Source organism: Helianthus annuus, chromosome 9 (assembly GCF_002127325.2).
Source record: "Helianthus annuus cultivar XRQ/B chromosome 9, HanXRQr2.0-SUNRISE, whole genome shotgun sequence".
Taxonomy (NCBI): domain Eukaryota; kingdom Viridiplantae; phylum Streptophyta; class Magnoliopsida; order Asterales; family Asteraceae; genus Helianthus; species Helianthus annuus.
In genome coordinates this window covers 92282109-92354197 of record NC_035441.2, presented here as the reverse complement: position 1 = coordinate 92354197, position 72089 = coordinate 92282109, and the positions used below count along the sequence as shown (strand labels likewise).

Here is a 72089-nt window from a genome sequence, read left to right as displayed (position 1 = left end):
GCTCACTGAACACGCCCCCGTGCTCAACGAGACCAATAACTTTAATTAAAATGCCCAAATACAGACCCTGTACACGGGGCCGTGTCCACTAAACACGGGGCCGTGTCCAGCTTCTGTTTCCATCTTTATTTTTGTTTTCTGGTCCCGAGACTCAGTTGTGGTCTGTTGAGTGATTCTTATGGATCAATACTCAGGAGGCTACAACTACACCTATGAAGAGGATGATTACATGAGAGACTATTGCACTAATTGTGGTAACCCGCACTCGGTACAATATTGTAACTTGTTTCAACCATCCACTTCATACAACCATTATGAGGAGCCCAGGTACGAGCCATCAACTTCATACACATCCTATGAAGACCAAAGGTATGAACCTCCTCCCTCATACTCATATTTTGATGAACCAAGGAATGAGCCTTCATACTCATACTTTGAAGATTCAAGATATGAGCCTCCACCTTCATACGCTTATTATGAGGAACCATGGCGTGAACAACCCACCTCATATGAGTACTATAAAGAACAAAATTTCGACCCTTATCCATCATATGCTTATCATGAAGAACAATGGTATGAACCATCTACTTCATATGGGTACTATGAGGAACCAAGGATCGAACAACCGGATTCAAGCCATGAGGATCCTGATCCTTACTCTATCACCGACATAGCCGATAGGATAATAGAAAAACTCAAATTTAAAAACAGATGCATAAAAGAATCTCGCGCAAGGGAAGAGGAGTCTCGCGCAAGAGAAGAATTAAAAAAGGAAGAAACGATAAGTGAGGAATTAAAAATGGAAGAACAAATAAGTGAAAAACCGATCCATGAGCTAAACAACGAAAAAGGTGAGGCCGATAACGTTAAAATTCAAGAAGAGTCTAATTTTGAAGAAATTAATCTCTTGTCACCTTCTTTTGAAAATCATTGTTTAGTAACCACTCATGCTAAGTTTTTAAAAGAGTTAAACACTAATACTAAAATCGAGGAAATGGTAAGTGTTAAGTTAACTGATGATCAAACTTCACTAATAAAAGAAGATCCTTTTGAAATTAACATTACACCGGTTCCATGTTTTTTTCAAAATTCATTTATTAGTAATGTCACCATTGATAAAGATCTTTGTGTTAACATAATGCCTAATTACATTTTTGAAAAATTAAGTATTAGTGATTTTGCTCCACTTCAAATACTCATTTTTCTATCCAATCGGAAAGTAATAAAATCAATCGGTGTAGTTGAGGATGTCTTGGTTCAAACAAATCAAATGGTTATTCCAACCGACTTTGTCATCCTCGATGACGCTCCTCTCATCTTGGGAAAACCTTTTGTAAAAACTCATGAAGCTTTGAAAAACCGGAAATTTAACAATCTACCCCTTCAGTTAGGGGCATTCAAAAGGAGCATAGATCTTGAGCGTTCAATAAAATATCCTTTTGGCAATAATGACCCCCTAATTGAAGATGAAGATGAGCCACCCGATACAACTGAAGAAGTTGACCACTTTGTTGAAGAAGAGATCGCCGTAGAACAAACTTTTAAAGTTCTTGATCTTGATGAGCCACAAAATAAGGTGTCTCCTAAAGACCCACCCCTTGAGCTCAAAGAACTTCCGAAAGGGTTGGAATATGCTTTTCTAGACAAAGATGGTAATTTACCTGTAATTATTTCGTCTAAATTAAGTAGCGTCGAAAAAGAAAAATTAGTTAATCTTCTAAAAAAACACAAAAATGCGATTGCTTGGAAGCTTGTAGATATTAAAGGAATAAATCCTTCCATGTGTACGCACAAAATTTTAATGAATGATGACTACAAAACAGTAATACAACCACAACGTAGAGTAAATCCCAATGTGCAAAAAGTGGTTAAAAATGAGGTCATCAAACTGCTTGACGCCAGACTAATCTATCCTATCTCCGATAGTCCATGGGTAAGTCCTGTCCAAGTAGTCCCGAAGAAAGGAGGTATGACGGTAATAACTAATGAAAAAAATGAATTAATACCAACAAGAACCGTCACAGGATGGAGAGTTTGTATAGACTATAGACGATTAAATGAAGCAACGAGGAAAGATCACTTTCCTTTGCCCTTCATCGATCAAATGTTAGAACGACTATCCGGTCATAAATTTTACTGTTTCTTGGATGGTTTTTCAGGTTATTTTCAAATTCCGATAGCACCTGAAGACCAAGAAAAGACAACTTTCACATGCCCCTACGGAACTTTTGCCTATCGACGCATGCCGTTTCGTCTATGTAATGCACCTGCAACATTCCAACGTTGTATGGTAGCCATTTTCCATGACATGATAGAAAAGACAATGGAAAGTCTTCATGGATGACTTTTGAAGATTCATATGACCAATGCCTCGATAACCTTGAAAGAATGCTATCCCGATGTGAGGAAACTAACCTCGCCCTTAACTGGGAAAAATGCCATTTCATGCCATTTCTCGATTACCTCCACCCTCCTCCGTTAGAGCATTCGGAAGTTTCCTAGGGCATGCCGGATTTTATAGAAGGTTTATCAAGGACCTTTCAAAAATTTCAAGACCACTAACAAAATTACTTGAAAAAGATGCACCTTTCATCTTTGACAAGGAGTGCAATCAAGCATTTCTAACCCTCAAGGAAATGCTAGTCAATGCACCTATCATGATAGCACCTAATTGGAAATTTCCTTTCGAAATCATGTGTGATGCAAGTGACTTTGCTGTTGGAGCAGTCTTGGGACAAAGAAAAGAAAAGCATTTCCACCCAATTTATTATGCTAGTAAAACACTTAACGACGCACAAGAAAATTACACAACTACTGAAAAAGAGTTACTAGCTGTGGTATTTGCTTTTGATAAATTCCGTTCTTACCTTGTTCTTTCTAAAACTGTGGTCTATACAGATCATGCAGCTATCTGATACCTTTTCAAGAAACAAGACGCCAAACCCCGTTTGATCAGATGGATTCTACTCCTCCAAGAATTTGATATTGAGATCAAAGATAAAATAGGAGCAGAAAACACTGCTGCAGATCATCTTTCACGCCTAGAAGACCCAGCGTTGGAGGCAACCAGGGACGAACAGATCAACGAAAAATTTCCCACAGAATCCTTGGAAATGGTGGAAAGCAGACAATAACCATGGTATGCCGACTACGCTAATTACTTAGCTAGCGGTATAGTCACCAAAGGATGGCCACATCATCAAAGAAAGAAATTCTTTGCCGATGTAAAGCATTACTTTTGGGAAGGCCCTTATCTTTTCAAAATGTGTGCTGACCAACTCATCCGAAGGTGTGTCCATGGTGGCGAAGCACGAAGAATTCTCCGCCATTGTCATGAAGGTCCATATGGAGGACATCATGGTGCCGCTAGTACCGCACGAAAGGTATTTGATTCAGGATTTTATTGGCCAACCATTTACAAAGATGCACAAGATCTTGTAAAGACATGTGATGCTTGCCAAAGATCAGGTAATATTTCTTCCAAAAACGAAATGCCTCAAAATGGCATTCTCGTTTGTGAAATTTTTGATGTGTGGGGACTCGATTTCATGGGACCCTTCCCACCATCAAAAGGAAACAAATATATACTTGTGGCGGTTGATTACTTGTCTAAATGGGCCGAGGCCGAAGCTCTTCCAACAAACGATGGAAGAGTAGTGGTAAAATTTCTGAAAAAATTATTCTCTCGTTTTGGAACACCAAAAGCTTTGATAAGTGATAGGGGTACCCATTTTTGCAATCATCAACTCGAAAAAAATCTTAACAAGGTATGGGGTTTATCACCGGGTCTCAACAGCATATCACCCTCAAACAAATGGACAAGCCGAATCGACTAACAAAGGTTTAAAATGAATACTTGAAAAAACCGTAGGATTAAATAAAAAGGAATGTGCTGATAAATTAGATGATGCTTTATGGGCTTTTCGAACTGCTTATAAAACCACTATAGGCACAACCCCGTATAAGCTCTTCTATGGAAAAAGTTGTCATTTGCCAGTAGAAATAGCTCACAGAGCCTACTGGGCAATAAAAAGTGTAAACCTAGACTTAGAAACTGGAGGTAAAAATCGATTCTGTCAAATAAATGAATTAGACGAACTAAGGAATTTTGCATACTCTAACTCTGAAATTTATAAGGAAAGAATGAAAAATTTACACGACAAATATATTAAACATAATGAATTTCAAGTAGGAGACCAAGTTCTGTTGTTTAATTCTCGACTTCGATTATTTCCAGGTAAACTAAAATCTAGGTGGTCAGGACCTTTTTCCATCACCCATATTTTTCCTCATGGTGCAGTAGAAATTAAAGCTCGAAATGGGATTCCATTCATAGTCAATGGCCGACGGCTGAAACTTTATCAAGGATCCATTGAGGATGAGGAAGAAGAGATCTCGGTTCAAACGGTCAATGAGTAAAAAGCATCCACATCATACCGGGTATGTTACGAACAAGTGAGTATACATCGAAACCGGTAAGTCTCCTAACAATGTTTTCGGGAAAAACGGGCACTCACACGAGCACAAAAAAAATTTCAAAAACTTTGCTCGGCACGAGGCCGTGTCACGCAACTGTCGGGATAAAACCCTCTTTTCATAACAGTTACATCATTCCACACGCCCCGTTTCCCCGAAAAAGCTCTGGTCCGAGGCGATTTTCTGCAGATTTCGACGTTACCTCTAGATCTAACAACATCAAGGTATGATTCTATCATCATTAGTAGTTAGATTAGTTACTTGCATGTAGTTAAACATCAAAAATTTGGGGAAAAATCTAGGGTTCTTAAAGTTCATCTGGATCGAACCTCAAATTTTTGATATAATCTGTTAGTATTAGTTTAGATTAGAGTAATGGGAAGTAAATACACTTTTATTGTTAATAGATTCGCCCGATTTCTCACAAAAACCTCAAACCCTTGTTTTTGAACCGAAAAAGATAAAATTGAAGGGGTAAACGGGTTGTTTTGGGAAAACGGCACTTGGGGTTTCATTTTCAGGGGAAACCGCACCTACTTGGCCAAAAATTTTCAGATTTTCGGGACCGGGTCGAAAAATGAAGTTTTTGAGTAACAGACGCATGGATACGGGGTCGTGCCCGCTGCACACGGGGCCGTGTCCAGCTCACTGTTTGCAGTTTCTTTCGAAAATCTCACTGTTTCGTGCTAACTTTTGGTGTATTCTTTCAGATGTCGAAGTTCACAAGATTTAATGCGAATGAGCTCGATGCTAGGGCAAGATACGAGATACTTCAGACTAGACCCGAAGAATACCCAAGGCAAGCGTGCACGGACCTATTAACCTTGGTGAACCAGCTCGACCGTTTCAACAACCTGGTTACCGGACCACTAAGGATTGCCTTGACCACCCGGCTTCGGTCGGTACATCAATGCACTATGGAGTTCTATAGTACTTTTACCTTCACTTCAAGGTGTAACCCGTTTGACAATGAGGGGGTTGCATTTCGATGTGGTGGGAAAATGTACTCGATCTCTATGGCGCAATTCGGGGCAATAGTGGGACTGTATTCGGAAGAAGATTCGGGAAATGAGGAAAACATCGGGGGATTACGAGATTTGGATGAAAATGAGCGCCAAGCCGCATGGGCCCAAATCGGTGAAGGGCACTACAACCCCAGCAGCACAAAGAGTACCAAGCTGAGGGATCCGCTTTATCGCTACATTCATAGGCTCCTCACTTACTCTCTCAGCCAAAGACATGACAGTAGCGGGGTTGTTGGGTTGAAAGATTTGGTAGTCCTTCACTGCATCCACAATCGAAGGGCCCTCGATGTTCCATATCTCCTGCTTCGAAACATGCATCTGAACCGTCTTGCTCGTGCACCAACCCCTATCTTCTTTGGGGGATGGGTGTACCGCCTCTTCAAGCACTTCACGCGCATTCCTAGGTCCTTTGAAAGGAGCCCATGGTCGGGACGAGTTGATTATCACATTTGCCGCGCCATGAACCTAATTTATGAGGCGGAAGACGGATCAGTGAGCTTTCAAAGGATGCAAGGCCATGCATGGAACCCACAGGAGGCCCTAGTCCTTCACGCTCCACCTCCTCACTACCAATATCAGCCCCATGGTGATCCGGGTCAATCCTCCTCCCAAGGAGGCGGTTTTCCTAACCTTCAAAGTTTACATGATCTTTTGCAGGAAAACCTCATGTGCACCAGGAACACCTACAACCTTGCCAACAATACATACCACCGGGTCGGAGCTATCGAACGAAACATCAACGATATCTAAGACGACATCGGAAGCATCCGGGAGTATATGGCGGGTCATGGGGATGGAGGTGATGACAGCGATGAGGATATGGACTAGGAGGTTGAAGGAGCAGGAGCGGGTTCATGGCGAGCCCACAGGTTAAGGTCCCTTTTATCTATCAAAACAATTTCCGGCCTGCGTACCGAGTGTTAGACAATTTACTTTCCTTAACTCCTTTTTACTTTCTGCTTTATTTTTCTTTTACTTTATGGTTTGGATGTATACTATGGTAAATTAGGATGTTTGGTATTGTTTGGTGTGGTATTTAGTGATAAAACATGTACAATTAAGGCTTAGAGTGCTAATTATTAGCACTAACAAAGCCAGGATAGGAGAACCGGAAGAAGACACCTGTTTTTCAGCCTTGCAGACAGTCCACACGGGGACGTGTCCAGCCGACACGCCCCCGTGCCCACCTCCCAGATCTGCTGTTTGTTTATTTTCTGCAGATTTTTGCCAGACACGGGGTCGTTCCTAGCCAACACGCCCCCGTGTCACTCTTCTGTAAGTTTTCATTACTGGCAGTTGAACACGGGGTCGTGTCCGACGGACACGGGGCCGTGCCCAGACTGCCAGTAACATAAATTTTTGCTTTTAACACAATGTTACACATTCAATCAACCTAAAAATCTATTTTTGGGACACATTGAGGACAATGTGTAATTTAAGTGTGGGGGGGATGCTAAAACCTTGAATTTTGCAAGTCCTAATAACAAGCCTTACACAAAACTCTATTGGAACCGCTAATCACCCCAAATTTTTTTTCAAAAAAAAATTTCATTTTTTTTACTTGTCTAAAGTTTAAGTTGGGAATTCTAAGACTAACAAGGTTATATTTTTACAAGTTTACAACCGATAGCGTCGTGATAAAAAGAACCAACATAAGAAAATTATGAAACGGCATGACAAGCTTAGTTAAAATTCGATTATATATACTTGTTCACATAAAAATCCATTCCCACAAAAGTGAGTTTTGAGCCTTTATTGAGCATACAAATATACATCTTTACGCTAAATGCTCATTTTTCGTTTCTTGTGTGAATAGCCGCTTGGTTCTTACGACTCTAGAACTTGCCACGACAATTCATTCCCGGTCCTTACCAACTTAAACCCAAGTAAGTAAATGATGGAGGCATTAGGACTAACCCTTTTTCTTTCAACACCATTATTTTTATTTTTCTTTTCACCTACCCAAAAAATCCCCCTAGTTAGCCCCTTTGAGCCTAAACCTTTTCATTTCTTAACCCAAAACCCTTTTTACCCACCAAAAACCCTTTTTATTTTTACCCTTTATTTTAGTAACAAGCTTGGTTTTCGTGTGACTAAAAAAAATATTTACAATGAAGTTAGAAATAAACAAACAAAGCTCCTCAAACAAAAGCTTGTTTGAAGAAATACTTCATTAAAAAAAAGTCACAAAAACAAAATGTTTTACGAAAACCGACGTTTTTTACGACTTTCACCCTTTTCTACTAACCACTAACCCAACTACCCACCTTTAGCCCAAGCCTAACCCTTCACCCAAAAAGTCCTCTTGATATTTACAAAGGTATAAAGTTAAAAAGGAGAAGGATTGATTGCTTGGCAAGCTTATGGTAGGAATAAGTTCCATGCCGCTCTCGAGTGATTCACTAAAAATACACCTTCGGCCGAGTGTGAGTGATTTCTCCCCTGAGGTATGTGAACTTGTATATAAATAAAATTTTAGAAAGGTATGTTATGCCTTAATAAATAATTTACCTTATGAACACTTTTTAATAAATCATGACGAATAGGATTATAAATAAATAAAAATAAAACCCAATAAAGATCTTGGATTCCCGACACTCTATGACAAGCCAAAACCATCTCTTCTACCCATTCCATTTGGGAGTGTAAGCCACATATTAAAGAGTTTTGCTTGAGGACAAGCAAAAGTTCAAGTGTGGGGATATTTGATGTGTGTAAAATGCAACATATAAATTACATCAAATGAGGCATAAAACTAACCCTTTTTAAGTACTAATGTTGGAAAAAGTGTGTTTTTGTCTTCCTTTTGTATTTTCAGGATTAAATGAGCTCAAATTAACAAAAGAAGCAAAAAAGACAGCTAAATCTAGCATAAATACAAGAAAAGGAACAAAAGTGGATTGCCCAAACCCTCAACAGCATCCTCCCAAGCAAAACAGAGAAGGCAGAAGACTGAACACGCCCCGTGCTCAGCGAGCACGGGGCTGTGCCCAAGAAGCAGCAGAAAAGACAAACCTGTAGAAGCTTCTATTGCTCACCACGGGGGCGTGCCCAAAGTACTGCAGGCGCATTAATTGTAATTGCAAATTACAATCAATGAGGAGAGATAGTGTCAGACAGGCACGGGGCCGTGCTCAGCGGACACGGGGCCCTGCCCAGGCCTCTGTTCAGCCTATAAATAGGAGTGTTTGGCTTCATTGCAACTCATCCCTTGGCACACCACCTCTCTCACACTTCATCCACCACCCACCACCATCACAACACCATCATCCACCACCATCATCCATTGTCCATCATAGAGTGTGTGAGTTGTCTCGGGATCCAAGATTGATCGTAAGAGTTCTTGACAATCAAGGCCATGTTTGCCTAAGTCTCTTACATCACTTGGTGAAGATAAGTGTTTAGTATAACACTTTTTATTTTTAATCTTTTGCACTTTTTATTAGGTTTTGTATTAATGACTTTAATAACTAGTTGCTTATGTTGAAGGTGACTTTTCCTTATCGTTTGTCCGTGGTGTCTTGGCATTATTTTACTGTCTATATAAAATAAAAGATTTTCACCATTCATATCTCCACGGTCTATATGGAGGTATGTTGGCTACCTGGTCGGGGGTTAAGGGAACGGTTTGGTAAGGGTCTTGCCCTTGTTCAGCGTTTAGAGGTCCTGCAAGGGACCTGGGTCAAATTTAGTAGGACCTCCTTCAATACCCAAAGGTATTGGATGGCGGGGGTCCAAACTCTTTACCCCCTCATAAGTTAACTACTATTAATACTATAACCCGTCTATTTAGGACTGTATCCCTGCTGACTCAGACTACTTAGTCGAGGGTAACGTCACCTCCAAAAGAGGGGCCTACCATAATTTGCATTAATAACTTAATTCATTATCTTTTAATAATCCGACCCTTTAGGATTGTATCCTTGCTGACTCAAACTACTGGGTTGAGGGTAACGTCGCCTTCAAAAGAGGGGCTTACTACAATAACTAAGATAATCTCTTAAACAAGTGCAAAAGTGCGAAAATAATCAAAGGTTATACTAATACACGAGTCGGATCCAAGTGATTCATCTTGTCTATCTGTTTTATTTTTATTTTATTTTTCAGCATTTAGTTAGTTTTATTTTCTTAGTTTAAAAATCTTTTCTAACATTTTGATTTGATTAGACGTTGAGGATAAACCGGTACTAAAAGCTCTTGTGTCCTTGGATGACCTCGGTATCTTACCAACACTATACTACGTCTACGATGGGTGCACTTGCCCATATGTGTGTTTAGTGTTAGTAAATATCGTGTTTTATAAATTTAAAACTTGGCTAAAAAGTGTAAAAAGGGCTTAAAATATATACCAAAAATATATTACACTACACGCACATCACTATAAATACATGTCATGTGATTTTCATTTTCAACTTGGAGCGAAATCTTGTCATGTGCTAGGTGACGAAACTCTGTCAAAATTGATTCAGAAAGCATCAATAAAGAAGGAATTAAAGAGGAAAAGATGTTGTTACTTTGCATACATTGATTCCGCCTTTGTACACGAAGATGAACTGCGTTAACTGACTTTTCGGGTCATAGAACGGTCCAACAAGTGGTATCAGAGCTCAGGACGAGGAGTTCATACTACTACAGCTTGATTCTACCAGATTCTCTTACTTCTACTCACTTCTTCTCTTACTTTTCTGATTTGAACTGGTTCCTACGGTTAAAATGGCCTGAATTTCGAGTATAACGTGTAAAACATACAATTAACAAACCCTAGAAAGAATCAGGTTAAAATACGGTTTAAAAATGGTAAAAATCACCTGAAAACCTAATTTCGCTCGTACGAACATCGAAGGATTTAGCTTGTAATCACCTAATTTCGCTCATACAGACATTAAAATCAGATTTCGCTCTTAGATCATTCCTATTTTCGCTCTTAGGGACTTAATTGTTTGATTTCGCTTTTGTGACAAGTTGCTAATTTCGCTTATTGTGACATACTGCTATTTCGCTTATCAGTCACAATAATTGATTTCGCTTATCAGGCATACACTGCTCATTTCGCTTATCAGTCACATATTAAATTCACTCATAGGTGATTTCGTTCGAAATCACAGATTTTTTCAAAATTTCAAAAATTTTTCTAAGTGTTTGCTGATTTTGTCAGGTACAGTCAAGATGGATGACATATTCTTGAACCCGTTTAGCGACATGTATGCATTTTCTGGAAATTCGGGAGACGATACATCTTCAAGCAACAACAATGAGAACCCGCCAAATGCCAAGAAGAAATTATCGGATGCTTTGGAGGTTGAAAGTGCTTTCGGAACTTACAATAAACCGCCGAAGTTGATGGCTATCGAGGAGTATAGTCGATGGGCAAAGAAATTCGAAGATTGGTTGATGGCTTTTGCGTTTCCAAGTTGGAAGAGTCTCAAAAATGGATACGATAATGGAGGCAAATAGGGTGAAACTTTATCAACATCTGATGAGATAGAGTCATTTGTTGCGGAGCAGAAATGCGTGGCACTGTTGTTTCAATCTTTTCGTGAAGATATTATGTCTCTGATCGAATATTCTTGTCACACCCCAACTGATGGCGGAATCATCGGGGCGCGGCACTAGGCGAATCAGATTGCTCAAGAGAATCCAGAACAACTATATTGCGATAATATCCATTACATTTGTCATCCCATACTAACAAACAATACAATCACATAAGTTATCACAGATTTCTTGTCCTCTCGAACAATTCAAATCCGTCAACTTAGCATTTAGGTGTGTTTCTAGACTTCCTAGCTTGATTTGATGTAGACTTCGACTAATCCTGCAACATACGTTAAAATAATGTCAATACAAAAGTATTGGCGAATATACAGGTTTGATATGTAATAGAATAATAGATTAAAAGTGCTGCGAATTTCCATATGCACAAACGTAATACACGACATATATACTCACATCATTATACTACCAGCTAAGTCCTCGATGCTCGACTCTTCGATGGCATAACTAGACCCCGTCGGGCGCAATAGTACTATACTAGTCTGGGTGGGACGTCACGAGTATAAGTCCTAGCATACATGCAACTAGCATCACGTATATCTATGCAAACAGTTATTCGCAAGTGATAGATTGACAATTTGAATCATTCGTTTGATAAGTTTGATTTATAAGGAACGTATGTTACACCCAAAATTCGATAAAAGGGGTCAAGTATACTCATAGTGCGTATTCGGTTGGATTGACGGGATGGTGCCTGAGAATGTCCTGATTTCAGACTAATCACATAAGTATTAGGTTACGCGTTAAACGGTGTCGAATTACGTGAATTTGGACGAAAAATTGAATTGGGCTGGCCCATTCGGATGGACTGCTCGATCGAGTGGGCCACTCGATCGAGTGGGCCGTTCGATCGGCTGGTCCAGCCTATCGGATGGGCCGCTCGATCGACTGGGCCGCTCGATCGGCTGGGCCGCTCGATTGGCCAGCCTGTCCAGCTGTTTTCGATGGTTTTCGAGTGTTTTTCGGTGTTTTTGGTCGAGACGTTGTTGTGACGCGTTGAACAACTGAAATTCCATCAATTCCGACCTGTTCTATCGGCCGGGAATCACCCCGTTCCATCAGAACTGGCCGTTCTTGGCGGTTTTCCCGTGTTTAACCCGAAATTGGTCGTCTCTTCGGTAGGAATCAGATCCCTGACCAACACGACACTAAGAATGAGTAGAAGGTCAGTCTAAGCTCTGTTTCTACCATTTTTGTGTATAGATCAGATATGAAAACCTTGATTATTCTTGGAAATCCCTGGGTTCTGAGTTGTTCTTGGTGGAATGAGGCCAAACTTGAAGTTCATAAGAACCTTGTGATGACATCACTCTGAACATCTCAATCCATGGCTTTTTGAATAGAAAACAAAGATTTGGACGAGATTCATGAAGAATCGCATGGAAACCATTCGGATCTGAGTTGTTCTTCATGGGATGACATCATCCTTGAAGAACTCCATGGTGACATCACCCTAGAACACCCCAAATCCGTTGATTTCACGGTTAAAAGTCGAATTTTGAAAGACAGAAAGATGAAGGATTGCATTTATATCAAGGAAGTACAAGATTTGAGTTGAAAACTTACAAGAATCGCGAGAAATCGGAAGATTAAGGGGCTGGAACGTCTTAGTCGAGTAACAACAGCAACAACAAGTGTTTGAGGGTGATAGAGGGGTATTTATAGGCAAGGGAGGAGAGAAAAGGAGGAAAAGTGGGCCGGATCGGCTGGCCCGTTCGGTCGGCCGGCCCAGCCGATCGGCTGGCCTGTCCGATCGGACGGCCCAGCCGATCGGCCGGTCCGTTCGATCAGATGGGCCCAGCCGATTGGCTGTCTGTCCGATCGGCCGGCCCAGCCGATCGGCTGGCCCGTTCGATCGGGCGGCCCAGCCGATCGGCTGGCCCGTCCGATCGACTGGCCCAGCCGTTTGGCTGGCCCGTCCGTACGGAAGCCCTGGGTCCTCGTTTTTGGCGCGATTTTGACTGTTTGAGCCGTATTTTCGTATATTTATATAATTATTTAATTATTTATTATAATTAATCACAAAAAGGGCCGTATATACGTATCTATATATCCAATATTCGGTGGGATGATTGAGTTACGCGTGCCTTCGAGTGCGTTCTTCGATTTGATGTGCCACAATGATTATCGGGGCACTACTTGCTCGTGTTGCCGTCATCGTCATGATGGCTGGAGACATGGTACTCACCCGATAGTCTTTGTTAGCATTGCTTGTTCACGTTTTGACACCTCACGGTTATCGAGGAGGGTAGATTAAGTCCTCATTCAACATCATTGTGAGTGTTATAATTTATTGAAAATAGGTTTGTAATAGTGATAGAATATGCGTAATCATTCGACTATACTTCGATTTAGCGATAGATCTGATATAGTTACATTATGATCCGAATCTCTGGTGCTAGGCGTAAAGAGTGTATCGAGTAGTAACAACGCACGAAAGTGCGGGTTGTTACAGTCTCCCCTGCTTTAGGAAATTTCGTCCCGAAATTAATCCATTAGTAGGGTCGTAGGAGTTGAGAGTAACGGTTAAAGCGTCTAGATAAGCGAGCGATCGATTAAAGATTCGACGAGTGAGAGCGGTGTGAAGATACGATTCGAATAACCAAAAGTGATGGCACACACAAAAGCGAATCCATAACATTTTAAACTTACCGATAATCGATTAATCTTCGAAGATATTTAGAGAAATCTCCCCATGGCGCGGCGCTAACTGCGTGGATGTCCACACCAACGCTATGGAGGGGGTCTTTGTTATTTTGATAACGGGTTTTGAGTTATACATTTTATAAGAATTCGGCGGCAAAATAAGTTTTAAGAAAATTTCCCTACAACGTGAGTTCGAGCTGAAACTCGATTGTCGAGCCATCATTTTCGGAAAGGTTTCTCTTTTTTTTTTTGTCATTGCAAACGTTTTAAGGAAAAACTGAACTTATGAAACTTCCTTTAGACACGGAGCCAAACTGATTCGATGTTCTCTCCATGTTGTAAGGATATTTCACTTGTCCAACGGTTTTAACAAAATTTTATAAAAATCGGTTTTCTTTAACAGTACGGAAAAATAATTTACATCGAGCCCCACATGGCACTTTCCCACGAAAGTTTGTTAATATGATTAAAACACTTATATATAGGAAGTACCAGCGGCGTATCCACCATGTTTTACCCATATTACCTCCGTTTCGTGTGGCGGTGTCACGCGTGCCGATACGACACAGATAGAATTTCGACCCCTCGGTCCAAGCGATAGGACGCTAGACCGAGTACTGAATCGACTTGGATGTAGACAAAGCGTTGATAGTGAATGCGAGTAGTTCGATCATGTGAGATATTGATATGGCACACTGGGTTAGACGACGGTTGATAAATGATAGCGAAAGACGTGATTTTGATTCGGCTAGATGTGATTTCGATTTGTTCCACCTAAGATCCACATGGCATGTTCCCACGGGAGTTGCTAATATAGAAAACACCACGTTTCCCATATTATCTTTGTCTCGTGAAGCGATGTCATGTACCCTAATTCTACACAACTGCGATGACTTCCAAGTGATAACCGAATATCGATAGGTAATAGACCCTGATAGATGATAAGTGACGATCGTTGCGTTGCGAATGATATGCGATTCGGTTGAGTTGAATACACCACAAACTGTAATTATTGCTAGCCCGCATGGCCTCTTTCCACGAAAGTCTGCTATTATGGTCAAAACACCACCATGTTTCAACCCTATTAGTTTTGTCTCGTGAAGCGAGGTCGTGCCTGCTGACATAAACAAATATTACGAGTATCGATGAGTGATAGCGACCCATGATGAGAGTACCAAGTCGATGAAATTGGCGCGAAATGCGTTAAAGCGAAAAGCGACGAGTAATTTTCGATACTCGTCTAGCGATCCACGGTAAGCGATCCACACCAGGCGGTAGAAGTTCACACAATAGACAATAACCAGCGTTAGAGTTTGCGAGATGAGCACACCAGATACGATTGCGATTTCGAGCCGTATATCGAGTGATTTAGATTGCGAGATGGATCTAGCAAAACTGCGATTGAGTTGCGTTCTAGACTTACGACCAGTCTTGCGTTGCTCCAATTGCTCTATGGGGTGAACTTACCTAAGTCCATCGATGTGGCAATTGTGTTGCGTACGCAGAACTACGAGAAGTCTCGCAGTGATGCGATTTTTAGTTTGTTACGCCTTGTGATTGATTTGTATTGTGTCGAAAGTAACCATTATAATATAATAGGTCTAATAACGTCCAACTCCACATGGCACTTTCTTCACGAAGCTTCGGTAGTATGGTAAAGCACACCTTGCGTTACCCCTACTACTTATACCATGTGCTTTGGTGTCACGCTTCGTTGACATGGCCAAGACCCTTGATCATGCTTTTAAACGTTATGGCACCATTAGAACTTCACTACGATCTCCGTGCACTGACCAAAATAATCCCGTGTGCACCCGCGATTAATTGCTCCTTGCACGTATATCGTACCTCATTCTAAGAGTGTTGTAAGGGTAAAATACATTATATAATACATAGTGCTAGCGTTTAGGTGGTGCTAGAGTAAAAGAGAAATAGAGTCCACATGCGACGATAGATGAAATAAGCTCCACGTATAGAAGGAAATGATAGCGACGAGTCATGTTATTACAATAATCATTAGAAGTAAAATAACGTTGCTGTGGAGAACACTAGTGGAGACTGAGGCTGTTGTTGACTTCCTTCAGAGTTGCCGTCCTGCGCCGCAGTGCTGTTATGATGACCATACCAGTTGCAATTTTTGCAATAGCGACAATTTGTTCCTGGCGGGTGATGATACGTGCACGTGAAACACAGGGGATAAGGCCCATTGTAAGCACGTTTCGATTGAACTGGAACTGATTGGAGAGGTTCGGGTTGCGGCAATCCAGTTGTTGATGAGTCTGGGCTCACGGTCTCTCGTTTGCGGCTTGGTTGTGCTTCCTGAGATGATGCAGTGTCGTTGTCGGATTCGCCTGATGATTTGATGGAGACGTTGTCGGAGCAATCCTTAGAAAAGCTTTCAGAGGAGCTGTCAGATGATTCCTCGATCGATTCGCCAGAGGAATCGTCGGATGAGTTGATGATGATTGCTTGGCGAGCTTGTTTGACGGGCTTCTTGGAGAAGAACCCGTCCAAGACTCGTTTGCTGTTGATCTCTGCGGCTTAACGGTAGGCTTCTTCGATGGTAGCAGGTCTTGCAGCTTCTACAAAATCACCCACACTCTCAGGTAACCCGCGGAGGTACTTCGCGATGGCTTTCCTTGGAGTGTCAACTTGACTTGGGCACAGTGCACTAAGCTGCTTGAACCTTGCTGTGTAGTCAGCATTGTCACCTCCGGTTTGCTTGATTTCCCAAAATTCGTTTTCTAGCTTCTGGACTTCGTGAGGGGGACAATATTCTTCCTTCATGAGTTCCTTCAGCTCGTCCCAAGAGAGGGCGTAAGCGGCGGAGATCCCACGTTTGTTGCGTTCAGCGGTCCACCAGTCGAGTGCTCGTGATTGAAATACCCCGGTAGCACAAGTAGTACGGAAACCATCGGGACACCCACTTTGTCGAAGGGTGACTTCGATAGAATCGAACCACTGGAGCAGTTGGGTCGCACCTCTTTCACCTGTGAATTCCATCGGGTCACAGGCTTTGAAGTGTTTGTAGAGGAAGGTAGATTGCGGCGATTCCATCTTAGAGTCCTTCGTGGCTCGAGAGTTACTGAGAGAGTGCACTTGAGCGACAATTTGAGGAATGAGCTTGACCACTTCCTTGGTCACAATCGAGGCAATCCTCTTATCGGCGCTTCGTTTGGCTCTTCTCTTAGCTATTCGTCTCGAGATAGAGTTGTTGGAAGGCATCTAGACAGAGAGAGATTTGGAATAAGATTCGATCATAATGATTTCGAGTTTACGATGCGATTGAGCGCGGTCGAAACTTGTAATGTGCAATATAAATAGACTTCACATAGGAGCCACATAGGAGACACGAACTTCCTAGATTTCACACAATGTCTTGATCGTACTTAGATATATATAGTCGTAGTTCTTACTTATTCACACATATATTACGGTTTAGAATGCGCGAGAACGCGTTAAGAGAGGGAGTGCGAGAGAAATCGGACAATTGGACATTAGTTTTGTTGCGATCATTCGGTCTTTGTTTGGATTGCGATGGCTGTGCGAGTTGTGCGTTTTGTAAAACAGGGAGCGAAAATTGATAATCACAATCAAACACATAAAGCGTAACTGAGGTCATCAAATCGTAAAATCCGACGAGTTGTAGGCTTAGTAAGATACTCGGAGTGCCTCGGGTGTTTAGGCGTCGATTACCCAAGGTAACTCAATCACACCCAACAAGTTCGTGCACACGCGTTGACTCTAGGGGTTTATGCTTCCACTGGGATGCAGCTCATGGCATTCATCCTCCAAATCATCGCGAGGCTCGAGTCATTGTGATGGTCGAGTCCCTGGTGAGAGCTTTTTGAAAAATATTTTAGGGAGTGGAACGGTTCATTAAGGTACGGGTTTCACCCTTGACTTAAGAGTTTCGTTCCCAATCTGTGGTTGCGCTCATCGAATGAATCTGAGAGCTTCACTAGAATTTCGAAAGGGAGGCTTTTGTCGAGGTATGGATGTCACTCCTGACTCAACGAAAGATTCTCGTGCTAGAAAAATGCGCTGAGTGAGCAATCCTATCGAGAGTTACTGGTTTTCACACCTGGTCTCGACTGAATCGCTCGGTTGTGAGATGCGAGTATTTTCGAAAACATGTGTATTACGTCTGCCTTAGGAAGGCTAGTAGTATTTCAGCCCTAGGAAAGGCTTCTTCGTGTGAAGTTGTAGTATGCGGGGTTCACACAAAGTCATAGTTTTTGCAATTTCGATCAAAAGCATCAGGTAGACGCAATACAAACCCTACTGGGTTCGTACGAGGCAGCCTGTGGGTGCTTAGACTATAGACTAGGTCATTCTCTAAGACGTCGACCCGGACTAGGTCGAGTCTCGCCTAATTCTCTATAGTTATGGCTCTGATACCGATCTGTCACACCCCAACCGATGGCGGAATCATCGGGGCGCGGCACCAGGTGAATCAGATTGCTCAAGAGAATCCATAACAACTATATTGCGATAATATCCATTACATTTGTCATCCCATACTAACAAACAATACAATCACATAAGTTATCACAGATTTCTTGTCCTCTCGAACAATTCAAATCCGTCAACTTAGCATTTAGGTGTGTTTCTAGACTTCCTAGCTTGATTTGATGTAGACTTCGACTAATCCTGCAACATACAAAAGTATTGGCGAGTATACAGGTTTCCATATGCACAAACGTAATACACGACATATATACTCACAAAACTGATACTACCAGCTAAGTCCACGATGCTCGACTCTTTGATGGCATAACTAGACCCCGTCGGGCGCAATAGTACTATACTAGTCTGGGTGGGACGTCACGAGTATAAGTCCTAGCATACATGCAACTAGCATCACGTATATCTATGCAAACAGTTATTCGCAAGTGATAGATTGACAATTTGAATCATTCGTTTGATAAGTTCGATTTATAAGGAACATATGTTACACCCAAAATTCGATAAAAGGGGTCAAGTATACTCACAGTGCGTATTCGGTTGGATTGACGGGATGGTGCCTGAGAATGTCCTGATTTCAGACTAATCACATAAGTATTGGGTTACGCGTTAAACGGTGTCGAATTTCGTTAATTTGGACGAAAAATTGAATTGGGCTGGCCCATTCGGATGGACTGCTCGATCGAATGGGCCACTCGATCGAGTGGGCCGTTCGATCGGCTGGTCCAGCCGATCGGCTGGGCCGCTCGATCGACTGGGCCGCTCGATCGGCTGGGCCGCTCGATTGGCCAGCCTGTCCAGCTGTTTTCGATGGTTTTCGAGTGTTTTTCGGTGTTTTTGGTAGAGACGTTGTTGTGACGCGTTGAACAACTGAAATTCCATCAATTCCGACCTGTTCTATCGGCCGGGAATCACCCCGTTCCATCAGAACTGGCCGTTCTTGGCGGTTTTCCCGTGTTTAACCCGAAATTGGTCGTCTCTTCGGTAGGAATCAGATCCCTGACCAACACGACACTAAGAATGAGTAGAAGGTCGGTCTAAGCTCTGTTTCTACCATTTTTGTGTATAGATCAGATATGAAAACCTTGATTATTCTTGGAAATCCCTGGGTTCTGAGTTGTTCTTGGTGGAATGAGGCCAACACTTGAAGTTCATAAGAACCTTGTGATGACATCACTCTGAACATCTCAATCCATGGCTTTTTGATTAGAAAACATAGATTTGGACGAGATTCATGAAGAATCGCATGGAAACCATTCGGATCTGAGTTGTTCTTCACGGGATGACATCATCCTTGAAGAACTCCATGGTGACATCACCCTAGAACACCCCAAATCCGTTGATTTCACGGTTAAAAGTCGAATTTTGAAAGATAGAAAGATGAAGGATTGCATTTAGATCAAGGAAGTAAAAGATTTGAGTTGAAAACTTACAAGAATCGCGAGAAATCGGAAGATTAAGGGGCTGGAACGTCTTAGTCGAGTAACAGCAGCAACAACAAGTGTTTGAGGGTGATAGAGGGGTATTTATAGGCAAGGGAGGAGAGAAAAGGAGGAAAAGTGGGCCGGATCGGCTGGCCCGTTCGGTCGGCCGGCCCAGCCGATCGGCTGGCCTGTCCGATCGCCCAGCCGATCGACCGGTCCGTTAGATCAGATGGGCCCAGCCGATTGGCTGTCTGTCCGATCGGTCGGCCCAGCCGATCGGCTGGCCCGTCCGATCGACTGGCCCAGCCGTTTGGCTGGCCCGTCCGTACGGAAGCCCTGGGTCCTTGATTTTGGCACGATTTCGACTTTTTGAGCCGTATTTTCGTATATTTATATAATTATTTAATTATTTATTATAATTAATCACAAAAAGGGCCGTATATACGTCTCTATATATCCAATATTCGGTGCGATGATCAAGTTACGCGTGCCTTCGAGTGCGTTCTTCGATTTGATGTGCCACAATGATTATCGGGGCACTACTTGCTCGTGTTGCCGTCATCGTCATGATGGCTGAAGACATGGTACTCACCCGATAGTCTTTGTTAGCATTGCTTGTTCACGTTTTGACACCTCACGGTTATCGAGGAGGGTAGATTAAGTCCTCACTCAACATCATTATGAGTGTTATAATTTATTGAAAATAGGTTTGTAATAGCGATAGAATATGCGTAATCATTCGATTATACTTCGATTTAGCGATAGATCTGATATAGTTACATTATGATCCGAATCTCTGGTGCTAGGCGTAACGAGTGTATCGAGTAGTAACAACGCACGAAAGTGCGGGTTGTTACAATTCTAGTGCAAAAGATCTCTGGGAAAAGTTGAAAAACAAATGTCTAGGAAGTAAAGAAATTGTGAAAAACAAAAGAAAACTGCTTAAAAAGGAGTTTGATCTGTTTGGGTGTTTAAAGAATGAGTCAGTCTGTAAAATGATTGAGAGGTTTGGGCATCTAAAACTAGAACTAGCAAGACATGAAATTACTTATCCTCAAGATGAGCTAGTTGACAAGTTGTTTGATTCATTACCGGATGAAATGGATTGGCAGTATTATGCAATGATGCTAAAGAGTACGATCAAGCCTAAAGATCTTACTGTGGATTTGTTGATTGAGAGACTTGAAAGTCATGAGCTGGAATTGAAGAAGACACACAAAGTTAATCACTCATCGTACCAGCAGAATTTGGATTTGTATTATCCGAAGAGCATGATGCCAAAGAACAATTCTCCCAAAACTGCGTTTTCTGCTGAGAATGTCTCCACACCAAACAAAAAAAGTCAAAGCAGTGGATATCACAGTGGATCGTCATCAAATTCAAGCCAGTCTGATGCAAAGAACTTATTTCATTGCAACATCGCTGTAGACATGAAGAATGCTCAGAATTTCAGCGAGGAGTCGGCTAAGCAACAGATGGTTTTCCTAGCGTCGGTTTTGGAATCGTATGAAAGCCTTGTAGCTAGGAAGATAGGCAACACCAACTTAACAAAAGAAGATTATGATCAAATAGATCCTGAAGAAATGGAACTGATTGACATAAGGTGGTGCATGGCCAGTGCTGTTCGTCGGGCTCAGCGTTTCATGGAAATAACCGGCAGGAAGTCAATTGGTGGACCATCTACCAAGTTGGGGTTTGATAAGTCCAAGGTGACATGCTTCAAGTGTAAGCAGAAAGGTCACTTCAAGCGTGAGTGCAGAAACGCGTATGCTGATGAGTCTGAGAACCCGTTCAGGGAAGATTACTACAAGAAGGCGATATATCATCAAAACAAATCGGAGCCGCCAAGAATGAAGCAGATTGAAGAGAACAAAGAGAAATCTAGAGCTCTTGCGGTGATTTATGATGATGAGGGTTATGACTGGAGTGAACTATTACCGGAGGAAGATGCGGTTGGTTACGCATTCATGGCAAAGAATGAACTTGTTCCGTGGAAAGACAACAGAAATGAAGAACAGAAGTACAATTACAGAAGGTTGTTGGCCACAAACAGAATGATCAGAATATCTGGTATCTTTTCGGAAGCAAAGAGAGAAAATAGATGGGATCCAGATAGGGAGTGTTATCTTGACCCATATGGAAACATTGCTATTGATCACAACACTCTTGATCTAGAAGCCATAATCAAAGAGTTAAAAGATGAAGATGATTATTGGCAGAATAAATGGTGGGGAACTGGAGACGAGAAAGAAAAAGAAGAGAAAGAGAAGAAGGAGAAAGAAGAGAAAGAGAAGTCAAAGAAAGTTGATACTGGGATCATTGACACTACTCAGGAGTTGACTGCTGAAAATCTCGGAAAAATGGCTGACAAGGTGCTGGCAGCTAAGGCGATTGAGGTAGATTCTAAATCCGTCTCTGAGTCTAAAAGCCAGGTCAGTTCAAACACGTCAACGACTGATTCAGGTAAGAAAGTCAATGGAGATGTTGATTGCAAAAATTGCATCAAAGAATGCAAATTTTGTAATACGATCACGTATCTCAACGGAAAGAAGGTTGATGATCTGACAGCGAAAGTCAGAAACGTTGAGAATCCAATTCTTGATCGTGACAATATGGTTAAAGCTTCAACTGAACGGATAAAAGAGCTAACTAACAAAATTGAAAATGATAAAACTGATCATGAGAGGATTAGGCAAGAAAATGAAAAGTTAGTTCATGAAAACCGTCAAATTACTGAAAAATTTGAGAAGCTTAAAACCACAATGAAAGATAATGATGATCGAAACGGTAAAACTTATAAAGAAAATATTCAACTAAAAGTCGTGCTTAGGGTAAAAGAAGAATCAATCAACCAACAACTGGATGAAATCGCTAATTTGAAACTTAAAGTTCAAGAGGTTGAAATTGAAAATGAGCGAATCCGGTTGAAGCTTAACAATTACAACGCCGCAAGCTTTGTTTTGCAACACATTGTTCCAAAACCCATCGGGAAAAACAAAGCTGGCGAAGATGTTTATTTTGATGGAACTGGGGTGGGTTTTCATAGAGTTCCACCTCCGATTCTTGAAAATTATACGAAAAAGCAATCTGGGTTGGTTGAAATTGAGGAAGAGAATGAAGTTAAACTTCCGGAGAACATTGATGTTACTTTTTCTTCAGCATCTGATGATAGTGTTCAGACAGAGATTGTTAAGAGTACAGCTGAAAGTGTTTTGATGTCTGATTCAGCTGAAGATGATGGATGTTTCTTGGATAAATACATTCCGAAACAAAAATCCAAGAACAACTTAAATGATGAACCTAATCTTGTCATGTACAAGATGTCGGGATCTGATAAGTTGTTTTCGGATTCAGAGTTTCCCATTGAGAATGTGAATGTGAAAAAGTTAACAAATGTTTTCAAGTTGGTTGAAGTTGAATTGTCGGAAGTGAACAGTCTGAGTCAAACAAAGAGACAAATGAATTTTGAAAAAGATAAATCATACTACAAGAAACCTATTGTTCCACCGTGTTTTTATAATAACAAAAATCGAAACAATTGGTCGGGTGGTTATCAGGGAGGTAAGAGTTATCAAAAGAAAAGTGTTAAAAACAAGAAGTTTGTTGATGTGTTTGTGAACAGTTCAAGTTCACTTGCTGATGAAGAGAAAGAGATTTTTTCAAAATCAAATGAAGAATTTTTTGAGAAGGGAGCTTCACAGGCTCAGTCTGAAGGCACAAGTCGAGTGGTTGATACTCAAAGATGCTTCAGATGTAATCAAGTTGGTCACATTGCACGAAAGTGTACTAACGTGAAGCCTAAGACTGAATCTGTGAAGATTCAACAAAAGAAAGTTGAGGTGAAGGGTAAAGCACCAATGGTTGTTGAGAAAAAGAGTGTGAAAAATAACAACACCAAAGTGAAAAATGAACTCGTAAAGAAGTTGGTAACTAAAAATGACAAATTTTACAAACGGGTTGCATTATCTCAACAAGTTTGGAAACCTAAAACTGAGAAAAAGATTTCATCTTCTGAGGATTCAATCCAAATTGATTATGATGCAAATTTTCCACCTCTGAAGGCTGAAAACTTTAAAATTCAAGTTGCGAGAGTCAAAAGTGTCAAGGTTACATCCAAGGCTGATGAGGCTTGGGTGGACACAATGTTTGACTAAACAGTTTGAATTGCCGGAGCTTCCTTGATCGCGAAGCATGAATCGGCATCCTTATTGAAGTTTTGAATCATGTTGTTATATGTGCAGGATCTTCCGAGATTAGTTTCACGCTGGATTATGGACAGTGGAGCGTCTCGACATATGACAGGGAAGACTGCATGTTGTATGATGAGAAGAATATCAATGGAGGTTATGTTGGTTTTGCGGGTAATCAAGGAGGAAGGATTATTGGTGAAGGAATGTTATCCAACGGGATTGTGACGTTTGAAAGAGTTAACTACATTGCTGAGCTGGAGAACAATCTGCTGAGTATCTCGCAGATTTGTGACAGAATGTATACCACTCACTTCACTGATAAAGAATGTTTGATCTTGAAACCAGGATTTGTTATCCCTGAGGAATGGATTATCATGAGGGCACCGAGAGTTAATGATCTGTACGTGTTGGATATGAGCGTAGCTACTACAACCACGGGTCAAGCTCATTGTTTTGTGTCCAGCGCAACTGAAAAAGAATCGAGATTGTGGCACCGGAAGATGGGACATATACATCTTAGAAAAATGAATCATTTGGTGCACAATGATTTGATTACAGGAGTTCATGTCAAAGGTTTTCATCTGGAAGGGGAGTGCATTAGCTGTATTAAAGGCAAGCAGAAGAAAAAGTCACACCCTACAAAGCAAGTCAATTCAGTCTCAAGACCCCTGGAGAGACTTCACATGGATTTGTTTGGTCCGGTGAATGTCAAGAGTATTACGGGAGATAAATATTGTCTTGTGGTTACTGATGATTATTCCAGATTTTCGTGGGTTTCTTTCTTGAAGACGAAAGACGAAACGTTTGACAGTTTGATGGCGTTGTTCAAGAAGATTGAAAATCTGTACCAAAGGCGTATCAAAAGAATTCATAGCGATAATGGTACTGAATTCAAGAACAGCAAGATGGAAGAATTTTGTGATGAAAGAGGTATTTTGCATGAGTTTAGTGCTCCGTACACTCCGCAGCAGAATGGAGTCGCAAAACGCAAAAATCGGACACCAATCGAGACGGCTAGAACTATGCTCGCAGATTCAAAGTTACCGATTAATTTTTGGGCTGAAGTTGTTTCTGCCGCATGCTATATGCTCAACAGAGTTCTCACTGTCAAGAAGTTCAACAAAACATGCTTTGAGCTGATCAATAACCGTAAACCGAATTTGAAGTATCTAGAACCGTTCGGGTCACCCTGTACAGTTATAGAGCCTTATGGAAAGTTTGGTCCGAAGTGCATTCAGGGTATATTTGTTGGTTATTCAAGTCCTTCGCGACGTGTCTTCGTTCCAAGTGAGAAGCGGATTATTGAAGCTGCGAATGTTGAATGTCAAGGTTATACTATGCCACCACAAAGTCCAGGAGATTCATGGCGATATCATTATGACAAGTTGTGGGAATCATTTGACATGATAGAACAAGAAGAAGAAGAAGAAGAAGAAGGAGAAGAAGAAGATTTCTTTGACAAGTTGGATATTTTGAGCGAATACGAGTCACAGCATAGGTTCCCAGCTGAGTATTCTAGAAGACCACGGGAAACTTCAAATGACGATGAAGCAGGTTTGAGTAATGATGGTGAACACGATGATGTCCAACAGAATGAAGTTGCTCAAGATAATCAGATGGTTGAGAATGATAATCAAGAATCTGAGAATATGCCGATATTTGATCATGGAGATTCAGATTCTGAGGGGGAGCAGATTCAGGATTTAAGTCAAACAAGCCAAGTTGGTGAACAAAGTGCAAATCAAAATGTTACTAATCTGGAAGGCGATGTGTGTAGGACCGGTTTTGACGTCGTTCGATTGCGTATCGGACGTTTCACGTGCGGAATCCGTGAACGTACGTGACTGAACACACAATAACGTACTACTAACGTGATTTTATTGATAGATTTGACAATTCCGGTACACGAATCACGTTTTCAACACTTTCTCTCTCTAGACTTTCTCTCTCTAGAAGTCTTCCAAGTCTCTTCTTCTAACTCTCCCAAAAATCTTACTAAAATCATGACATAACCTCCTATTTATATGGTCAAGGCAACTTAATGAAAGTTCTCATTAAGTACAAGTTTGCCACCTTGCCATTTCTAACTAAATATGACATTATGCGCTTGATTTCTTCCGGCTTCTCACTACGACTCGGATTGACGAAGGCGATAGACAACAAATGCATCAACAATCTCCCCCTTGGATATTGCCGTAGTCAATCCGTAGTGAAACTCGTAGCGTCTTGACTTTCTCTCTCTCTAAAACTCGAACGAAGATGTAGTCGACAGACAACTGCACTAACAAACTCCCCCTTGAATGTTGACGGAACCTTTAGTGAGACTCTTCAAATACTCTTGCTCGAACAGAATCCCAGTGGATCTGTCTTCAGCTTCCGTTGCTCTCTTTCTTCAGACTCTTCAGGCTCCCCCTTTCGTCAAGCTTCCGTGCTTTTGGGATCGACGCTTGGCTTTCCGTATTGACAAATTTAGAAACCTGCACATCTCAAACACACAATTATAACAAACAATATTGTGATTCAACTTAATGAATCAACTAAACATTTGAGAATTTTCACATTTAAAACTGATAAAATTTGAAACATTCCAATTTCTAATTCAAATTAATGAATTATCTTAAACATTTCAAATCAATTAACCAACCTGTCTGTTCATCATGTTTAGCCTTTGAGATTTTGAATGTCAGCTTTTCATAATCAGTTGTCGAAAATCTTTTTAGATTTTTCAAAATAAGAAACATGAATGCAAAGACAAAAATTAAATGCAGAAAAGAAATATGTACACACATATTACAATGAGTTTGTGTAAGAGGATCATATCAGTTTTTGAGACACATCACACGCACCATTAAGCTTTTAGACATTTTAAGTTCTAAACGATTCACGTTGATTGACGATATAGTTGTCCTCTTAAATTTTCATACAATTTTCAATCTATTCAGGATACTATTTAAGTGTTTTATGAACTTAGTTCGATTCATGTGTCCCACCTCTTGAATATACTCCCGTATCCAGAATCCCAATATTCAGTCTTACAGGCAAGAATACTACAATGATATCTGTACATAAATTAGGGGAAAGATGCGAGAACTGAGGGATCTCAGGTCAGAACTTCCATTCAGCAGAGAGATATTAGCTTCGACTTAGCAGTGTGTCCCCTTTAGAGGATCTTTTCAGCTACAACAGATGATTATCAATTTTATTGTCTAATCAACTGAGGGCTTTACGCTATGTTTCAAGCATTTTGCGGAAAGTATTAGCCAAGGACTAGGTCAGAACTACCGTTCAGCAGAAGTCCAGGAATAATACCCCAGACATCATAGAGTATAAACACCTAGTATATCAGAATACGAGACCTTTCAAACGAGATTTCAGGGGTTACCTATATATCCAAGTAGTGTTCCCCACGAATTTCACAAGTTTGCAATTTTAGGTTTATATCCCGAATAAATCTACTAAATGTACAAAAACCTATCGTCACATCATCAGTGAGACCGTTTATTACATTTGACATTACATTTCTTTAGCGTGCTGTGATAGTCCACTGATTTACTATCATTTCCTCTTGTCTCAACGAAACTCATTTTTTAATTTTTAATGTTTTTGACATTTTCAAATTTTCTAATTTTTTTTAAAATTTTTCTCCCCCTAAAATCAAAATATGTTTCAATTTTGATTTTCTGGGAAAATTTGAAAACAAACTGTACAAACTTGACAACTTGATGAGAATCACTTCAATTCTCCATCCATTTGGCGTAAAAAATCAGAACTCCCCCTCACAACAAACTATTTTCCCATTATGATTTCAAAACACTTAAGTTTGTTTTAATCAAAATGGTTTTTCCGGAAAATTAGTTTTGTGTGTTGTTTCATAAACACGGGGTTTCATCACATTGTTCTTCCAATTACCACTTATAGAAAAGATGAATCAAGTACAACTTAATGTCCCTGATTTATCTTTTGAAAGACGAAAAATCACCAGAGTGAAATTTCTCAAGAAATGTGCCGATTCATGTTCCACGCTTACCAACCTGGGAACTCCGGCAAGTCAGATTGTTCTATTTAAAAAGTTTCACCCAAGCCTGACTGTCCTTGGATGATATTGAATTCTTGTTTATCAATGGAGGAAAGTTTGTATCATCCATTGTTAAACCTGAATTCTCAGTTTTTACCTCAATAACTGGCTCTTCTGGTTTTGACGAACCAGAATCATTGCCTGAATGTGGCTTGTATGACTTTGACGAGCCAGATTCATCGCTGACATGTGGCTCCTTTGTTTCTGAAGAAACAGATTCATTGCCACAAAATGTTACCTTCTTCTTTATCTCCTCTTTTGTCCTCAGATTTGCATCTGACGAATTCGGTTTACTTGACTTTGTTGTCGAGTGAATCGATTCATCAGCACTCTTATTCGATCTGTCCGGTGAACCCGAGGACAAAATCTTCTCGAGATATTCTCTCGCCTTCTTCCTCTTCTTTCGCAGTTTTTCTTTTTGCCCTTGAGAAAGCTTCACTTTCGTTTCTTGAACTTTAGGTTCTTGGACCTTCTGTTCTTTGACTTTCTGGTCTCAAACTCTCAGTTCCTTGGGCTTGATAGTGACTGGTTTCTTTGCCAATTTCTGAGAATTAACCCTCAATCTTTCACTTGATTTCCTTGGGCAATCTCTTGCAATGTGACCTTTGATTTGGCAATTATAGCATCTCCTCGTCTCAAATCTTTGTCTCTGGCAGTTAACAGCAATGTGTCCTTGATAGCCGCATCGGTAACACACTCTGTTATCATACCAATCACCATTTTCGTACCAAACGCTCAGTTCAAAGCATTGTTTGGCTTGGTGATATTCTTTCCTCTTCTTGATTGTTGGATTTGACTTTTGAGCACTGTGGTCTGACCTGCACCACTTATTACCAACAATTTTTGAGTTTTCGTTTTTCAATTTTTGTGATTTTTTATTACGATTGGATGATCGATCTGATGAGCTTTTATTTTCTTTTTGAACATTTTTCGATGTTTTAACAATTTGTTTTTGTTCAACAATCTTCTTAACAGGTTTTTGCTTTGAGCATTCGCCTATTTCAGTAGATCGCAAAACAGTATTTTTGAATTTTTCTTCTAATTCTAAAAACAATTTTTGTTTTTCAATTTTTCCATTTATATCATCAGATTTCTCATCACAATCTTCAACTTTGACATTGTCAAAGTTTGTAACACAGTCACTTATTGGAACAAAATTGATCGGTTTTGGGCATGAAATATTCACATACGCTGAAGAAATCACAAAACCTTTCAATTTATTTTCTAGCTCACTGATTTTCTTTCGAGCTTGCTCACTTTCCTTTTCAAGTTGGATAATCTTTTGAAGATGAGAATTTATCATTTTTTGCTTTTCGATGTTATTTTTACTAAACACATCTCTCCCATCTTCTAGAATTTTTATTTGACTTTGAAATTCTTTTTCAATTTTTACTTTTTCATTTTCTAAATTTTGTTTTTGATTTTTCAAAACATTTTCTGATTTTTTAAGATTTTCGTTTTCTAATGTCAAACTCTCTAATTCCCTCAAGAGTTTGGCATTTTCGGATTTCAGATTTTCACAGTCTAAGCACTTCTCGGTCATTTTTACAGTTTCAGCTTTCTTCTCCACCTTGATAGCTGAAATTTCTTTGACCTGTTCCTCTACCTCTCGAACATTTTACTCAGATTTGACTTTTACTTCATCAGCTACTTCTGTATTACTAATCTTTCGGAATTCAAGTTCTCGAGCATGAATCTTTTCGATAAACATGCTCAAATTCACGTCTAAGTATATCTTCCTTAAATCTGACAAACATGTTCTCCACCCATCACCCGGTAAAACATTTCCCAATTTGTTAACCCATTCTTCATTGGTCTTGGTTATCTTCAATCACTCCATCTCCCAATACATCTCGATATACCTTTTGATCAATTCATCAATTGATTCTCCCTTGATACCTGTAAAATTTTCAAACTTGTTGAGTGTAAAATAGATTTCAGAATCCATGTTTTGGTATCAAAAGATTCACAATGACGAATTTTCAATCAATACAAAAATTCAGACAGTCTAAAACCAATTTAATCACTTTGTCAAATCACTGAATCCAATTTAATCACTTTGTCAAATCACTGAATCAGATGAATATCCGATTTAGTGACAAAAACTAAGCAACAACAGATCGGTTGGAAATTTCCTTAGACGAGTATCTGATGTTTGGCAAACCACGTTTTTCACTAAGTGGGCGTTGTAACAAAAGCTGTGATTGGTCCGATTTCTTTTAATGGGGCGGTGCAATTGACTTCACATGTAGATGACTTTTAATTGGGCCTCCAAATAAGTGGGTCGGTGCAACAAATCATAACAACAACCTGCCACAACCTTAGTGGGGCGGTGTAATGGGGCGAAGGTAGTGGGTCAATGACTAATTTCAAACAATTAACCAACCGATTTACAAATAATCACAAAACTTGTGATTGGGCCTCACTTCAACCAAAGGACTTGTGATTGGGCCTCACTTCAACCACCTTTTATGCACTCATATCAACCACCCAATTGCCACCTTTTATCAACCACCTCTAATGCATTCAATTGACTGAATTCATATGATATCATTATATTCTCTAATTAGACCGTCAATTATCCATATGCAGCCTTTTTTCCGATGTTCAGAAGATCACGTGAAGACGATGACTCATAAGCGATTCATACTGACAAACATTTGGAGCGGACCACATCAGGCACAATGAGCGAACCACAACATAAGCATTTGGAGCGGACCTATTATGTTGATTTTTGAGCGAACCTGATGTAATTCCAATGAGCGAACCTGATCTAATTCCAGTGAGCGAACCAAATCAATTCCAAATAAGCGAACCTGTATTACCAAATGAGCGGACCATGTCTGATCGTATCGTATGACGCGAATTCGGACCGAAAAACCGCGATTACTCCTAAACGACTTGGAGTTTCGAGCTGAAACTTGGTAGGGTTGTAGATCAGGTCTATACGCACAACATATCCAAAAATCAGACGAAACGGACCATGAAAACCTGTTCAATTTGACGTTTTTCAGTAAAAAACGTAAGAAATGAGTAGAAGATGAAGAAATCGATGAAATCGGATCTGAATCGGCTCTGAAATCGCTGAAATCTGTACGAGAACGATGTGTTTGATCAAGCAATCGAGCTCCTAGCTCTGATACCAATTGTAGGACCGGTTTTGACGCCGTTCGATTGCGTATCGGACGTTTCACGTGCGGAATCCGTGAACGTACGTGACCGAACACACAATAACGTACTACTAACGTGATTTTATTGACAGATTTGACAATTCCGGTACACGAATCACGTTTTCAACACTTTCTCTCTCTAGACTTTCTCTCTCTAGAAGTCTTCCAAGTCTCTTCTTCTAACTCTCCCAAAAATCTTACTAAAATCATGACATAACCTCCTATTTATATGGTCAAGGCAACTTAATGAAAGTTCTCATTAATTACAAGTTTGCCACCTTGCCATTTCTAACTAAATATGACATTATGCGCTTGATTTCTTCCAGCTTCTCACTACGACTCGGATTGACGAAGGCGATAGACAATAAATGCATCAACAATGTGGATGTTCCAAGCGAAGTAATGCCGCGAACTCTTTCATACCATCCAGAGGAGTTGATCATAGGAGAATTGCATTCAGGCGTTCGCACGAGACGTCAAATAGACCAGGGCTTAACATGTTTTTATTCTACAGTAGCACCTTTACAAACTGATTTCTCATTAAGTTGTTTCATCTCGCAGATCGAACCGAGAACGTATAAAGAGGCGCTTACTGAAGACTCTAGGGTCATTGCGATGCAAGAAGAGTTAAGTCAGTTTGAAAAGTTAGGAGTGTGGAAGTTAGTTGATTTGCCAGATGGTCAAAGGAAAATCAATACGAAATGGGTATTTAAGTGTAAGAGAGACGACAGAGGAGTTGTTGTAAGGAACAAAGCTCGAATTGTTGTTCAGGGCTTTAGTCAACAGGAGGGGATTGATTTTACAGAAGTCTATGCTCCTATGGCACGACTAGAGGCAATCAGAATTTTCCTTGCGTTTGCATCTTGGAAGAACTTCGAAGTATATCTGCTAGATGTAAAATCAGCGTTTCTTTATGGGAAGGTTAAAGAGGAGGTTTATGTCGGTACTGACCCAATCCACAAAAACAAATTCTACTTATTGGACAAAGCGTTGTATGGTTTACACCAGGCCCCGAGAGCTTGGTACGAGACTTTGTCTCAACACCTACTAGCCAACAGTTTTATACGTGGAAAAGTGGATGCCACTCTCTTCACTAAAGAGGTCGACAGACATCTTCTGATAGTACAGATTTATGTGGATGATATAATTTTTGGGTCGACAAATGAGAATCTGTGCAAAGATTTCGAATCAGTGATGAAGCAGAAAATCAAAATGTCATCAATGGGGGAGATGAAATTTTTTATGGGTCTACAAGTTGAACAACTACCTGAGGGAATTTTCATTCATCAGACGAAGTACGTGCATGATATTCCAGAGAAGTTTGGAATGTCAAGTTCTACTCCAGCTGCTACCCCACTTGCAACAAATCATGGGATTCACCCAGATCTCACCGGAGACAGGGTTGATGAAACGTTCTACCGTTCCATGATAGGTTCTTTGATGTACCTAACTGCTTCACGTCCTGATATCATGTACCCAACGTGCCTCGCAGCAAGATATCAATCTAACCCGAGAGCTTCGCACATGATTATTGTGAAGAGGATATTACGCTACCTGAAGGGAACTCCTACATTGGGGTTGTGGTATCCTAGAAAAGGCGACTTTACACTCGAAGGGTATTCCGATTCGAATTTCGGATGCTGCAAAGTCAATACAAAATCTACGACTGAAGGATTCCAGTTCTTTGGACCTAGATTGGTTACCTGGCAGTGTAAGAAACAAACGTCTGTGGCGCTATCTACATGTGAAGCGGAGTATGTTTCTGCTAGCAGTTGCTGCTCTCAGATCCTGTGGATACAGGAACAGATGCGCGACTACGGTTTGCAGTTTCTTAACACACCTCTTTTTGTTGATAATGAGGCTGCAATAAATATAACAAAGAATCCAGTACATCACGCTAAAACTAAACATATAGAAATTCGTCATCACTTTATTCGCGATTGTTTCGAGAAAAAGTTGATACGAATTGAGAAAATCCACACTGACGAACAGAAAGCTAATTTACATACCAAAGCTTTTGATAAAAATCGGTTTAAAAATTTGTTAAAACTAAACGGTATGAAGCTTCTTTCGGTGTCGGATGGCATTATTGGCGTTGATGAGAGTACTGTTGCGGATGAAGATGAGAAACAATCTGCAATGGTTTGTCAATTTTTTACTTGTTTTGGTATTTAGGGGGAGTAGATGTATATAGATATATTTTTCAGGAAATACAAAAATAGTAAAAAATGCAAAAATACAAAAATATGATAAAATTTCAAAATCCAAAAACAATAGAAAACTGAAAAAGAGCTTGTGTAAAAAGGGAAAATGATAGTACATTGGCTAGACAATTACAGTATGCTAAAGAATTGTAAAGTTTAAATGAGTTAAACAGTCTTGCTAATGGTGTGTCGATAGGTTTTCGCCCATTTAGTAGATTTATTCGGGATATAAACCTAAAAATTGAAACTTGCGTAATTCGTGGGGAACATTACTTCGATATATAGGTAACCCCTAAAATCTCGTTTGAAAGGTCCCATATTCTGAGATACTAGGTCTTTATACTCAGTGATATCTGGGGTATTATTCCGGGACTTCTGCTGTATGGAAGTACTGACCTAGTCCCTGAATAATACTTTCTACAAATGCTTGAAACATAGCACCACCCTCAGCATAAAAAGCGATGAAACATTGCAAAATGCTAATCGTGTGTTGTTGCAACAAAAAGATCCTCTAAAGGGGACACACCGAAAAATCGAAGCCGTCATCTCTCTGCGTATACGGAAGTATCGACCTGAGCTCTCACGGCCCTCGCATTTAACCCCTGACAGATATCATCTGTGGTATACTCACCTGTAAGACTGAATATCTGGGATTCTGGATACGAGTGTATATTCAAGAGGTGGGACACATGAATGAGCTAAGTTCATAAGACATCTAAATCGTATCCTGAGTAAATTGAAATCTGTGTGAGAATTTAAGATGGATCAGTATATTGACAATCGAGGTGAATTGTTTAAGTCTGAGCATGTAATTTGTCTAAAAAGCTGATATGATTCCCTGACACGCTTGCCAAAAATAAGTTTGTAAATAGTTTAATTTCTGCAATTTAAGTTTCTGTATTTCATTTCTTAGTTTAGAACACTTTATTAAAATCCAAAAATATTTTATTTCTGCTTTATTTTTTTGACAAACCAAAGTGGAGAGTTAATCGTTGGATTCTCGAAGATTGAAGCAGATGCAGGAAAAGTTCTGAGCTGAAGAATGAGGAGAGCTTACTTTGTCAGAGTTTGAGTGTTTTACAAGTTAAAACAAGTTCATTAATTTGATGCTTGTTACATATTTTCAAGAAAATGTTTTACAAAATCAGTCTGTATTGTCAAAAGATCAACTAAGGTCATTAAATTGGACTTGGTAGATTAATTGAGTAATCAGGGTCATTAACTTGGACCTGAATACTTGAGTGGATTTTTAGTACTGATAGTTTGTGTGATTTTGTGAAAAGATAAGTTTGTAATGTTTGATGTTTGAGACACAGCTTTTGGACTTCATCATTCCCATGGAAGCTAATTGTCAAAGCTTGAACCAGATCAAGACCTCAGATCCTAGTATACTGAGAGGGGGAGTCTGGATCAACAAGTCAAAGGGGAGTCTGAAGATGGAGCCAGGAAATGATTCTGAACCTGTGAAGATAAAGTTTTTACGATGAAAAGACAGAGTTGGAGAAAAGACCAAGACTGAAGACTCGGAGCCGAAGACTTCGTCAACATCCAAGGGGGAGTCTGTTGGTGCACGGAATGTCTGTTGACTACGTTTGTATCAAGTCTTAGGTCAAGATAGGTTAGATTATAGCTTGAAAGTCAAAATAGGGTTTATCTTGATAATTTCGCTCATGGGTACATAGTTAGAGGTGATTTCGCTTATTAGGTCATAGGGATTTCGCTCATTAGGTTTCATAGGGGTTTAGCTTTTGTGTCACATGGTGATTTCGTTTATATGGTCACCATATGAGCGAAATCAAGCAACCTATAAATACCTGTCATGTGATTTTCATTTGCAACTTGGAGCGAAATCTTGTCATGTGCTAGGTGACGAAACTCTCTCAAAATCGATTCAGAAAGCATCAATAAAGAAGGAATTAAAGAGGAAAAGCTGTTGTTACTTTGCATACATTGATTCCGCCTTTGTACACGAAGATGAACTGCCTTAACTGACTTTTCGGGTCATAGAACGGTCCAACATTTTCTTTGTTGTTAAGACATTGTAATACATTTAATTCAATAAAGCGAAATTGTTTAATCCATGGTTGTGAAACAATGATTCTGTTACAACACTCCCCGACATTTCCGCCACGTTTTGTTGTTTTACGTGGTCGGGGTGTGACAGAAAAGTTGGTATCAGAGCCAATGGTTATAGGGAATTAGGTTATTAGTAATAGACTATAACCTTCTTAGGACCCTAACACAAGTTATCTTGTGTTTAGATTTTAAAACAATACCGTCACTTGTCCTTAAGTGACAACCACAATAAGAACATAAATTTGAATCTGCTTTGAAAACTAATCATCTGTTCTAGGATGATTTATTGTAAGGTTTTGAACCCTCTAAGTTTTCAAAATCCTGTCAAAGTTTGGTCTAAATAATGTGAACACGTGCAAACTGGAAGGGTGGGTGCATGTACCCTGAGTTTTCTGTCTAAGGCTAGAGTGTTCGTACAAATCTGCAGTATCAGACCAGTCACTCTTACCTGGGAACTCTTGGGGTGAGTGTCCACTTATAGGCGAGCATGTCTTCGCGATACATCATGAGGACCTATTTACTTTGATTCAGCCTTTGTGTATCATTTGTTTGCTTCGTGGTTCAAATAAATGACCATCACCCATGCTTTTAGTCGGTATTTGTAACATCTTATTCTTACCTAATGCCACTTCACTTGTTTCTTCTCTTGTTTCCCCTTTTAGAATGCCTCCACGACGCGAGAATCAAATACCTATTGAAGATCTGGCAGCTGTCATTACGCTGCAAATGACTGCTGCAATCCCGAACATCGTTGCTCAATGTAACCAAGCTCTCAACAACAACAACGCCCCCTGTAACTTCAAGACGTTCAACTCGGCTAAGCCATCAATGTTTTCCGGGTCTCAAGGAGCGACTGCACTTCTGCAATGGTTCGAGAGTTTAGAGAGCACCTTCAGACATGTTTAATGCCCAAACGAGCGAAATGTAGACTTGGCTTCTAGTGTCTTTGAGAAACGAGCTTTGACGTGGTGGAATGGTGTGATGAGAGATAGGGGTGCCGATGTGGCACTGGCTCAAACGTAGGAAGAGCTTCGAGCTCTGATGATGAAGGAATTCTGCCCTCGTCACGAGATCAGGGCCTTAGAAAGGGAATTCGATGATCTTAAGCAAGATAGCGGTGAGCATCGAGCCTACACGGATTGTTATGAGGAGTTAAGTATGTTATGCCCAAATATGGTTACGCCTTTGGATAAGGCAATCGAAAAGTACATCGGTGGCCTCCCTGACTCAGTATAAGACATTCTGACTGGTAGTAATCCTACTACAGTTAGACAGGCCATTGAGCTATCCGCTACCTTGACTGAATCTCAGATCAGGAAAGGTAAACTTTCTCGAAAAAGTGGCAAGAAACCGGTCGAGGAATCGAAACCCAAGGAGGAACAGACTGGATCCCCTAAGAAGTCAAAGAAGCGAAAGGCTTCTCAGAACTTCGCCGTGGTTACTCACAATGATCAAGCCATCCCCAACCAACCAACCAGCTCAACCCCCTGCTAGGAAGCCCTACAACGGAACTGCACCCTTGTGCAACCAATGTAGCCTCCATCATCATGCCAATGTAAAGTGCCGCAAATGCCAAACTTGTGGACTCATAGGCCATACAGCAAGAGTTTGCCCAGCTGCAGCTACACCAAATCAAGCTGGCAACAATCCTGCTCAAGGTCGTTTTCTACCAGGTTCTTGCTTCAACTGTGGCGAGATGGGCCATTTCCGAAGAAATTGCCCAAAGCTTGCTAATGCGAATCCAGCGCAGGGATGAGCATCTGACCAATTGGAACACAACATTGTATAGAAATAATCAAGCCTTATGTATTATTTTCTTATGTTGTCATGTTTCATGAAACAGTTGTTGATGTTGTTTATAAATAAATCTTTTATTTACATTGCAATATGTTTATGTGGTTGCATGTATAAAACAACATATCCCCTACAATACCGACAATCAAGGAACCATATTCCTTGAAGAACAGCCTACCCCCAAATTTCTCCCACTTTATGACCTCTTGCGTTTTCCACGAAAATAATAAGTACTCGTTTCCTCCAAGGAAAACGAAGTACAAGGCGCAAGTTACAACTCTGGACGAATACCCAATCCTTAATAGGGGGCCTAAAGGTATTTTCGTAAGTCCTTAATTGTTGTATACCTTGAGTCGAATGTGGTGATTCCTGGTAATCAAAAATCGAATTTTTGGAAGATCATCCTATCATTTCAGATAGATGCTTGAGGACGTTGAAGTCCATCGACTGGGTTCCTGGTATACCTTGAATACCCATGTTCAAATCGACGTCAAGTTAATAGCAATCAATAACAAGATAATAACAATTAAATAACCAAGAAAACAATTATGTGATTATATGTTTATGTGTTCCCTTTTTATGTTTTTGTATTTTTGTTATCGAAATCCTCGTAGAATCTTCCATATCTTCGCATAAGGGATTCATAGTAGGATACCCAAAGGTTCTACCTTAAATCCTTAGTGGACCTCTACGTTGTAGTTAAGTCCCTTGGGTTATGAAGTACTATTCCATAATTGGACCCCTTAAGTGGTCTAGTTAAACAGATTGATCCAAAAATCTGGTTAGGAATATCACGTGATGATATAGCTGAAAAGACTCCTTTGTGGTCTAATTTAAGAGATCATTTTCCGATCTAATTAAAAGGACCCTAAGGTAGTCTAGCCACACTCATCACAGGTTTGATTTTTTTTCTCCACTACACATTATGAAATGCACTGTGCGGACTGTGCAAGGAATTACGCAATTATGGACGCGTACATAATTATGGAATTTGGTGCACAGAAACCACAGGAAGTTTTGTCATGTGTTTAGAGTTAACCCTTTTCATTTCCATTTCTAAGGAAGTAACCGTTGAAAATGACTCCGTCAATTCATTTTCGTTTCTGAAGATTGTCCGTTGAGGAAATGAATATCCGTTTGTTTATCCTTTTCATTTCCGTTTCTGAGGAAGCAACCGTTGAAAATGACTCCGTTAGCTCATTTTCGTCTCTAATGATTGTCCGTTGAGGAAATGAATATCCGTTTGTTTATCCTTTTCATTTCCGTTTCTGAGGAAGCAACCGTTGAAAATGACTCCGTTAGCTCATTTTCGTCTCTAAAGATTGTCCGTTGAGGAAATGAATATCCGTTTGTTTACCCTTTTCATTTCTGTTTCTGAGGAAGCAACCGTTGAAAATGACTCCGTCAGCTCATTTTCGTTTCTAAAGATTGTCCGTTGAGAAAATGACTCCGTCCATTCATTTTCATTTGTTTAATTCCTTCATTACCGCTTCTGAAGAATACTCATTAAAGAAAATGACTCCGTCCATTCATTTTCGATTCTGAAGAATGTACGTTAAGGAAATGACAGGATTATGCCTTGCATATCTCTGGTGGTTATTTGACACAAAGTCACAGACAGACTCCTACGAATAAATTTCGGGACGAAATTACCTAAAGTAGGGGAGACTGTGACACCTGTGTCACTACAACCATCAAAAAAATACCAAATCAATGAAATATTGTGTTTCATGCTTGGAATTTGTAAAAATATGTGTATCGTTTGCATATATCAATTCTTGTTCGATTTCGGGCTTTAAATCGCTTTCTGGAAGGTTATACACGATCTGATGCGTAAATATAACCAGTTTAATGCAACAAACGCTCCGGAACAGTGACATAGGCTTAACATACCTTAGATAACCTTTACATAACTTAGAAACAAGTTTTGGAAGGTTTGGTATGCCGAAATCAAGTTTATTCGCTTACAGGGACTAAATTCGACAAACTGCGAAAGTATGCCGATTCGTACTGTAACGAACATTCCGGAACTTGATCATAAGTTAAACATACCCTAAATATCCTTTATATAGCTTAGAAATAGGCTTTGAGGGGTTCGGTATGCTAAAATAAACTTATTTGATCAATAGAGACTAAAAGCGTCAAAAGTGCATAAGTTTGCATTTTCGCACATATCTTACGTCCTGAATATATCCGGACATCCAAAAATTTATGTACTCATTAAAATATTTTATTTTAGTGATTGGCATGATAAAATTCCATCCGTCGCGTAATTTGGATCGTTTTTGTGTTCATTACGATTTCCGTCGTAATTAACCAAACAACACAACCGTACGACCAAACGAACCGACATCCGAGATGTCTTTAAGAATATTTTAAGTTCCCTATACTTTAAGTTTATTTTAGAGCCTTGAAATGGGGTTAACGGGGCTTAAAAGTGCAAAAAAAAAAATCAAGTTTTACAAGTGCAGGGACCATTTTTGAAATTTCTGGCAGATACATTGAACTTGGTCCACTTTTGAGATTTGATGGTTTTAACCCATGGTTTTGCAATACCATAGGCTAATATTCAATGGTTTTTATAATACCATGGACTCATTCTAGGGGCTCCCATGGTTTTACAAAACCATGGGCACATGTGTACAGTTAATATTAAAGCACGTTATTCGACGAACGATCTTAACGGTTCCATGAAATCTATAAATACCCCTCCATTCTCATTTGAAAAACCCACATTTGAATCTGATTTTGGCCCTCTAAGTTGGAGTTCATACTTCATACCTGAGGGTAAATCGGATCAAATCTGGCGGGGACCTTCTAGTGTCGTTTGATTCCGTGATCTCTCTAGCTTTGCTTGGTTGTTGTTCAAGACTCCTAAGCACCCTCAAGTGAGTACATAGTCCCTTCTTTTATTTTTTTTCAAACATTTTGGGGTGAAACACATGTGCCTACTTGTTACTTTCGTGCTTTTCATGTTTTTCATATCATATACTTGCTATGTTCATTAGTACACTATTAGTATATGATTTCATTATGTTTTTGCTATATATGTCCATTATGTGCATACTTAGTACATCGTTTTACATGAAATTTTATGCTATGTATGTTCATTTAGCACATACTTAGTACATTGTATACATTACATTTTGCTGCACATGCTCATCTAGCATATGGACACATTGAACTACATTTTGAACCGTTGTAACTAATTTACTATGTGAACCGTTTGTAACCATTGAATTATATGAACCATTTGTATTTGGTGATTTACATTTGACACATAAACATTTTTGGCATTGGTTATTGTTATGGGTGAAATTCTGAGCCCATATCCTGACTTTGTATCTTGATTTTTTATTAGTTGTATATGATCAGGATACCGGATCAGGATACCGGATCAGGATACCGGGCCAGGATATTGGTAATATCCAGAGGCAGTATCCTGACTATTACTAACGATTGGCTTGTAAAACGTTGGTTGCAAGGTACCAACATTAAAAGACTTGATCTACCTGAAGATTCGCTCAAGGTGGTTGAAAAATGGACGTTGATGGTGGAAGAATGGGTCTTGTAACGGTCAGAAAGGCATATTCCGCGAGAATATCGGATGTTGGTCAATTTTATTGACATTGTAACGGTTATATGAGCTAAAGACCCGGTTTTGTAGTCAATAAGCACGTGGAAAACGAGTAGAAGCAGCCCCCAACGTTCAGAATGGAATATTCCAAAGTATCCCGGAATAATAGGATAGTTTGTTGGTTTCTTTTACTATAAATATGGATGGCCAGATCTCGTAGGACACTTGACTTCAACTCACTCCACTTCTAACTCTCGAATTCATACACAATTCACTTGCAATCGCATACTAACACTCATCACTTGCAATCATTGTAACACTTAGTAGAGATCTGAGCTTTATCCTGCACTGTATCCTGGTTATTCAAGCAATAAGAAGAACAAGGCAGCTGCGATTGTCAGCTCCCAAGGTTTTATGCCGGCGATCTAGATTGATCAAGGGCTTTCCTCGTACATCTCGTGTCATTTACTTTACTTTTTTGCTCATTGTTTGATCGTAGATACAGCTCAATATCCTGAGCCGTATCCTGAAACTGTTTTAGCAAATAACTTAACTTGAATATTTTTCACACATATTTCTAGCACACTACCTCACTTAACTAATTTGATCACTTAATTACTTCGGTAATTTTTGACCAAAACAATTTGGCGCCCACCGTGGGGCAAGTGGTGCTCTCTTTACTAAAAATCTTTGTGAAATCGTTAATCGGTTTTCTGTTTTCAAAACTTTTTGCCACATTGTTTACAATGGCCTCAAGATCAAACATGAGCTCTTCTACTGTGTCTACTACAACTTCTGCAACAGTTGGTTCGGTGCCTCCCTCACCTTCACAAGTTCAGACTTTTCAAAGGAGAAATGAAAGCCACACACCGAGAGAAATTTCTGCTGCTCAGAATGTTTCTAGATCCGGAAATTCAGGGAGAACCCATATCCTTGCTTCTAATAACGAAATTCTGTCTTTGTTTGGTAGTATACAGGAACAAATGAAGAGGCAGCAAGAAACTAACCAGACAATCATGAAGGATATACAACTCTTGAAGTCAAACTCCAGGAAACCTATGGAGATATAGGTGTAACACCAGTATTGACCAGGGAACTTCAAAAATTGAAGGATATGATATCAAGTGTTCCTGGAGCAGTGCAGCCTATACCGAAAGTATCACAGGATATCCTGATTTGCTCATCCAATTTGTGATGCTGAAATTCCAAAAAGATTCCAGACTCCCAGCATAAAGTTGTATGATGGGACGACATATCCTGAGGAGCATATTGCCTAGTATAGGGAAAGGATGGAAACAAATCCAATCCTACCAGAACCTAAGGAAGCATGCTTATGCAAAGGCTTCGGTTCAATTTTAACAGGACCGGCCTTAAAATGGCTTTTAAACGTTCCACCTTATTCAATTACACCATTTTCTCATTTAGTTAATTTGTTTATCGGTTAATTTTCTTATAGCAGGAGCTTTGAGAAACTAACAAGTGATCTTTACAGGATAACACAAGGATCACAAAAATCCCTAAGGGATTATGTTAAAAAATTTAGTAGAGAATCCTTGGATATCCCGAATCTTGATATTGCTACGGCAGTACAAGCGTTCAAAATGGGGTTACAGAAGGATCGTCAATTTTATCAGGATCTTGTAATGAATCCTTGCAGGAACTTGGACTAAGCTCGAAACAGGGCCTTGAGATATATCAGGCTGAAAGATGATAAGAAAATGCAAGAGAGGATGAATGCATCCTCAACATATGAATCAACTAACAGGAAGTCAGAATCCTCGTACAAACCATACCGCTCTAAGCCGTATGGTAGAAATGATAACAAGAAAGTGAATGCTGTTGAAGACGAGGATCCTGAGGAGTATCCTGAGTTATCTTAATATTGTTTTTCTGAACTAATGTATGCTATGCAGGGTTTAGGAGACAAAGCCAGGTGGCCTCGGAAGAATCAACAAAAGGCTGATTGGAAGGATAAGTCCAAGTGGTGTGCCTTCCACGAGGATTTCGGACATGTTACTGAGGATCGCAATGCTTTAAGGAAAGAAATAAGCTATCTCTTGAGCAAGGGATATCTGAAGGATCTCCCGGGAAGAAAGAAGAATAAGGGTCAGGATACTGAGAAGGATCCTGAACGAGCAGCGTCACCTCCTGCGGATGCCAAGATAATCAACTTCATTTCGGGAGGATCCGACATTTGTGGGACTTCGTATTCGGCAGCAAAGAGACATGCAAAGGAAGCTAAGGCCGAAAGAGGAGACAAACCTGTCAGGATGACTACCCTCACAACTGACAAAGTGATCACTTTTGATCCAGATGACAGGGATACTGTCCAGGATCCTCACCATGATGCTCTGGTAATAACGTTATATGTGGCTAACCATTTTGTACGCAGGATACTGGTTGATAATGGCAGCTCCGTCAACATAATCCAACTAGAAACTCTGAAGAGAATGAATGTATCTCCAATGGATATCACTTCAAAGTCTACCGTGCTTGTTGGGTTCAGTGGAGAGGCTAGAAACACAGTGGGAGAGATAAAGTTGCCAGTATACGTTGAAGGAGTTAACTCGATACAACGTTTCAGTGTGATGGTTTCTCTATCCTGCTATAACATCATACTGGGAAGACCGTGGATTCACGATATGAAGGCCGTGCCATCAACATATCACCAATGCATCAAGATACCTACCCCTTGGGGAGTTGTCAAAGTTGATAGTGATCAGCAAGAGGCGAAAGAATGCTACTCATCCTCGATGAAATCCTCAACCAAACCTAGTGCAGCATAGCAATTAAAGACGCGGGCCCAGGATATCGTGGAGGATCCGGAGCAGGATGTGAAGAAAATTATCCTAGACCAGGATAATCCCGATATTTCGGTGCTCGTGGGAACCAATATCCCTCAGGATATTGAAGAACAATTAATTAACTTTTTGAAATGCAGGATGTCAACGTTTGCATGGAAGCATGAGGATATGACAGGCATATCCAAAGATATTATCACTCACAAGCTTGGAATTGATAAATCATTCAAGCCTGTGCAACAAAAAAGATGGAAGTTTGCTCCCGAGCGGAACACTATTATCCAGGAGGAAGTTGAAAGACTATTAAAGTCCAGAATGATCAGAGAGGTTAAGTTCCCAAGATGGCTAGCAAACGTGGTTGTAGTACAAAAGAAAAATGGGAAATGGAGAGTTTGTGTAGACTACACAGACTTGAACAAAGCCTGTCCTAAAGACCCGTTTCCTTTTCCCCACATTGATGCAATGGTAGATGCCACTGCCGGGCATGAAATGCTGACTTTCATGGACGCATCTTCAGGATTTCAACATATCCAAATGGAGCCTTCTGACCAGGAGGATACTGCCTTCATGACACCAACAGGTATTTATTGTTATACAACTATGCCTTTTGGTTTGAAAAATGCAGGTGCAACATACCAAAGATTGGTAAACATGATGTTCAAAGACAAACTGGGGGATACCATGGAGGTATATATCGATGATATGGTGGTGAAATCTAAAAAGGCTGAGGATCACCTCCAGGATATCAAGGGAGCATTTGATATCCTGGATCAATACCACATGAAGCTAAATCCTGCTAAATGCCATTTCGGATTGGGGGCAGGAAAGTTTCTTGGATATATGGTGACAAAAAGGGGGATAGAAGCAAGCCCAGAGCAGCTTTAAACAGGTTTATCTCAAGATCCTCAGAGAAGTGCAAAGACTTTTATGATATCCTGAAGAAGAACAAAAGATTCGAATGGGGGGAGAAGCATGAAGCAGCCCTGCAGGATTTGAAACGATATCTCTCAACCGCACCTCTATTGATGAAGCCTGAAAATGGTGAACCACTATCCCTATACCTTGTTGTATCAGGGAATGCTGTAAGTGCCGTTCTTATAAAAGACCATGAAGGTCAGCAATATCCTGTTTATTATGTTAGTAAAAGTTTATTAGATGCTGAAACTAGGTACTCTCACTTAGAAAAATTAATACATGCATTGGTCATGGCATCAACGAAGCTTAGACATTATTTCGAGACACATAGGATACATGTTAAGACAAATTATCCTGTCAAAAATGTGCTTAGGAAACCATAAATGTCGGGCAGGATGGCCAAGTGGTCAGTAAAGTTGAGTGCTTATGATTTAGTATATGAACCTAGAAATGCCATAAAGTCTCAGGCTTTAGCTGACTTTGTGGCTGATTTTAGTAGTGACATTCAGGACGAGGTAGACCTAGAAGTTCAACAGTTAGGAGAATCCTCAGGATCCTAGACATTATATACTGATGGTGCATCTAATGTAAGAGGAGTAGGATTAGGAATACTACTAAAATCGCCACAGGGGGACATATTACCCCAGGCTATTAGGTGTGAATTTTCTGCTACTAACAATGAGGCAGAATATGAAGCTTTAATTGCAGGATTAGAATTGGCTAAGAGTATGAGTATCAAAAATTTGCAAGTATATGTTGACTCTTTGTTAATTACTAACCATTTTAATGGATCCTATGCAGTTAAGGGTGAGAAATTAATCGAATATCTCGATATTCTCAAAAAATTAGCAGGATATTTCGATGTTTTTATACTTGAACAGGTACCAAGGGAGGATAATGCTGAAGCGGATGCCTTAGCAAATTTGGGATCATCGATCAGGATACCTGAAGGGACCTAAATACCAATATTACATGTCTTATATCCTGCAACGAATCCTCAGGATAAAGAAGTAGTGGATATTCAGGATCCTGGAGCAGAGCATCCTAAAGAAGATCCTATATCCTGGACGGCTCCAATCATGAGATATCTCAAAGAAGGACACATCCCTGGAGATGAAAATCCTAAGGCATTTAGGATGAAGGTATCACGATTCACTATTATAAATAATATTTTATACAAGAAATCTCTTGCAGGACCGTATTTGAGGTGCTTGGAGGATCCTGAAGCCAAAAAAGTACTTCAGGATATACATGAAGGGGATTGTGGTAACCATACTGGGGGCAGGTCGTTATTCTCAAAAGTATTGAGAACAGGATACTATTGGCCGACAATGAAGAAAGATGCTGAGAATACGCTCGAAGATGTGATGCATGTCAGAGGCATAGCAACATATTGCATCAACCGGCTGAACCATTATATCCTATAGCTTCCCCTTGGCCATTCATGAAGTGGGGAATGGACATAGTAGGAAAGTTGCCAAAAGCTCTAGGAGGAAAAGTTTTTTTGCTAGCAATGACCGACTATTTTTCTAAATGGGTTGAAGCTGAAGCATTTGTCCAAGTTAGAGACCAAGAAGTAGTATCCTTCATAAAGAGAAATATCCTGACCAGGTTTGGAGTACCAGCCGAGAGAATCTGTGACAATGGCTCTCAGTTCATAAGCAAGAGGACTACTGACTTTTACAAGAGTTGGAGAATCAAAATGATCACATCTACTCCGGTACATCCTCAAGCAAATGGGCAAGCAGAATCCTCAAACAAGATAATTGTCAATAACTTAAAGAAGAGACTTGGAGCTAAAAAAGGAAGATGGGCAGAAGAATTACCCTTTGTTTTGTGGGCCGATAGAACAACAATAAAGAGTGCAACTGGCCAAACCCCTTTCTCCTTAGTATTTGGAGCAGAAGCGGTGATCCCAACAGAAATGGTGATACCTACAGCAAGATCCAATCTTCAGGATCCTGGGCAGAATCCTGAAGCAATGTGTGAAGAATTAGATACTGTGGATGAAACAAGGGTTGCAGCAAAGCTAAGGATGGCAACATATCAACAGTGGATATCCAGGGCATATAACAAGAATCTAAGGACTAGAAGGTTCCAAGTCGGAGATTGGGTGTTAAGGAAAGCTTTTCAGAATACTACGAATCCTGCTGATGGAAAGTTGGCTCCAAAGTGGGAAGGACCCTATGAGATTGAATCAGAATCTGGAAAAGGAGCATACCAGCTTAAGAATATGGAGGGGGATATACTACAAAGATCCTGGAATGTTATACATCTCAAAGCCTATTTCAAGTGAGTTTAGAATTTAATTTCTAACTCGGGATGGTATGAATTCTATCTCTTTTAGATATAATTCTATTGTATTTGAACCCAACACTGACTTAAGCATCGGAGAGGTGCTAGCCAGGCTAACACTCACTTTAGTTTAAAGTTGTTTTGCAGTATATGCCTCGGGATATAGCTCCAGGATACACACTCAGGATACACACTCAGGATACTTCGGAAGATTAGAGGATTGGCCCCCTCTCTCACGTTTAAGGGATCTTGATCCCTTCAAAGGTTTAAAGGTATTCACCTTTCTCACGAATTGGGTTTAAACACCCCGCCTGGAGCGCAAGTTATCCAGGGATAGTTCAAGGTGGCGGGACCAGTTCATGTAAAAGTGGCTGACAATTTCGTTACTGTTGGCTATACCCTGGATCCTCAAGGTATATGAGGATTGATCACCCTCTCTCACGAAAGGGTATTTTCATACTCTCTAAGGTTTAAAGGTTTTCACCTTTCTAAGTCTTGGAGTTTATACACTCCCGCCTGTAGCGCACGAAAACAAGAGTGTTTTCACACTCTTCCAAGGTTTAAAGGTTTTCACCTTTCTAAGTTTTGGGGTTTCCACACCCTCGCCTGTAGCGCACGAAACGTGGGTAAAATCCCCAGTAAAACTCAAAGACTTAAAGGTTTTCACCTTTTCAAGTCTTGAGGTTCTTATACTCCGGCTTAAATGCGTGGAAAATGGGTTTAGTCCCAATAAAATACAAAGTTTTTGGATAATCCCAAAGTATATTTTCAAAAAAAAAAACATAATCATTTACGAGTCTACATAAATTTTTGAAAAAAGATTACTAAGTTTAAACAACTGGTTGAAGAATTGCTAAAGGATCATATCCCAGTACAACATACTAGTCTTGCACAGACAGGGGACATCCGTGATGGAACATGACGTATGCTGATACTATATCCTACTGGGGACATTTATGCTGGAGCGAGAAGGAAACCTATGCCAACATTATATCCCACTGGGGACATTGCGAATGATTCAAAGGTTTAAGAATGAAGATTATTGCCTAGGTGTTTCTGGTATGGATTCTTACTGTTCCTAAGTTTGAAGGCCTTATCTGAGTAAGTTAAGTTTTTATGAAAATTTGTATTTAACTAAGTTTTTGTCAAACATTTTGAACAAAGGTGACAAAGCAATTAAGTGTCATACCAGTATCCTGATCAGGATATTCAGAACAAATTTTTCAAAATAACATATAACACGGAGATAAGGTCGAAAAGGTTAGCTTATTGTTATTGGTCCAAAAAATTGTATTCTTGGTTTCGTCTCAAAAAGCGACCCATTCACCAAGAACACAATTAAGTTTTTAAAACATATTTACATAAACAGTTGAAGGCTTCGTCCTGAAAACACAGGATCCCTCCACCTTCAACTGTCAAACTGTTCTACTTGCAGGAAATTAAAATTGTTCTAAGTGCAGGACGACCAGATAATTTAGACCCTACAAAATATAAGTATCACTAAAGACAAACTAACCAGGATACATGTTCAGTATATGTGTACGGGATACAGGATCTGGATACTTACCTTATTAGGGAAGGAGATCATGGGCTCGATGGATCCATGAAGCCAAGGTCACCATTAGAGAAACCTTCGGCAGCAGCAGCAGAGGGCTTAGCGCTGATGGCAACATATGGCTCCTTTTTCACCAAGGCAGGCTTAGAAAAGCTGCCAACTCCTCTGGATCAAAAGTAGCAGGGTCCTTGATGGAATCTGCGTAAAAGGGGGTAATTCTAATTTCATTACATGATAGTATTCTGAAGTAACCAAACCTATGCAGGAATATTTAAAACAGATATCCTTACCAGACATGTTGGAATGAATAAAAAATATACCCGTTGGAATCAGGATATCCAACAGTTATATTTTTGGGGACAATTGTTATGGGTGAAATTCTGAGCCCATATCCTGACTTTGTATCTTGATTTTTTATTAGTTGTATATGATCAGGATACCGGATCAGGATACCGGATCAGGATACCGGGCCAGGATATTGGTAATATCCTGAGGCAGTATCCTGACTATTACTAACGATTGGCTTGTAAAACGTTGGTTGCAAGGTACCAACGTTAAAAGACTTGATCTACCTGAAGATTCGCTCAAGGTGGTTGAAAAATGGACGTTGATGGTGGAAGAATGGGTCTTGTAACGGTCAGAAAGGCATATTCCGCGAGAATATCGGATGTTGGTCAATGTTATTGACATTGTAACGGTTATATGAGCTAAAGGCCTGGTTTTGTAGTCAATAAGCACGTGGAAAACGAGTAGAAGCAGCCCCCAACGTTCAGAATGGAATATTCCAAAGTATCCCGGAATAATAGGATAGTTTGTTGGTTTCTTTTACTATAAATATGGATGGCCAGATCTCGTAGGACACTTCACTTCAACTCACTCCACTTCTAACTCTCGAATTCATACACAATTCACTTGTAATCGCACACTAACACTCATCACTTGCAATCATTGAAACACTTAGTAGAGATCTGAGCTTTATCCTGCACTGTATCCTGGTTATTCAAGCAATAAGAAGAACAAGGCAGCTGCGATTGTCAGCTCCCGAGGTTTTATGCCGGCGATCTAGATTGATCAAGGGCTTTCCTCGTACATCTCGTGTCATTTACTTTACTTTTTTGCTCATTGTTTGATTGTAGATACAGCTCAATATCCTGAGCCGTATCCTGAAACTGTTTTAGCAAATAACTTAACTTGAATATTTTTCACACATATTTCTAGCACACTACCTCACTTAACTAATTTGATCACTTAATTACTTCGGTAATTTTTGACCAAAACAGTTATACATTACATGATTTACATTTTGACATAAACGTTTGACATATTATTCAATACATTTGGCAATTGGTTTAAACATAGACATTTTACATTGGTGGTTTGTTTGGGTAAGTGATTTAAGTAACGAGGCGTGTGTAATATGATACAAGCATGGTGGATACGCCGCTGGTACTTCCTATATATAAGTGTTTGTATGATATTACATATCGCAGCGTTGTTTAAATCATTTCAATTTAGACATATAACATATTTTTCACAAGACATTGTTTTACAAACGACTTATTTTATACAAACTCATTTTTACTTGGTTATTCATTTAACCTTACATTACTCTTTTACATATCATCTACCTTATTATCACTTTTCAAACGTTTTATAAAAGCAAACACTTAAACTGGATTCATGACAAGTTTTCATTAAACATTTTCTTAAACCTAAGTCATGAATCCTATTTTCACAAAACCTATGTACTCGTCGGCATTTTTATGCTGATGTATTTTCACATGTGTTTTAGGTACAATAGTTGATGATATTTGATGATGATATTGATGCATGCTCACGTAGGATTGGACGAGGCCTTAGTGACATTAAAAGATGCAAGACAAGGTTAACTATGTTATATTTTCTTTGTTGTTAAGACATTGTAATACATTTAATTCAATAAAGCGAAATTGTTTAATCCATGGTTGTGAAATAATGATTCTGTTACAACACTCCCCGACGTTTCCGCCACGTTTTGTTGTTTTACGTGGTCGGGGTGTGACACCATAGGAATTAGTGCAACTGATCGCTCAGCACGCTAACACTGCCTTGGAACAGCGCGAAGTTAACCAAACCGTGGGATAAGGATGTGAATGCAATGCGAAGGCGCATCATTTCGGGGAAATGCCGATCGGAACCCCACCAGGTAGAATAATGATTGGAAAAGTTTTAGTAGTTTCCTGTGTTATATATAATCTAAGAGTAATCTTGATTTTTCATTAACCTTGTGAATAGTGCATAGATGTGCGAACAAAACATTCTAGGGTCGTAACCCAAGATTATTTATTGCTCCCCTTTGTGATAAAGAAATGACGCCATACATGACGATGGATTATCACATCAGTTTGACCATTCGAATAATTCAGCACACTGAGCATAGGATTGGAGACTCTGGGAAGCGAAAGTTAGAGAATTCAAGGAAGAATTCCGATAAGAAGGACAAGAAGAAATGCAATTCTAGTAAAGTGGCTGCAGTCAACGCCAATGGTTCAGGAAAGAAAGTAGTCAGGAAGGACAAAGATGGTTCGATGAATAAAACTCAAGTGGTTGAGCAAAAGAAATGTAGTAGATGTGGTCGATCCGGGCATGTGGTCCGCGAGTGCTATGCCAAAAGCACATCGTATGGAGTCAGGCTCGAGGGATGCTTTAAATGTGGGGAGCCAGGACATATCAAGCGGGATTGTCCTGAGTTGAAGGGTTAGAGTGTCACACCCCCAAAATCCACCCGCGGAATACCACCGCTTGGAGGCGTGACATGACCAGGATCAAGCCACCAATCACATCGAACATAATAAGTAATAATAAACGTAAGTGTATATCAACCCACAATATGAAAGGTGTTCAAATAACATAGTTTAAGTAGCGGAAGCATAGCATAAAATCCAATGCAATTATTAAGTTTTTCAACAGTCATAAGCGTTTATCAAAACATCCACAATCCTTGTCCACAACGACTGTGCCTCCCGTGCAAGCTCCATGTATACCTAAGGTCCTGCAAGGCATGTAACAGAGAGTCAACAACTAGTTGAGCGAGTTCACAGTAAGAAAGTTCGTTGCATCACCATGCGTTATTAACTAAGTCAATTGTATGTTCATTTAGTGGGGGCTTCCCATGTGTGTAAGTTCAATTGATGGGGGCTTCCCATATGATGTGTACTAGACTAGAGGTAACCATAAGTGTTCTTCTTAACCCAAGAACGGTAGTACGTACAAGGTTTATGTAGGTTTTACGTAAGCGTCCTTCTCAACCCGAGGACAGTGGTACGCGGGGGTTTACGTAGGTTTTACGTAAGTGCCTGTCACAACCCGAGGCAGTAGTGAGTGTAAGTTTACGTAGGTTTTACGTAAGTGTCCTTCGAAACCTGAGGACAGTGTTGAGTACAAGTATACGTAGGTTTTACGTATGTATCCTGCATATCCGAGGATGATGGTAGATAGTCTAGTAACAGTGTAAGTACAATCCTATTCATCAATCCTTTTCCTTCAATCCCATTCCCTACCTACCGGGAATCCCATGCCTTGGTAAGAGTGTGAACTCACCTTGGTTTGCTCGGCAGATACACGAAAAGTTACTTGAACTAAGAGTGGTCAACCTCGTCCTAACAGGGTTACCATACAAGTCAGGTCTAGGTTCAAGTAATGCACGTATGATTACACATAGTTAACAGGTTACGAACATGTGAAGATTATGGAGAATACATAACAGTCAAATAACAATTCCAACTTGTGCGGTCTATCAAAGAGCCCATATAATACTCGGCCCAACATGTTGTGCGATCCACAACATGTTGTGCGATCCAACATAAACCCGGCCCAATTAGTTAAGCAGTCCAACAGCCTACTCGGCCCAATTAAATAACACATAGGTATCTTGTGCGATCCGCATAATCTTGTGTGATTGGGATTGGGCTTAAGGCCCAACAGTGAAACAGTTTACGTAGCTCGTGTGTGGCCCCAAGCCTTATGCGATCGACACTATCTTGTGCGATCCACAAGGTCTTGTGCGATCATGCAAAAGCTGTGTTGTACGCTTTGTTAAATCAGTTGCACTAATCTTGTGTGACTGAACTTGTGCGATCAGTCGCCTTGTGCGATTGAGCTCTTGTGCGATTCAAGAGCTTGTGCGACCAGTTAACAAACTTCCCTAATCCACGAAATCAGTTACATTGTTTCCAATTTAGTCAACAATTAATTTGTCACATGGTTTCCATTTAACAGTTTTCCAATCATACAATACTCGATCAAACAAGGTAATTATCAACCGATTCATAAGAACCCTAATCATAACCAAATCATGAACAATACTCATAACACTTAAACATATTATCATGATCCATATCCTTGATTACTAGCATACATACTAACCTAACAATTTTACATATCATCCGCATGTGAACACATATCAGCCGATTAACAAACATTGGGTTTTAGATCCGTAATCTGCACACCCGATTAGTATGAACATACTCGATACATATGTGAGCCGATTATTATAAACATCAACATTAACAATTTACCTCTCCAACAATCATATATCATCCTAAATCCTCATGTAAGGCATACATACCACAACATCATGCAACAAACAATCAATAATCATAACACTAACCGGTTAGAGATGAGGGCAAGGATTAATATGAACACAAAAGCTTCGAGAGAGAGAGGCGTGTTGCCGTCGGCTTCAAGAGAAGAGAAGGAGGGAATAGAGTTGTGTGTGTATCCTTGCTTTGCAACGAATGAGAAACAAAACCCTAAGGGTGGTTGCTTGTATGCGTATAAGATGGGAGTGGGCCGAACCCATACATGGGTTGCCCTTATGGTCCGATTACAAGAGATACGGCCCCAAGTGGGCTTGTGCGATCGGGTGTGTGTTGTGCGTTTAGGCTCGTTTGCATACATACATATATTACACATAGCACATAACAACATAACATTCATTAAATAAAATTCACATAATTACATAACGTTGCACAAGGATAGGTTCGAAATACGAGTTGTCACATTATCCCCAACTTAAAAGAAATTTCGTCCCGAAATTTGGTACGTACTCACTGAGGAAGCTAGTTAAGTTGCATGGTTTCCCTGGGGTGTCACATCCTCCCCCCGTTGATCTGGAATTTCGTCCCGAAATTCCGAGGTAGCTTCAGCCTCAGTGGTGGTTGTACTGTTCGCGAACAACTGGGGATACTTTTCTTTCATCTAATCTTCGCGTTCCCAGGTGAACTCTGGGCCACGACGGGAGTTCCAACGAACTCGAACAAGAGGGATTCTCGTGTTCTTGAGGACCTTGACATCCCGGTCCGTGATTTCAACTGGTTCCTCAATGAATCGCAACTGCTCGTCGATAGTGAGCTCCTTCAAAGGAACCATGAGGGTCTCATCTGACAGACACTTCTTCAGATTCGACACGTGGAAAACGTTGTGAGCTGCATCGAGTTCAGCTGGTAGGTTCAGTTTGTAGGCCACCTTGCCTATTCTTTCTATGATTTCGAACGGTCCGACATACCGCGGATTGAGTTTGCCCCGTTTGCCAAAACGAACCACACCCTTCCAGGGTGAGACTTTGAGTAGCACTCGATCCCCAACTTGGAACTCGAGTGGTTTCCTGCGCTTATCAGCGTAACTTTTCTGACGGTCACGAGCCGCCGCCATGCGTTGCCATATCTGTGCAATCCGTTCAGTAGCATCAACTACCATTTCTGGTCCTGTGATTTGACTATCCCCCACCTCTGCCCAACAGAGAGGTGACTGGCATTTACGTCCGTACAATGCCTCGAATGGAGTGGCTTGGATGCTGGTATGGTAACTGTTATCGTACGAAAACTCCACTAAAGGGAGATGCTTTTCCCAGCTGTTGCCGAAATCAATAACACATGCTCGAAGCATGTCTTCTAGGGTTTGAATCGTGCGCTCAGACTGCCCATCCGTCTGAGGGTGATAAGCTGTGCTCATGTCTAACTGAGAGCCAAAAGCTTTGTGCATTGCTTGCCATAATTCTGAAGTGAATCGTGCATCCCGATCTGAAATAATAGAGGTTGGCACTCCGTGCCTCAAAACAACTTCTTTCAAGTAGATGTCTGCTAATGTGGAGAACTTATCCGTTTCCTTAATAGCCAGGAAGTGTGCAGACTTTGTGAGTCGATCCACGATCACCCAAATAGTATCATTCCCACGCTGGGATCTAGGTAGGCCAGTAACAAAATCCACGGAAATTTCTTCCCATTTCCATTGTGGTATCTTGGGTTGCTGAAGTAGGCCTGACGGTTTCTGATATTCCGCCTTGACTCTCGCGCAGGTCAAGCATTTGCCGACATAAGTTGCAATGTGGGCCTTCATACTAGGCCACCAATACGTAGTCCTGAGATCGTGGTACATCTTATCTGAACCAGGATGTATCGAGTAGCGAGACTAGTGTGCTTCATCCATCACAAGTTCTCGTAAACCGCCATATAGTGGGACCCAAATACGCCCTGTTACATAATAGGCACCGTCTTCCTTTTGTTCTAATCGTTGCCTTGAGCCGCGTAAGGCTTCAGCCTTGACGTTTTCTGGTTTCAATGCTTCTACCTGAGCATCTCGTATCTGTGCAGGAAGACTAGACTGGATCGTGAGCTGCAATGCTCGCACGCGCCTAGGCGTGGTGTCTTTCCGACTGAGGGCGTCAGCCACAACATTGGCTTTGCCTGGATGGTACTTGATGGCACATTCGTAATCGTTCAGTAGTTCGACCCATCGATGTTGACGCATGTTCAATTCCTTCTGCTTGAAGATATGCTCGAGACTCCTGTGATCGGTGTAGATAGTGCACTTGGTACCGTACAGGTAGTGCCGCCATATCTTAAGCGTGAAAACAACAGCTCCCAGCTCTAAATCGTGCGTCGTGTAGTTCCGTTCATGAACCTTGAGTTGGCGCGAAGCGTAAGCAATGACCTTGTCGCGCTGCATTAACACACATCCAAGACCCTGAATGGATGCATCACAATAAACCACGAAGTCGTCTGTGCCCTCTGGCAATGAGAGGATAGGTGCACTGCAATGTCTATCCTTTAAGTGCTGAAAAGCGGTTTCCTAAGTATTACCCCAACGGTAGGTGACACCCTTCTGTGTCAATAGTGTAAGCGGCTGAGCAATCTTTGAGAAATCTTTAATGAATCGTCTGTAATAACCCGCCAAACCCAAGAATTGGCGTATTTCCGTTGGTGTACGTGGTGCAGGCTAGTTCCTGATCGAATCTACCTTGGATGGATCAACATGGATCCCATCCTTGTTTACCACGTGGCCTAGGAAGTGGACTTCACGAAGCCAGAAGTCGCATTTCAAAAACTTGGCGTACAGTTGTTCCTTTCGAAGAAGTTCCAAGATAAGCCGTAAGTGCTGCTCGTGTTCCTCCTGACTCTTGGAGTAGATCAGAATGTTGTCAATGAATACAATCACAAACTTGTCTAGATAGGGTTTGCACACCCTGTTCATAAGGTCCATAAAGACTGCAGGCGCGTTCGTTAGCCCAAATGGCATGACTAGAAACTCGTAGTGGCCGTAGCGAGTTCTGAATGCTGTTTTGGAGACGTCCTCACCCCAGACTCTCAGCTGATGATAGCCTGACCTCAGGTCTATCTTGGAGTAGTATCTCGACCCTTGCAACTGGTCGAATAAATCATCTATACGTGGTAGAGGGTAACGGTTCTTCACCGTCACCTTGTTCAGTTCACGGTAGTCAATGCACATGCGGAAGGTACCGTCCTTCTTCTTCACAAATAATACTAGAGCTCCCCAAGGCGAAGAGCTTGGACGAATAAAGCCCTTATCCAAGAGCTCTTGTAGTTGCTTTGATAGTTCTTCCAATTCTCTTGGAGCTAGTCGATACGGTGCGCGAGCTATGGGTGCTGTTTTGGTCAAAAATTACCTAAGTAATTAAGTGATCAAATTAGTTTTGTGAGGTAGTGTGCTAAGAGAATATGTTCAAAAAAGTGTTAATTAAATTCTTTGCAAAAAACAATTTCAGGATACGGCTCAGGATATCGAGCTGTATCTACAATCAAACAATGAGCAAAAAGTAAAGGGGTTGACACGATATGTACGAGGAAAGCCCTTGATCGATCTAGATCTCCGGCATAAAACCTCGGGAGCTGACAATCGCAGCTGCCTTGTTCTTGTTATTGCTTCAAATTTCAGGATACAGTGCAGGATGTGGTGCGGATCGACTAAGTGTTACAATATAATTTGGATACAAGTGTGGTGTTTGCAGTAAGCTCGAGAGTGAAAGTGTACGAGAGTGTTAGTGAAAAGTTGTTTGCCTTAAACTGATCCGCCCCCATCTATTTATAGCAAAGATAATGTAACTAACTATCCTCTAAAACCGGGATCCAACGAATATTCCTTAGCCGAACGTTGTAGACCTAGTCTTTCGGATTCAACGTCTCTCCCTCAACAGATACACCTGAGTCTTGAGGAGAAGAAGTCTAATTGACCGTTAGCAAGTCCCAGCCTTTAACCTGCACGTGATTAATTTGACATACCTCGGGATATTATCCAGGATGTTAGCAATATCCCCGTCCAGTATCCTAATCACAAATAAACAATCACAATCAGAATATTAGTCAGGATATGGTTTCAGAAAATGGCCCATAACAATTGTCCCCAAAATATATCTGTTGGTATACCAACTCCAACGGATATATTTTAAGATTTATTTCGTGCATCGAGGCAATTAAATCGGATTGACGCTTGAAGTGACATTGTGCAACTTCCAACGCGTTTTTCACTCAATGGCTATCCATTTAGCCCCTATATCTTCTCTCTTTCTTGTTGATATACGATCATCTCTCTCGGAATTCTCAGGTACTTTTCTCTTCTTATCTCTTAGCTTTTTCTCGTTCAAACTTCCCGATGGCCACCAGAACACGTTCTCACTCCGGCGAGTCCACTTCATCGTTTGTCAACCAGAATCTGCTGAAAAATCCCAAGAAGGAGGTGTACTCCTTCGATAATGTTGATATCAACGCGTTAAGAACCTCCGGTGCTTTTTCCGACACAGCGATTATCCGTCGATTCGACCGGAGCATTCGTTCCGACGTAAGTTCCGAGGAGTGGATTTGCTTCTCATCATATCCTTTTTCTCTTGGTCTCCGATATCCATTCCCGGAATTCATCATGGAGTTCTTTCGAATTACCGGTCTCTGCTTTGCCCAGACGATGCCTATGTTCTGGAGAGTGCTGATTATGCTTAACCAAATAAAAACCCTTCACGTCCCCGATCTCTGTATCGAAGACCTTCCACTTGCTTACCGCCTCCGATCTCACGGCAATAGTCGCTTCTTGCTTTTTTCAACCTCTAGCAATCCCCTCATCCTCAAAGCTTCAAAAAACGAGGATGGGTGGCAACGAAAATTCTTCTTTGTTAGACGGGATTCCATTCCCGAGGGCGAAAGCCTTCCGGTGAAATGGTTGACCTCCGGTAGGGTTTAGGGTTTTTTAGATATTCCCAAACGTATCCAGGTGATGTATCTTGTGCTAATATCCTGATTTCTCCCTTTTGCAGCAAACTTCAAAGAGTTAGCTCCTCCTTCTGAAGAATCTCAAGAACGAATCAACCGGATCTACCAGTTGCCTGATTGTGACAGATCCTTTTCACAGCATCTTCCAAGTTCAAGCCAGTACTCCTCGTCAGATATGTCTGGTAAGAATCTCATAAATTTTGCACATTTATTAATATTATAGTAAGAGACAAGAGTAAAGTTTTAGATATTTTCCCTGTTTAGCAGCACCGGTCAAAGCTCCAGAGGTCTTTGATCTCGATGAACTGGATAGTTATCCATTCCTGTCCAAGTGAAGAAGGAACCCAGCAAGCCTGCCTCTACTTCCAAACCAGCATCCGGCCCTAAACCGGCAGTTGTTCCTAAGCCTTCTCCTGCCACCAAGCCACGTGCCTCAAGTTCCCGAAAAAGAAAGGAGACTGACTCTCCAGCCTCATCTGAAACCTTCCCCTTTGAAAACCACGGGTTTGTTGAATCCAGCGGCTTCATGACTGGCTTTCTTAATCAGGTTCATATCCTTAACCTATATGCTGCAGCATATACTGTTTATTTTACATATATATTGATGCCTGTGCTTTCGGTTGTAGGGTCTGGAATGTCTCATGTTCCTTTACGAGGATGCTTGCGGGCTTAACAAGATACTGGAGATCAAGCTCAAGAAAGCTGAAGAAACCATTGCTGACCAAGGGATGATCGCCAAAGCACAATCTCAGCATTATGAAGACAAGTTCAAGGCCGTGACCCAAGAAGCCAAAGCTGCTATCAACAAGGCCAACGAAGATGCCCAAGCCAAGATGGACGCCGCCCAACTCCAATTCGAGCAGGATAAGACTTCCTACCGAGAAGGTCTCAAGGGATCAGTTGTAATCTCCCTCCTACAAGCCAGGCTAAAGATGGCTTATGAAGCCAAAACTTTGGGCTTTGAATGCCCTTCTTGGAATGTGAAGTCTTGGGAGGCAAAACTGAAAGACTTCGGGGGAAGTCCCGTTGAATATCCTGCCAAGCTTGCGGGTGAAGAGCCTTCCAAGGCAGCGGAGGAAGCGGCTGATGCTGAGAAGAATCCCGGGGGTGATGCTGGAGCAGGTGCTGATGGAGTAGTGGCTGAAGAGGGTGCTGCCCCTTGAAAGCAGCGAAGTGGGCAATGATGGATGTTTATGCCGAGGCCGGAGCCCACTTTTTTAAACTTGATGGTTATGGTTTATAATCCCTGAACAATTTCCTTTTCCTGTTTTAGAACAATTTACTTTCCTGCATTAAGACAATATAATGGCCAAAGGTGGATGGGTCCTAGGTTTCAGGACGAAGCCCTTGGTCATTAGTCAGTATGGTATATTTTGAACATTATAACAGTTGATGGCGGATGGGTCTCGGTTTGAGACGAAGCCTTCAATCTGTTAAGCAAATCTAATTAGGAAACTGTTGTGCTTTTGGTGGATGGGCCTTAGTTTAAGGTGAAACCAAAAGCACAACTTTTTACATGTTTATAATATAACCTACCTTTGACTTATTTGCCTTTGTCAATGCTTTAGTTTCTCATTATATACTGTTTAGTTTTGTAATCATTTAAATACCTCAATCCATATTTTTAGCAATATCTCGTAAAAACAAACTTTGGCAAATAGATCTTCTCAAAATCCCCATATCTTGGATAGAGTTTCAAAATAGCTTGTTCTTTGTAAGACCTCAAATAGTTTAAAGTGTTCAAAGGAATAAAATGGTCTACTTAGCTTTCATAAACAAATTCCATTTTGATTTTAAACTTAAGTTCCGCACACCAAATATTCCAAACAGATATCCTGTATTATATCCTGAGAATATATATCCTAGTCAGGATGATTAAACTTCTGACATGGTTTCAAAAGCTCAATCAAATTGTGTAGGATTCTCAAAGGAAAGATCATACCAGGAATAGAGTATAAGCCTAGTTTCAAACTTCAATCCTTTTTGCAATTCCTTGTACCAAGATGTCCCCAGTCCTTGCATGCTTGGTCCAAACTTGACTCTTAGTGCCTGACGACGGGGGTAGCCCAAGGATAAACAAAATGATTAATATGCAAAGAGCTTAAAAGGTTGAAAGGTTCATCGGATGAAAAGCTGTAAAATGAGGAAATCGAGAAACAGTAATAAGTCATGTCCAAGGACTAGTCTCACCAACCCATGCTCACCAACTCACAAAGTCAGAGCAGGTCTGCACAGGCACACTCTATTAACCAGGGGTCCAAAGCCTTCAACCCCAAAAGGGGAAACCCTCCATATGCAAACAGGTCTCGCTAGTATAGTTTATGCCACTTCAGGAGGAGTCTTCCACTATAAGAGGACAGCTCCTGAACACTTCAAAGACATTCCGAAAGCACAGAGATTCCTTAATCTCTTGTCATTCAAAGAGTTCTTTGTCACTTCCAAATAACTCTTCATTACTTCCATTCTATTTGCTTTCTTTTCTGGATTCGAGCTGGCCTCGGAGAAAGAACCTCAAAGCCAATAACAAGAACATACTAGTGAACCTCCTTCCACGTTTTGCAAACGTGGAGGGACCCCGCGACCTGCGTTAGGCAAAACTGAACCCTTCACCCCTTTTGCCTAACCAGCTTAGCTACCATCCTTGGTCCCGTGTTTGTTGCATCAACAAGTTGGCGCCCACCGTGGGGCTACGCCGCTGTTTCTCCTCAAAAGAGACCTGGTAAGTGTAGCTCCTTTCATTCAAAACCACCATGTCAGAAAGTGGATCTCCGGGAGAGGTAAACCAGATCCCTAACACCTCTACCCCGGGAAGTGGTCAAGCTCACACAACAATTGCAACGCCATTTTCAACTCCGGGGAGTACACCCGAGTTTCTTACCTTTAACACACCAACCCCATCCAGATCTGGAGCTCCGTCTCCCAACGTTGGTGTGTCTGACACTCCGGCACGTGTTGAACTTACCCCCGAGGGGGTCGCAAATAACTTCCTTGAGCTAAGATCACTTCTTAACCAACATGTGAACAGAGAAAGGGAAAAAGGGGTAAGGATTCGTCTAGACTACGACGAACCTGAGCCAACGTTGTCTCCTGGGCCACCTCTACCACCCTTCGTTACAAGAGGAGAGGCCGGTCCCAGCAACCCTTCAAACCTTCACCCTTATCTGTCCACTATGACAAATCCCACTGTTCATCCTATTCTCTCTTCCCAACCAACTGTTAGTGGTACTCCTCTGGGACACGAGTTAACACTCGACCAACTCCTACAATCCCCGGTGACCAGTTGTCCCACTTCTCTAACTACCACATGGGAGCAGGCCCTATCCGTGCTCCCTTTAGCACGAAGTGCTGTTGCCAGCACCCCTCTTGGGGTAAGTTGCTCAGTTGGTCCGGGAAGCCTTCAAGGTTTCAATTTCATACCCAACATGATGTCTCAGATGATGGCCAACTTCCCCTGGCAACACTTTATCAATCAAGTGCTTGCCACCCAGGGAAACCATGGCAATAACAACAACGTAGGTACGAGACCTGAAGAAGACCTGGCTAAACCTTACAAGCCAAGTAACCTTTCATGCTTTTCTAGACAGATAGCTGATTATGATTTTCAGTCTAAAATCAAAATGCCAGCTCACATCAGAACATATGATAGGACCGAAGATCCCGAAGATCATCTTCAGATCTTCACTGGAGCTGCTCGAATAGAAAAATGGTCGAATGCTGAATGCTGTCTAATGTTCATGCAGACTCTTGTTGGGTCCGCTAGAATCTGGTTCAACGACCTACCCGCTCAAAGCATTCGAAGCTTCGACGATCTCAGCAGAGGTTTTCTGGCAAACTTCTCCCAACAAAGGAGGTACGTTAAAGACGCAACAGTGATCTTTCAGATAAAACAACGCGATGATGAAAGCCTACGGGCATTCATTGAACGATACAAGAAAGAAGGGCTAACCTATGTGGGGGCTGATGAGAAAATGAGGGTTGTCGGTTTTATGAACGCCATAACCTCCAAGTATCTCACACGAGATTTTGACAAATCTCTGCCCAAAACCTTGGAAGAAGCCCTTGAAAGAGCCGAGGCTCACATTCGGGGAGAGGAAGCTGTAGATATCAAAGAACAAAGAAAAAGGGGTCCTGGTTGGCGAAGTAGTAGCCCAGCCAGAAAGAGAGGAAACTTTAACTCTTACGACAGACGCTCAAAGGGTTCAGACCCTCGAAGGGTTGAAGGGCGAAACCCTACAAGCAGAGATAAAGGAATGAGTTTCACTCCCCTCACCAAAACCCCTCAAGAAATCCTGGCAACGGAAGAAGTCAAGCAAAACTTCAGACATCCCAGACCTCTTCCCAAGAGTCGAAAAAATGAAAACTCCACTCAGTTCTGTGAATTCCATGAAGAAAAGGGACATCACACCAATGATTGCTTCCAACTGAAAAAGAGAATTGAAGAGGCTGTTAAGTCAGGAGAACTCGCCCATTTGGTAAAAGGGGTTCGAGACAAGATGGCTGAAGGCAAAGGGAAGGAAGTAAACATGGTGTATTCTGATGAAAAGGTCCCTTACAAGAAGCGACAGTTGGAAGATTGGGAGCTTCAGTGTGTCTGCTTCCCCCCGACAAGGAAGGACCCACTTCCTGGTCCCCTTGTGGTTGAAGCCACCATAGGCACTTTACAAACGTGTAAAGCATACATAGACACGGGGGCAGCCACTGAAATCATGTTTGAGAAATTTTTCAACCAATTAAGTGATGAGGAACGTTCAAGGCTTCAACCCTCCGGGACCTCCATAAAAGGTATCGCCGATGTAACCCTGAAGCCTTTGGGGCAAATAACCCTTGATGTCTGTCTTAAGGAGGGATCAAAGGAAAGAACCCGATCACTAACCTTTGTGGTTATCAACATCCCTTCCAACTATGACGTAATCATAGGGAGGCCCGGACAATGTGCATTCTACATGGCAGTGTCTGTTGGCCATGGCACTGTCAAATTTCCCACTGAAAGAGGAATTGCAACCCTTCAACCCTCTCAGGAAGCTTATCTAATCGAAGGGGAAAGTTCGAATGGTGAGAAAGACAAGCAAGGGTTAGTCATCAACCCTAAATACCCCGAGCAACGAATAAGGGTCAACCCCAACCTTTCTCAAGAGACCCTTTCATACCTTGAAAAGTTGCTGAAACATCACAGCGATGTATTCACCTGGTCTCCCGAAGATATGACTGGGATCCCTCGAAGCATTGCTGAACACGAGTTAAGGATACCACCCAATGTAAAGCCGGTGGTTCAAAAGAAAAGAATCTTGGCACCCGAGAGAAGCCTGGCAGCTTGCCAGGAGGTCGAAAAACTTGTATCAGCTGGCATCCTCCGAGAGGTCAAGTACCAATCATGGATTGCAAATCCTGTTATGGTCAGAAAACCCGACAACTCTTGGAGAATGTGCATAGATTTTAAAGATCTTAACAAGGCTTGTCCCAAGGATTGCTACCCGCTCCCGGAAATCGATCTCAAGGTTGATTCTCTCACAGGGTATCCGTTTAAATGTTTTCTCGATGCATACAAAGGTTATCACCAAATTCTCATGAAGAAGGAGGATGAAGAAAAGACAGCCTTCCACACCGACAAGGGCATTTTTTGTTACCAAAAGATGCCTTTTGGCCTCAAGAATGCGGGTGCCACCTACCAACGACTCGTCGACAAGGCCTTTGAAAGCCAAATTGGTAGAAACATGGAGGCATATGTCGATGACCTAGTGATCAAAAGCAAAACGGAATACCAAATGCTTGACGATATCCAAGAAACCTTCAAAAACCTTAGAAAGATCAACATGAAGCTTAACCCGGAAAAATGCTCGTTTGGGTTTGATGAAGGAAAATTCCTAGGCCACATCGTTGGAAATCAAAGTATCAAAGCCAACCCTAACAAGGTAAAAGCTGTCCTTGAAGCTAAACCACCAAGAACCAAGAAGGAGGTTGAAAGCTTGAACGGGAAGCTTGCAGCCTTGAAGCGTTTTACCTCAAAACTGGCCGAAAGATCTCTACCATTCTACAAAACGCTCAAGAACTGCTCAGATAAAAAAGATTTCAGATGGACCGATGAAGCTGAAGAAGCTTTCAATCAAATGAAACAGCACTTAGCTTCCCTACCTGATATCGCAGCACAAGAAACCAGGGAGCTCATATCGGTGTACCTTTCAGTTGCCGACGAAGCCATCAGTGCAGTTCTCACTATTGAAAGAGACAAGGCTCAGGTACCCGTTTATTTTTTCAGCAAGACTCTAAAACTAGCTGAAACAAAATATCCTCCCCTTGAAAAACTCGCTCTAGCCCTGGTCCAAACAGCCAGAAGGCTTAGAAGATACTTCCAAGCACATCCTATACAAGTGGTCACTGACCAACCTGTCAAGAATGTGCTTGAAAAACCTGAGAACTCAGGAAGGTTGGCAAAATGGGCAGTGGAACTAGGTGAACATAACATCACCTACGTCCCACGAAAAGCCATCAAAGCTCAGGTCTTGGCTGATTTCCTAGTCGAAGTCCCAAGCCAAACAATTGAAGAAGTGAACACCACAACCGCTGAACCCTCCAACCCTGAAGCCTGGAAATTATTCACTGACGGGGCTTCAAGCGTTGAAGGGTCAGGAGCTGGTTTAGTCTTAGTCAACCCTGAGGGGCTGGAATTCACGTATGCCCTCCGTTTTAATTTTCAGACCACCAACAACGAGGCTGAATACGAAGCACTGATCGCCGGTCTACGGCTGGCCAAAGAAATGAAAGTCAAAAAGCTTGAAGTGTTCACTGATTCACTACTAGTATCAAGCCAAGTTAACGACAGCTATGTCGCCAAGGAGCCAAACATGAGAAAATACAAAGAAAAGTCCAAGGAGTTAATGAACACCTTCCAAGCATGCAACATCAAACAGATTCCGAGATCCCAAAACAAAAAGGCCGATGCCTTGAGAAAATTGGCATCTCTGACATTCGCCCACCTCACAAAAAAGGTGTTGGTTGAAGTGTTGAAGGCCCGGTCGATTGATGAATTGGAAGTACAAGATGTGGTCACCGAGGAAGATCCAAATTGGATGACTCCTATCAAAAAATTCCTTCAAAACAATGAACTGCCTAATGATCAAACGGAAGCTGAAAGGGTCAAGATCAAAGCAAGACAATATGTGTTGCAAGGAGAAACTCTCTATAAAAAAGGTTACCTTGCACCATTGCTAAGGTGTGTAGGCCCTGAACAAAGCAAGTATTTGGTTAAGGAAGTGCATGAAGGAATATGCGGAGCTCATTTTGGGGCTAGGTCGGTGGTTGCAAAGCTCATGAACTTGGGATATTTCTGGCCTTCAATGCATCGTGATACCGTCGAGCAATTGAAGAAATGTGATGCCTGTCAAATCCACTCCCCAATACCAAAAAGTCCCAAACATGACTTGGTCCCCATAACCTCAGCATGGACATTCCATAAATGGGGAATGGACATTGTTGGACCATTCCCTCCAAGCAAAGGGGGAGTAAAATTCCTGTTGGTAGCAATTGACTACTTCAGCAAATGGCCAGAGGTCAAACCCCTTGCCAAGATCACAGGAAAGCAAATCATAGACTTTGTTTGGGAGAATATCATATGCCGCTATGGGCTGCCAGGGGTAATTGTCACCGATAATGGGAAACAATTCGCTGAGAAACCCTTCAGCCTTTGGTGCAAGGAGTACAGGATCAACCAAATCTTCAGCTCAGTGGCTTACCCGCAGTCAAACGGTCAGGTTGAAAGGACCAACAGAAGCATAGTGGAAGGCATCAAAACAAGATTGGGGAGATATGAAAGTAATTGGCTGGAAGAATTGCCTAGCGTTCTATGGGCAATCAGAACAACAGAAAAAGCAAGTCACAGAAAGACACCTTACAGCTTGGTATTCGGATCCGAAGCCGTAATCCCCGCTGAAATAGGAGTTGTAACCCAACGAATTGTCAACATGGATCCCGAGGTAAACACACAAGAGACCATGTTGAACTTACAACTCCTAGAGGAGGCCCGGGATCAAGCAGCAATACAAGAAGCCAAATACAAGCAAAGGATGGAAAGCTACTACAACAAGAAGGTCAAGAACGAACGATTCAGGCCAGGGGATCTAGTCCTCAGAAACAACGAAGCAAGCAAAAAAGAAAATCAAGGGAAACTAGGCCCGAAATGGGAAGGTCCATACACCATCCTCGAAGCACACAAAGGAGGGTCCTACAAGCTGGGAGATCTAGAAGGCAAAAGGCTCCCAAGGCACTGGAACGGAAAAACCTTGAGAAAATTATATGTTTAGAAAGTTTGGTTTGTAGCAAAACAAAAACCTTTTGTAAAAGCAGATGTTGCTTGAATGAATGAAGTTACTTTATCAAACTTGTCTTTCTATCCTAATATCAGGTTGAGAACCTAGCAAAAAACTCCATGGCAAGGGCCATGTAAGGGGATGAGCTCCCAGGCCATATCGCTCAATAGGTTCAAGGGTTGAATGGACCTATATAAGGGGTGAGTTCCTAGATCAATATAACTCCATGAGACTTATCAAAGAAAAACAACAATGTCTCATAGACAGGTTTGAACAGCCTACACCAATCGTTCCTTAAGTCTAAAAAATGTGCTCAATAAATAGACTTACGAAATCAAACAAATTACAACGAAATAAAGAAAAGGATAGATACTACGTCTTGATGATAAACACTAAGGCAAAGTGACTGCAGCACTGAACCCTTTAAAGTGTAAAAAACATAAAGACAAAGTAAACAAAGACAAGACAAGAAAATCAAAACAAGGGACAAAAGATAAACGAACTTATCAACTAAACATGCAAACCAAACCAAAAGCTACCCAAATTTCAAGCCAACAGAAAACAAGCTTGAAAGGTTAAAGGCTTCAACCCATTAACAACTACACAAAAAGCCTGAAGGGTTGAAACCTCACAAGACAAACCAAGCAAATAGAGCAAACAAAAATAACACAAACAACAACCATCATGTCATAGTTAGGAAGGCCATAAAAGACCTTCAGAAGATAGTCAAAGCAAGCCCTAGTGACTTGCAAATAAAACTAGTGTTTAAATGGCCATACAGGCCCAACCAACCACAGGAACCTTAAGGGTTCCCCAAAAACCTAACATTGTTTAAAACATTACAGACATTAAAGTATTTGCTAAGAAAGCTACGAATAAATATCAGTTAACAGAAGGCTTGGAACCTTCAACTTTAGACTTCTTGGCTTTCTTAGTCTTCTTCATCTTAGCACCTTCTTCACCACCAACCGCAGAGGTCTCTAAACCAGCATCCTTTGAAGCCTCAGGCAAACTCGAGAGGGTATCATCACTATCCCCAGAGTATGACCTCTTCCTTGACAAGGAATCCAAAACCTCAGCACAAACTTTCTCATTCAACCCCTCAGGCTTCAATCCCTGTAAAACAGACAAAGGCTTACCAAAGCAAGAGGATACCTCATGAATGTAAGGGTAGGTTAGCCTCTCCATCTGCTCAACAGAAGCCTTGAAGATATCAGAAGCCTCGGGGCGAAACATGGGTGACTTCTCCAAAGGTTGTCCAGATTCATGAAGTTTATAGCCAGCAGTAAGGCCTTGATGCTTCCCCAGGTTCAGCAGCTTTGTGTAAACATCACCAAGGGCAGAGTTAAATTCCTTGGAATGCAAAAGGTAAGTAACAACCTGCTGGAAACCATGCTCGATCAACCATTGATTGTCCGCAGTCACCTGACCAACTGAAGCTTTCAACCCTTCCTTTTCTTCACGAAAAGCCTGCTGCTGGACGGACAAGGCCTCTCGATCAGCCTTCAACTTCAACAAATTTGCTTCAAAGCTCTTCCTCAGGTCACCCATCTCAATATCATGCATCTTCTTCAAACCATCAACCTCCTTCTTCCAAGCTGCCTCCTTCTCTGCAAACCCAGCCACTTCCTTCTTCATTGATGCTAGGGAGGATTTCATCTTGTCCTTCTTTTTAGAAAAATCCTCATACTCCCGCATCCTTTGGCGAAAGCGAGTAATCCCTTGGGGAAGCATGGCAGCAAGGTTACAGGTGGTTAAAACCATGCGAGATAACATAAAGTCATCGTCCATCTCAGCAATGGTTTCACGAACAGAGGGAGGAGCAAGATGACTAAGAGCATCCTCACAAACAGCAGCATCCTTAAAGGTATCATCATTCTTCACTTTCCAAGCAGGCACATAAACACCTTCAGGGTCCAACCCTCCAGCGTCCCTGCTTGAAGATTCTTGAACAGGAATAACCGTCTTACCTCGAACCTTCTTGCCATGAACAACCAACTCCTTATCTTGTTCAACACCCGCTTCAACCTGATCCTCCGAAACCTCAATATCATCAGTCAAATCCACTGGCTCAGTGGAAGTGGATTGAGGCCCAGCTTTCAACAAACGACGAGAAGATCGGCGACTTGAAGACTTGGGGGCAGTAGACTTGGTAAAACCCTTAACATTGGCAACATTAACATAACCCGTGCCCTCAAACCTTTGCTCGGAAGTTCTCACCACAACATTCTCACCCGGAACAGTCGGGGCATCCTCAAAAACAACATCAGACGTGTCGTCACTCTTGATAAAGTCCAAAGCAGACATAACTGGCAAAAAACAAATAAAGAAAAATAAGTCACAAACAAAGTAAAGTAAAAAGGCATAAGGGGGAAAATGCATACCAAGGCCATTTCTCATTAACACCGGATCCCGATCGGCTTTTGCCCAAATATTACTAACCCCTAAAAGCACTAACAAATGTTCGGGAAAGGGACGAACCCTCGAAGGGCACCCCCGAATGGCTGAAAGAAAGGCATCGTTCAATTCAGACTCAGAGGGCTCCGGATCATTGAGAACAGCATCCGGACGCCTCCATACCATTTTGAAAGGAACGATAGATTCAGAAACCCAGAAAAAGGTATCCTTCCAGGATCCAAGGGTTGTAACCATGGATGAAATGAGACAAGTATCAACCTTTGTCGTCTCAAAAGTAAACCAATCGCCATTTTTGGCTAAACGAAAAAACCTCCGGAAAAGCAACAGAGAGGGATCATAGCCAAGAGCACGACAGAGCACTTCAAAGTGCAAAACCCTAGCCAGTCCTTTTGGATGAACTTGCCCAAAAGACACTCGGTAATACTCAAGCAAGTTTAGAACAAAAAACGAAAAAGGGTAACGAAGATTGGACCATTGAAAATGGCGACAATACAAAGCAATCGAACCAGGAATTGGTTTGTCAATAGAAACATCGCAAGCAGGGGCGGTTGGATTAAACTTTTTATCAATACCATATTCAAGGCAAAACAGGTCTACTTCCTCTTGTGTCATTCGAGAAAATGACCTCGCTAAATCCTTAAGGGCACCCATGATTGAACAAAGCAAAAACGAAAATGAAGAAGAGAAACTAACCTGAGGAAGGAAACTATGAATGATTGAGAGTAAAGTGAAGAAATTTTCCAAACACAAAATAAATATGATGTTAAAGTAAGGGTAATAAAGGTAAATAAATAATCCCTGCAAAACCGCCGCCTGACACATGTCAATCAAATCAACTGTCAAATCGTTTCAAATTCAAAATTCAAAAAAGTAACTGCCTCAAACCTTTCAAGCCTCCAAGCAACGAACCCTTGAAGCCTTTAAAAGACATGCATAAAAGTCAGAAGTCTTTGAGTATACTACCCCAAAAACCTCTGACTTGGGGGGCTGACGACGGGGGTAGCCCAAGGATAAACAAAATGATTAATATGCAAAGAGCTTAAAAGGTTGAAAGGTTCATCGGATGAAAAGTTGTAAAATGAGGAAATCGAGAAACAGTAATAAGTCATGTCCAAGGACTAGTCTCACCAACCCATGCTCACCAACTCACAAAGTCAGAGCAGGTCTGCACAGGCACACTCTATTAACCAGGGGTCCAAAGCCTTCAACCCCAAAAGGGGAAACCCTCCATATGCAAACAGGTCTCGCTAGTATAGTTTATGCCACTTCAGGAGGAGTCTTCCACTATAAGAGGACAGCTCCTGAACACTTCAAAGACATTCCGAAAGCACAGAGATTCCTTAATCTCTTGTCATTCAAAGAGTTCTTTGTCACTTCCAAATAACTCTTCATTACTTCCATTCTATTTGCTTTCTTTTCTGGATTCGAGCTGGCCTCGGAGAAAGAACCTCAAAGCAAATAACAAGAACATACTAGTGAACCTCCTTCCACGTTTTGCAAACGTGGAGGGACCCCGCGACCTGCGTTAGGCAAAACTGAACCCTTCACCCCTTTTGCCTAACCAGCTTAGCTACCATCCTTGGTCCCGTGTTTGTTGCATCAACAGTGCCTTACATAATTGCCTTAGGAGAAATGTCCCCTGTGTACAAAATCTTTCAATACTTAGAAAAACTTACTTAGACTGCGTAGACAGTTCTTGTGTTATTGGGGTAAAATCCGAAAACATCCTGGAGATAAATCCTTAGTATCATGGGGATAATCCCAAATTTTCATGCGCTACAGGCGGGAGTGTATAAACTCCAATACTCAGAAAGGTGAAAACCTTTAAACCTTAGAGAGTATGAAAATACCCTTTCGTGAGAGAGGGTGATCAATCCTCATATACCTTTAGAATTCAGGATATAGCCAGCATTAACGAAATTGTCAGCCACTTTTACATGAACTGGTCCCGCCACCTTGAACTATTCCCGAATAACTTGCGCTCCAGGTGGGGTGTTTAAACTCAATTCGGATGAAAGGTGAATACCTTTAAACCTATGAAGGGATCAGGATCCCTTATTCGTGAGAGAGGGGGCCAATCCTCTAGTCTTCTGAAACATCCTGAGTGTGCATCCTGGAACTTTATCCCGAAGCATATACTGCAAAACATTCCAAAACTAAGGTGGGTGTTAGCTTGGCTAACACCCCTCCGATGCTTAAGTTAGTATTGGGTTCAAATAAAATAAAGTATATTCAAAAGAGACAGAATTCATACCATCTTGAGTTAGAAATTAAATTCTAAACTCACTTGAAATAGGCTTTGAGATGTATAGCATTCCAGGATCTTGGTAGTATATCTCCTTCCATATTCTTAAGCTGGTATGCTCCTTTTACGGATTCTGATTCAATCTCATAGAGTCCTTCCCATTTTGGGGCCAACTTCCCATCAGCAGGATTCGTAGTATTCTGAAAAAGCCTTTCTTAACACCCAATCTCCAACCTTAAATCTTCTGGTCCTGATATTCCTATTATATGCTCTGGATATTCTTTGTTGATATGCTGCCATTCTCAACTTTGACGCATCCCTTGTTTCATCAATAGTATCCAATTCTTGACATAGGGCTTCAGGATTCTTCTCAGGATCCCAGAGGTTGGATCTTGCTGTAGGTATCACCATCTCTGTCGGGATTACTGCCTTTGCTCCAAATACTAAGGAAAATGGAGTTTGCCCAGTAGCATTCTTCACAGTTGTCCTGTCAGCCCATAGGACAAATGGTAATTCTTCTGCCCATCTTCCCTTCTTAGCCCCAAGTCTTTTCTTCAAATTGTTGACAATTATCTTGTTTGAGGATTCTGCTTGTCCATTCGCTTGAGGATGTACTGGAGTAGATGTTATCATTTTGATCCCCCAACTCTTGCAGAAGTCAGTAGTTCTTTTACTAATGAATTGAGAACCGTTGTCACAGATTATCTCGGCTGGTACTCCAAATCTGGTCAAGATATTTCTCTTTATGAAGGACACTACTTCTTGATCCCTAACTTGAACAAATGCCTCGGCTTCAGCCCATTTGGAGAAATAATCTGTCATTGCCAACATAAAAACCTTCCCTCCTGAAGCCTTTGGAAGCTTTCCTACTATATCCATACCCCACTTCATTAATGGCCAAGGGGAAACAATAGGATATAACGGTTCAGCAGGCTGGTGCAATATGTTACTATGTCTCTGACATGCATCACATCTTCGAGCATATTCTGCGGCATCTTTTCTCATTGTTGGCCAATAATATCCTGTCCTCAACACTTTTGAGAATAATGACCTGCCCCCAGTATGGTTACCACAATCCCCTTCATGTATATCCTGAAGTACTTCTTTGGCTTCAGGATCCTCCAAGCATCTCAAGTATGGTCCTGCAAGAGATTTCTTGTATAAAATATTATTTATAATAGTGAATCGTGATACCTTCATCCTAAACGCCTTAGGATTTTCATCTCCGGGGATATGTCCTTCCTTGAGATATCTCATGATTGGAGCCGTCCAGGATTTAGGATCCTCTTCAGGATACACCGCTCCAGGATCCTGAATACCTGCTACTTCTTTATCCTGAGGATTCATTGC

The 72089-nt window shown here is 41.1% G+C and overlaps 1 protein-coding gene across 1 annotated transcript; it reads left to right on the top strand.

The window, feature by feature from the left end:
- Nucleotides 1-50591: 50591 nt before the first annotated feature.
- LOC110876010 (DNA-binding protein HEXBP-like) lies at nucleotides 50592-50984 on the top strand. Its single transcript, XM_022124193.1, has one exon. The coding sequence runs from the start codon at nucleotides 50592-50594 to the stop codon at nucleotides 50982-50984; it is 393 nt and encodes a 130-aa protein (XP_021979885.1).
- The last annotated feature ends 21105 nt before the right edge of the window (nucleotides 50985-72089 follow it).

Coding starts and splice junctions, on each gene's coding strand:
- LOC110876010 (XM_022124193.1), top strand. CDS start 50,592: ATGACGCCATACATGACGATGGATTATCACATCAGTTTGACCATTCGA.